General features: G+C 38.6%; 4 protein-coding genes across 9 annotated transcripts; 2 read left to right on the top strand and 2 right to left on the bottom strand.

Annotated features, from left to right (window-relative positions):
- The first annotated feature begins 25335 nt into the window (after positions 1-25335).
- On the top strand, positions 25336-31628 carry LOC110717039 (uncharacterized membrane protein At1g16860-like). The gene is made up of 5 exons (XM_021895676.1): positions 25336-25481; positions 26434-27380; positions 28320-28475; positions 30534-30745; positions 31020-31628. Exons 2-5 carry the CDS (start codon positions 26505-26507, stop codon positions 31210-31212), a joined length of 1437 nt encoding a protein of 478 aa, XP_021751368.1. The 5' UTR covers positions 25336-25481; positions 26434-26504; the 3' UTR covers positions 31213-31628.
- Positions 31629-32184: 556 nt separating this feature from the next.
- On the bottom strand, positions 32185-37578 carry LOC110716861 (probable acyl-[acyl-carrier-protein]--UDP-N-acetylglucosamine O-acyltransferase, mitochondrial). 5 transcript variants are annotated; one of them, XM_021895510.1, is made up of 11 exons: positions 37279-37576; positions 37105-37181; positions 36772-36896; positions 36494-36602; positions 35395-35487; positions 35194-35310; positions 34999-35082; positions 34678-34782; positions 34042-34128; positions 33822-33961; positions 32185-32709 (listed from the first exon to the last, which is right to left on the bottom strand). In XM_021895510.1, the coding sequence occupies exons 1-10, from the start codon at positions 37367-37369 to the stop codon at positions 33848-33850; spliced, it is 1002 nt and encodes a 333-aa protein (XP_021751202.1). In that variant the 5' UTR covers positions 37370-37576; the 3' UTR covers positions 32185-32709; positions 33822-33847. The 5 variants fall into 5 exon arrangements, with proteins under 5 accessions (XP_021751202.1, XP_021751201.1, XP_021751203.1 ...); XM_021895509.1 differs by having other exon boundaries at positions 33822-33967; positions 37279-37568; XM_021895511.1 differs by lacking the exon at positions 36494-36602 and having other exon boundaries at positions 33822-33967; positions 35395-35530; positions 37279-37578.
- Positions 37579-38930: 1352 nt separating this feature from the next.
- LOC110716806 (inactive protein kinase SELMODRAFT_444075-like) lies at positions 38931-46116 on the bottom strand. Of its 2 annotated transcripts, none has more exons than XM_021895447.1 (9): positions 45557-46114; positions 43294-43448; positions 43108-43202; positions 41953-42956; positions 41401-41561; positions 41020-41096; positions 40791-40938; positions 40555-40704; positions 38931-39459 (listed from the first exon to the last, which is right to left on the bottom strand). In XM_021895447.1, the coding sequence occupies exons 1-9, from the start codon at positions 45705-45707 to the stop codon at positions 39415-39417; spliced, it is 1986 nt and encodes a 661-aa protein (XP_021751139.1). In that variant the 5' UTR covers positions 45708-46114; the 3' UTR covers positions 38931-39414. The 2 variants fall into 2 exon arrangements, with proteins under 2 accessions (XP_021751139.1, XP_021751138.1); XM_021895446.1 differs by lacking the exon at positions 38931-39459 and adding an exon at positions 39468-39894 and having other exon boundaries at positions 45557-46116.
- Positions 46117-63976: 17860 nt separating this feature from the next.
- Positions 63977-69336, top strand: LOC110716924 (protein EFFECTOR OF TRANSCRIPTION 2). Its single transcript, XM_021895577.1, has 2 exons — positions 63977-64986; positions 68010-69336. Exons 1-2 carry the CDS (start codon positions 64564-64566, stop codon positions 68829-68831), a joined length of 1245 nt encoding a protein of 414 aa, XP_021751269.1. The 5' UTR covers positions 63977-64563; the 3' UTR covers positions 68832-69336.
- The last annotated feature ends 2023 nt before the right edge of the window (positions 69337-71359 follow it).

The raw sequence follows: 71359 nt of genomic DNA, 5'->3' as shown, positions 1-71359 counted from the left end.
TAGACTTTTCTCCCGGCTTTTCACATTTTCCCCTATTCGAGGGCCGACCTGCTAGGCTGGGAGAGACCTTGTTTGGTTTTCTCCCGGTCGTACAACCTCTCCCCTTTTAGGGCCGAGCTACTATATTGCTAGCAACCTTTGTTTCTGTCTTTAGGCGGCATTTCTGCTTAATATTAGTTAGACGCACGCAATGTTTGACTTTTTCATTAATTTGGTCAAAATTCATTGTTTGGCCGTACAACGAGCTTTAATTACATTGCTCGGTTGCTAGACCTAGTTGTATATACAACTTTTTAGCTAAGTACAAAAAACTTTATACATAATATTTTTTGAGATTGTCCGTATTCCAAGTACGAGGAATAGGACGGCCATCTAAGGCTTCGAGACGGTATCTACCATCTCGCACTTCTTCTCTGATCCGGTAGGGCCCTTCCCAATTAGGGGTTAACTTGCCATATTTTTTTGCTCGGCCTACCACTTCCATTTTTCTTAGAACAAGATCTCCCATCTTAAGCAGCCACCTTGACACTTTTTTATTATATGCCCTTGTCATTCGTAGACGATATATTTCGTGTCTAAGCGTCGCATTGCCCCTAGCTTCCAGAAGAAAGTCTAAGGCAGTCTTCATGGCCTCCCAATTGTCGATTCATCATATAACATCACCCATAGAGTGGGCTCGTACATCTCAATTGGGAGCATGGCCTCGGCACCATAGACTAAAACGAATAGGTCTCTCCTGTTAAACTTTTGGCTGTTGTTCAAATGGACCATAGAACATTGACCAACTCATCAGCTCATAGTCCACCTACTTTCTCAAGCTTTCGCTTGATGCCATTAGAAATCAACTTATTATAGGCCTCAACTTGGTCGTTAGCTTGTGGTCGGCCGACCGAAGCAAAGTAGTGTGTTATGCCTTGGTCGCTAAGCCAATCTCTAAGAAGGTTGGTCTCGAATTGTGGCCCATTATCGAACACCATTTCCCGAGGAACACAAAAACGTGTGATTATATTATTCCAAATTAAATGAAGGCAGATACATCTTTCCACTTGATCCCTCGGACGGCCTTGGCCTCCACCCACTTTGTGCAGTAGTCAACTGCTACTAACACATACCGTCGCTGCCCTAATGCAGGAGTATACGACCCTAAGATGTCCATGCCCCATTTTGCAAAAGGGAGTGGACTACTTATGGCCGACAAGTTATTTGCCGGATGGTGGATGAGAGTTGTGAATCTCTAGCACTTATCACATTTTTTCACCATTTCTTTGGCGTCTGAATTCAAGCTCAGTAATACCCCTGATGGGTCACCTTTTCTGCTAAGTCTCGTTCGCCTATATGTGATCCGCAATGCCCCTGATGAAGGTCGTCCAGAACTTCATGCCCTCGCTCGGGCATAACACACTTTAAGTATGGCTTAGCGAATGATTTTTTGAACAAGTTCTCTCCCTTCATCTCAGACCATGCCGCCTTTTTCTTCATCACCCAACTCTCCTTTGGGTCGGCCAGAAGAATTCCATCTTTAAGATAGGAAATGATTACATCCATCCATGTGGAGCTTCGGTCTATGGTTTGAATGGACTCAGTATCAATGCTCCGCTTCTCCTTAACTTCCAAAAACACTGATCTCGGAGTATCACATGATACCGAGGAGGCTAGTTTGGACAAGGCGTCCGCTTGATTGTTCTCAGACCTAGAAACTTGTTGCAGTGTGAAATGCTTTAGGCCCTTGGCCTCTTCCTTCACCATCTGAAGACATTTCATCATTGTCGGCTCCCTGGCCTCGTAGTCACCATTCACTTGGCTGAATGTCATCTGGGAGTCCAAACAAGCATCAATTTTTGTTGCTCCGACTGCCTTACACATTCTAAGGCCGGCCAGGAGGGCTTCACACTCGGCCTCGTTGTTAGAGGCTTGAAACTGAAATCTTAAAGCGTATTCAAACTTATCTTCTTTCGAAGATGAACACCATATGGTCATTATGGGGGGCTTTGATTTTGCCCATGTCTACCTCGCAGGCAGTCACCTTTGGGAAAGGCTCATCCTTGACCTCCTCCGTATGCATCACCTTTCCCAATTTCCTAGTATCTTGCTCCATACCCTTCATGGTTGGGCTACCTGAAATGACGGCCATGAACCCTGAGTCCGTGTTGTTCCCATCTTCATCATCTTTTTTCTTTTCCTTCTTCTTCTCAGACTTGTTGTTCGTCCGAGAGTAAGTGAACTTAGACTTCAGAACGTACGAGTTGAGCATGCCCTTCTCGGCCAGTTTGTCCAACAACCTTTTCAGGTTATTGCATTCGTTCGTATTATGCCCACATCCTTGTGGTAATGGCAATACTTGTTCTTATTTCTATACTGGGCCGGCCCCCCTCAGAGTTTGGGGCTACTCAAATTCAAACTTATCCTTTATTTCCATCAAAATTGAGTAACAATGTTTGTTGTATTCGTACTGTAGTTCGTTTGTCTTGGCTTTCTTGGACTTGGTATGTTGGCAATCAGCCACCCAGACTTCTTTTCTTTATTTAATTACTTCCTTCTTTCTCTTTGTCGGCCGAGTCTTGCTGAGAAGATGGTTTATTCTCGGCGCCCTTGGCCGGCTCTTTTGCTTTTGTAAGCGAACAGAAATCAATTGCCTCAATGTATGATTTGGCCTCCCGTGGAACATCTGCGTATGTCCGAATCTTTTTCCTGATCAAGTCAAACTTGAAACCATTATGCCTTAAGCCTCGAAGAAATCCCGAGTAGGCCATTTTATCCGGCAGATTCTGAATTTGTGCTTTCTCCATGTTAAACCTTTAAACATATGAACGCAACCCCTCTTTCTTCCCTTGGACGATGGTCGCTAATTTAAGACTTGTCTTCCGGGGTGGTATATTGTAAGAGAAATTTCCAACGAACAAAAAGCTGAGAGTTGTGAAACAAATGATGCATCCGGCTGGCAGACTATTAAACCAATCTTGAGCCACACCCTTAAGGGTGGCCGGGAAGCATTTGCACCAAGTGGCATCATCCACATTTTGCAAGTACATCAGATTTCTCTACGAGAAGGTATGCTCTTCAGGGTTGCCCGTACCGTCATAGGCACCCACAAGTACACTTTTCACTTTAGCTGGATATGGAGAGTAGATAATTTCTTGAGAAAACGGAGGCGGCTTGTCACCAAGAGTCAATAAGCGCATTTGCCAATCAATAGGCTGAGGTTGGGTGGCCGGTCTGACCAGGTAAGTTGCCTGGTCATATAGCTGGCCATATTGCTCGTACTACCCGTACACAAGGGCGAGTAGGCGGCAGAATTGCACCATAGTTATGGGGCATCTGATACTGAGATGGTTGAGATAAAGGAACTGGAGTTTGAGTATAATGGGCTTGACTTCTACTAGTCCTGGCCGAGCTGGTATGCTTGGAGAGGGTATGGTTTGACATTTCATCCGGTATGGTGGGAGTGGAAGCAGTGTCCGAGTAGTAGGAATGTGCCCGCTCCTACCGCTTGTGCCGAAGGTAGTCTCTAGCATCCTTGAAGCGCTGGGACGGCTCGTTTGGCTGCATTAGAGGCGGCTTCATCTGCCCCCCAACCAACTTCGATTTCTCAAGCGGCCTCGACTAGTTCATCTGATCGCATGGGCTTCTTCTTGGTACCCTCTCCTTCTTTCCTGGGAGGATGCCTAAAAGAAGAGGGTGTCCTGCCCTCAAACTCCTTTCGGAGCTAGGTCAAAGCGGCCTGCAAAGAGTGGGCCGTCACGGGAGGATCCTCGGCCTCATGGAACGAGGCAATCAGAGGATTGTTGTTGTTGATAGTAACCTCAATATTCTCTACATGTTCGTCCCGACTAGGACCGGGTGTCTAACCATCTTTAGCCATTTCAGACGTGTATCCCCACATACGGTGCCAATGTTTTGGGGTTTTTTGGAATCTCTCGGGATACAGGTCGTGAATACAGCCAGACAGCCGCAGACACCTGCAAAACAACGAATATTCCGTTTGACGAAATATTTTCCTCCAATGATCAAGTTAGTGATCGGAAAACAAAAGTATTTTAGAGAGAGAAAGTAGAGAAAAGTTAAAGCAATTTGCTTATGCAATATATGATATATCTCTATCCACCCCTCCCATCATAAATGATTGTTATAGGGGTTGGAATGTGTGCACTCTGAGTTGGTGCCCTAAAAAGGAGTGATCTGATTGGCGGCGCAATCAAAGTAAGACACGTGTTCGTTGGGGGCGCCGTCATGACGCCCTTTTCAGTATTTGGGTCTCCTGATGTAAGGAGGCATTCTCTCTTTCAGGTTCTCCCATGTTTGGCCACGTGTCATCTTCTTATTGGGACACGTGTCACCCTTTTTATTGGGCCACGTGTTGCTATAGGATTGGACCGCGTTGTGGGGTAATTTTTACCCTAAACAGAAGGCTTTATCTTAGTACAATCTATGATCAAGTTCCATCTTATGAGCCAATTGAGATTTTCTTGGATACTTTGGGGTTCAGATTAGACTCTAATAGAAAGTTGGCTTTTGTCACATGTGTTGCATGGATTGAAGCTCAAAGGGTAGCTTAAACTTTCATACTATCTCTAACTGCTTTATTTTATCGTCTAGCTAGCATGGGTTTAGCATAACTCTTCTAGTGTGGATTTTAGCCTGTTAGATTCCTAGTTCAGGTTGATTTCCTAAGCTAGTTAGGCTTATGTGACTTTACTATAAATACTTTACGCCACACTAGAACATAATTGTATGGGTGGGGGACTTTTATGAATATTAATTCTGATTTGCCTAGATTTATTTTTGGTTTATTATGGTGTTTGAGGCTAGCTTGACTAGGAAATGAAGTTCCTTCCTATAATTTATGCTTAGAAATATTGTCTCTAAGTGATTTGGTTCATGAGTCTGTTTCTTGAATCATCAAGATCTATATCATTTTCACTAAACTTGCAACATTTAAATTGGGTGCACTATCTAATGCAATAGAAGAGAGAGTGCAAACAATTCAAAGCATTTTATTAGTTTAATGAAATACGTAAAAGTAAAGCAATATATTCTTCTTATAAAAAAAACACTTATAAAAAAAACACTAATACTTCTTATTAAGATTTTATTTATCAATGTTTCCTTAGTTAATATTAAAAAAAAAATACTATGATAATGTAAATGTGAATACAATCATTTGTACAAAACTAATCATATAAAACTCTTCTAAATTATTACTATTGTAACCAGAAACAAAAGGCGAAGCTAATAAAGAAATGAATCAATTTAAAAACTTAATTATAAAAAAAATTGTAAATAAAGTTGGGAAAATTTACCTTTGATGCTCCCTTAAATTCTATACCACTATTATTCCTTGAAGTATAGATCTTGACAATCATTTTTTTAAAAGTTACTTGAGATAAATTATAGAAATGTTTCGGGGTTTTCTGATGTCCTGCGGGAGAGTTACAATTCCGAGACTGGAACCGGACGCCTGTACCTGCAAAACAAACGGATGCTCCGGATGATTGGAGATCCGCCTCCGACGGTCAAGTTAGTACTTGATTAAGGAGTAATTAATGCGGAAATTAAAGTGATTGGGTCTCTCTAGGTGAGAGTGTTTAATGTGTGTACTCTGCGTAATCCCCCTTAATGAGGATTAAGGGAGGTATTTATAACCTCGGGAAACGTGCCAATCCTAGGTTTAGGTTAACCTTGGGCTGATTGGGCTTCCCTCGGAAGTTGGGCCTAGGTGGCCGACTTCTCCATTAGGCATGGAGTATGCCACGTGTCATGACATAATAGGTCCAGGGTGGACGAATAAGCGTGTGCCACGTGGCAAGCCCTGAGAGGTCCAACTGGGGGACACTTGGCAGGACCTGATTGGCCCACGTGGCGCATTCCGATTGGTGGGAGCAAAATCCCTAATCATTTGCCCCTCACAGGTGGCACGTGACTGGTCACGTGTTACCTGTGACAGGTGTCGCCCTGTAACAGGCGACGGCCTGCTACAGGTGTCACTCGGCGAAAGGCCGAGAGATTCTCCCGCCCAAATTTTGAATTCCGGAAGTGACCCTTCGCCTTCTCACTTCGCGTATATAAGGGAGTGTTGCCTTTGGTCATTTTCACACTTGAGAACTTTGTGAGAGAACATTCGGACCCCTGAACTTGCTCTGACATTTTGGACCCTTTCTGCCTACCGCCTGCTCTGACAAGCCGACTGCAAAGGATTTTCAGAACTTCATCAATCGACACTCGTTCAGGTAATTGTCGGTTCTCTTACTCTTAATTTTCTCTTTACTTTATTCTTTATTGAAATGGCACCACGGAAGCACATGACACGACCTAGGTTAGCGATCAGCCGGTCACCTGGGACGGCTGAATCTAGGACTAGGAGTGCCGCCTGCCCTTTTCTGGACCCATCTTTGCCCTTTATACAAAGTCCGACTGTATCTGTGTCTATGCAGAGTATGATGGCCAGAACAAAAAAGACTGCCAGGATCTCAAACTCAGACGGCTCCTCCCACAGGGTGCTGATTAGTGAAACATCTTACCAGGCGCCAGATGTGGAAGTGAAACAAAGCGGCTTGAAAGCCGGCAGTTCTGAGGGAGGAGTCAAAGTGACCCCTTCCCATTTTACAGTTGACAATTCTACATTCTCTCCTGCTCCTTTTAAAGGAGAGGAGGCGGGCCCCTCTGGGAGAGGGGAGGAGTCGTCCTCTTCGGACTCGTCAGAGGACGAATCCGAGTCTAGCTCTTGTGGCCATGCTTCTCTGGACACAGAAGAGAAAAACAGTCGCCTACAAGAGGCGAGGCTTTCTCACGCAGTTGAGAAGGGGGACAATTGGGCGGAGCCATCCGCCTCTCACCGAGAGCAAAATACCCCCTACTACTGCACGGTACCTCGGGGCCGGATCACGGCCATGCAAGAAAAAGTGGGGAGCTTTATCGAAAACCACACAATGGGCCCCGGCTTTTTAGTGTTCGTGCCGGATCCAGAAGACACAGTCGTCTGGCCGGCTGGTACTAGTTATGATGGCGCTTGCTTTGGCTGCTACGAGGCGGCCATCAAGGTTGGGCTGCGCTTCCCACTACATCCGGCTGTTCAGCGGATCTTGGATGGGTATGAGTTGGGGTTATGGCAGTTAGCCCCGAACTCCTGGGTCAACGTACTCGGCTATGTGGCCGGGTGCGAACTGCACGGGGTGGAGCCGAACTTCGAGGCTTTCGCCCACATGAACTACCTCAGCTAGACCCCTAAGGCAGGCGGTACCGGCTGGTATCAATTGACGAGCCACAGGGGCTACCTCGTGACAAGAGGTAAAGCAAACAAATGGAAGGACTGGCGGAGCACCTTCCTTATCATTGAGAATTCAGACACAGAGCTGAACAAGCGCTTCAACAGGTGGAACAGGAATCCGCCCCTTCTTGCAGGCGGCCGCAGCATGCCGCCTGTTCCCCCCAAGGCTAAGAAAGAGATCCTAGATAAAGGACTCTTCAAAGTAGAGTCGAAGGTGAACTCTACTTCAGGGGTACGAGAGCAAGTACCCCTGCACTGCGTCCCGAGCTTCAAATGGCTCTACGACGAGTACTTTTTGGCCGCCTGTGGCCTCAGCAGTCGGTGCTCAAGAGGTAGCCGACCTGTCGAATACTCTGTTGTTCCATGCATTTCTGTTATGACTTTTATTAACTTTGCTATTTGTTTTTGCAGCGGACGCCATGAGCAAAATTACCGCCTCCAAGACTGCGGCGGCCATGTTGCGGGCCTCCATCATGCAACAGTCTTCAACCGACTCCCCCAACAAGGGGGCACCCTTGGTGGGCTTCAAACCTTTCACTCTCTTTTTGGAGTTGTGTTTATGCATATACTGACTCTTTTCTTCTTTTTTAAGACGGGCGCTCCAAGAGCTTCTTCTTCCCAACAGCCGGACTCCAAGGCCCGGAGGACGACTGTTGCGAGCTCTCCTGGCTCTACTAGGAAACAAGCGGCGGCTGAGAAACAGCCGGCCACTCCTTCCAAAACTCCAATTCGGCCGCCTAGAAGTATGAAGTTGTCCTTGTAAATTTTAGACTTGCTCCCTTTTTTACTAGGTCTAATCAGTTTGTCTATGCTTAATGCAGCCGGCCCTCAGGAGCCTGACTTGGTCGAGGTAGCCAAGTCTATGATCAAGGTCATTCCTCCAGCTGAAAGGGAGGCGGTCAGGGGTGTCGGCACCCTTAACCTAGACGGGATTGCAGGAGTCCTTGCTGAGGTATACTTAACATATTTTTTAGTATTTGAATTCCAGGACGCCTCTCTTTTTTCTCTTTTTTTTTTTTTTGGAAACTGGCCTGTTCCCCTTTTTACTTAGGCCCTGCTCCGAGTAAACGACCTCCGTAAGCCGCTTGACAGGAAGAACAAAGAGGTAAAGGCTGCAAAAGCTATGGCCGCCTCTGACTGTGATAAGGCAATGTTTCAAATTGCCCAAAATGAGGTTCTGACAATTGATATTCTTTATTATCAGGCGCAGGCTACCGCCGCTATCCGGGCTCAGTTAGAGGCGGCCCAGAAGAGGAATAGCGAGCTGGAGGCGACCATCAACAATCTCAAGGCCGAGATGAGACCTCTTCGCCAAAAGATGTCCTCATACGACACCTTGGAGAAATCCTTGGCGGCTGTTAAGGAACGCCTGGTGACCCAGGAGAAGAGTCTTACTCAGGAGCTCTCGGAAAAGGCCGAGCAAGAAAAGAAAGAGCTGGTCCGGGAGATGATGGAAGACTCTACTCAAATCCAGCGCATGACTTGGGGCTGCCTCTTTCCCAATGCCGACTTTGCCTCCTGGGAAAAAACGTACCGCCAGTGTTCTGATAGATATAATCAAGAGATCCTGGCGGCTGCTGAGGAAGAGGCGTTGGAGGAGGAGGAGCAGCCGGTAGTGGCGCTTGTGCCGCTTGGGGGTAATGCATCGAAGAAGGATGCAGCTGAAGCCGAGTCCAGCGAAAAGAGTGCTGACCAGGCGGCAGCTGCTAATATTGAAGATCTGCCCCCTTCTTAAGCTTTATGTCTTTTTTCCACGGCCTGCGTGCCGTTTGTTTGTATTTACCCGGCCAGGGGGCCGGGGCTCTGAATATTTGGCCGGTCTTTAATGACCGGCTTCCTTTTAATGAATATTTTTGTTTTGCTTCAAATTTGTTTATTGAATATTCTGATATCCAATTGCACATTATACCGATTGTTTTACATGGCCGATAGTTGCAGACAGGTACAGATAGTTAGTCACGCCGCCTATGCCCCTGGACGACTGGTTGTCTGTTTCCAGGCTAGGCGATCAGTTGGCCATTATCCAATCGGTATTCGACCCATTTTAAAGACTAGATCCCCTTTAGGCAGGCGGTCCTGTCATTTGTAAAATTAACCAAGTAGGAAAGTGGTTTCCTACCTGTCATGTTTTTAGGCTAGAGACTTTAGGCAATCTAGGCCGACTGTTCCCCGCCACATTTAATCTAGTGTGAACAGGTGCTGTATGAACACCTTTTTAGTTTCATACTAAATTTTTAAGGAGTGACCAAGTAAACATGATTGTTACCTAGTCGCCGAGTGACTGAGTAGTAGAGGTATCAAGCGATGGGTACCGGTTGTTCCCCTTTATTCGCCAATGTTTGTTGGCTATTAACCCTTTTCGCTCCGCTTAGTCCTATCCCCCTCTAGAGGTATTTTAGTGATAGGTTCTATAGGAACTGGACGATCCTATTTGGTCAACGACTGTTCTTATCCCAAGTAGTTCAGTCGGTTGGTTGACACGGATGGTTACTGCGAACACTTGTTTGACTTGATTAGTCAGTTAAGTGAGAGGTATCCTTGTCCGGGAAACAACTACGTGGTTGTCTTGTTTAGACAGTCGTATAGGTGCCGTGTAATGATTTTATATAACAATGTTCCACCCAAAAGGGAGCTGCTCTCTGCGACAAATTTCATCCGGATGGATGCCGTCGGACGCCTGCTATAACGTTGGGACAGGTCGAATTGAATTTTTTTATTTTGATCAGTTGGCTTGATGCCTGGTCTGATCATTTTAGCCATGAGCCTTTGATAGTTCTTGGTGAACTGTATTATGGGAGAGTAGCCGGTTGAGTGAAACAAGCGGCGTGCCCCTCTTAAGTAAGAATAAAAATTAAATATGGAGAGTAGCCGACTGTTTGTCAGTAGGCATGCCCCTCTTAGGTAAAAATGAAAACTAAATATGGAGAGTAGCCGACTGTTTGTTAGTAGGCGTGCCCCTCTTAGTACAAAATTGAATGAAACAACAAACTTTTATTAAGTAGCCCTTGACTATTTACATCATTCAAAAGAAATATTTCTTAAGATTATCTACATTCCAAGTTCGAGGCAACGGTTGGTCGCCTGGTGTTTCCAGACGGTAGGTACCGTCCCTGACCTCTTCACAGATTCGGTAGGGTCCTTCCCAGTTGGGAGTTAGTTTGCCAGACTCATTAGCCCTACCAACTGCTTCCATTTTTCTAAGTACAAAGTCCCCCACTTTGAGTGGACGCCTGTGTACTTTTTTGTTGTATGATCTAGTCATTCTCAGGCGGTAAATTTCATGACGCAAGACAGCATTGCCCCTCCTTTCAGGGAGTGAGTCTAATGTCAGGCGCATGGCTTCCCAGTTTGCCTCTTCGTCATATAGCATTACTCGAAGAGTCGGCTCGTAGTGTTCTATTGGAAGAACAGCTTCCGCACCATAAGTTAGGAGGAATGGAGTTTCTCCAGTCGCCCCTTTTTCAGTCGTCCTAATGGCCCAGAGAACATGTGGTAATTCATCCGCCCATAGGTCGCCTGCTCGTTCAATCTTTTTCTTGAGACCGTCTGTGATGATTTTATTAAAGGCTTCTACCTGGCTGTTTGCTTGTGGACGGCCAACAGATGCAAAGTAGTGTGCAATTCCTTGGTCACCCAACCAGCTTTTGAGAACAGGCGTCTCAAATTGGGGACCATTATCAAAAACCATAGACATGGGAACCCCGAACCGAGTGATGACATTTTTCCAAATGAATGAAATAACATCCTTCGTCTTGATTCCCTTTACAGCCTCCGCCTCTACCCATTTAGTGAAGTAGTCGACTGCAACAAGTATGTACCTCCTTCCGCCTGTAGCAGGCGTATATGGACCCAGAATATCCATGCCCCACTTAGCAAACGGTAGTGGGCTATGAATGGTAGTGAGGTCAGTAGCCGGACGGTGAATTAGTTTGCCAAACCTTTGGCACTTGTCACATTTTTTCACCATCTCCATTGCATCTGCTTCTAAAGTAGGCCAAAAGTAGCCCTGTCGCCTTGCCCGTTGAGCAAGCGTCCTACCGCCTATATGGGAAGCACAGTAACCAGAGTGAAGATCGTCTAGTATCTCTCGCCCCTTTTCTGGAGTAACACACTTCAAGAAGGGTTGAAGGTACCCCCTTTTGTGAAGTTCTACCTTTATCATTTCAAAACTGGTTGCTCGTTTTTTCAGTGCTGCAGCCTCCCGGCAGGGTACCGTTTGTCAGATATGCCCTGATTGGATCCATCTAGGTTGAGCTTCTGTCTAGGATTCCAATAGGGTCTTCCTCGATGCTTCAATTCTCCATTACTTCCCAAAAAACAGTTCGAGGAGTATCACAAGAAGCGGATGATGCTAATTTTGAAAGTGCATCCGCCTGGTTGTTTTCTGATCTCGGCACTTGAGTCAGACGAAAATCTTCAAGGGATCCGACCGCCTGTCGTACCGCCTGTAAATACTTGATCATGGCCGGATGGGTTGCTTCGTATTCGCCATTATACTGACTCACTATCAATTGTGAATCGGAACAGGCGTCTATCTTTCGTGCCCCTGCCGCCTTGCACATGCGGATTCCAGCTAGTAAAGCTTCATCTTCTGCCTCATTGTTTGAGGCCTGAAAACTGAAGCGTAGAGCATACTCGTACCTGTCGCCCTCTGGCGACTGACATATGACGCCTGCTCCACAACCATTTGATGTAGAGCTTCCATACACATATACCTTCCAGACTTGGTCTGGATCTCGAGAATCAGGGGGACGAGTCATCTCAACAATAAAGTCAGCAAAGGCTTTCCCCTTCACTGCTTTTCTAGGCTCGAAAGTAACTTCGAGGCTTTGTATTTCTATGGCCCATTTGATCATTCGGCCTGACGACTCCATGGTGGTCAGTGGCCGCTTGATAGGTTGATCTGTATACACGACGACTGCATGTGCCAAAAAGTAGGGCTTTAATTTTTTAACAGCCATGAAGAGTGCAAGACCAAATTTCTCCACTAAGGGATACCTCAACTCGGCATTTTTCAGTACATGACTGACAAAGTAGACTGGGAGCTGACAGCCGTCTCTTTCAGCAAGAAGAACAGCGCTTAACGCATGATCAGAGACGGCCAGGTACATGTAAAGTACTTCTTTGGGTAAAGGGCTGACCAGCCTCGAAAAGGAATGCAAGTGAACTTTCAATTTCTGGAAGGCCGCCTCAGCATCCGGCCCCCATTCAAACCTTGCCTTCTTCTTAATTGCCTGGAAAAAGTATAGGCATTTGTCGCCTGATCGGCTTAGAAATCTTCCCAAGGCCGCCAGACAACCTATTAACTTCTGAACCTCTCGGATGGTACGAGGCGACTGCATGTCGATGACCGCCTGCACCTTCTCAGGGTTCGCCTCTATTCCTCTCTGATTGATAAGGAATCCGAGAAATTTCCCAGACTCAACTCCAAAGACACATTTCTTGGGATTGAGCATGACATGGTGCCGCCTGAGTGTGGCGAAAGTTTCTCGGAGGTCCGACAGATGATCTTTCTAAAGTTTAGACTTGACAATCATATCATCAATATATGCCTCGACATTTCTCCCAATCTGATCAAAGAACACAGTGTTTATCATTCGCTGGAAAGTGGCCGGGGCATTCTTAAGACCAAACGGCATGACCGTGTAACAGTATAACCCTTGATCAGTGACGAAGGCCGTCTTCTCCTGATCTTTCTTCCATAAAGGAATTTGATGGAAACCAGAGTAGGCGTCCATAAAGCTCATCAAAGCATGGCCGGCTGTTGAGTCGACCAGGTTATCAATTTTAGGCAGAGGGTAACTGTTTTTGGGGCACGCCTTGTTTAAGTCTGTGTAGTCTACACACATTCGCCAGGTGCCATTCGGCTTTTTAACAAGCACCACATTTGCAACCCAGTCTGGGAAGTAACATTGCCAGATGAACCCTGCATCAAGTAATTTTTTAACTTCGGCGGATGTCGCCTGACTTCTTTCTTCGCCATGGTGCCGCTTCTTCTGCCTTACCGGCTTCTTTTTCGGATCCACGTCCAGTTTATGTACCGCCAGATCAGGACTGATGCCTGGCATTTCATGGACTTCGAATGCAAAGATGTCCTTGTATTCTTTCAATAGTTTGTGAAAGTCGTCACCCAGGACCCTTAGAGCAGTCGTCCCAACTTTGACTGTTCTGTCAGGACGCGAGTCATCTAAGATCAGGTCCGTATGCTCACCAGTTGGCTGAGGGCGGAATTCATCCGACCGCTCCTCTGCCAATGATTGCTATTTTCTATCTTTTCTTGCGGCCCCCATCTGGGATGCCTTTCACTTCTTGTCGTCTGCTTCTTGAACAGGCGCACTCTCCTTGACATTGTCAAGGTCTATTTTTCCACCACTCGACCCAGCGGCCATAACAGTGGGCTTGACATCCGAGAGATAGCACTCTCGGGCCATCCTCTGATCTCCCCTTAGGGACCCGACTGTTCCATTATCCCTCTCAAACTTGAGCAACATCAGAGATGGGATTATAACAGCCTTGGAATTATTCAGGGTTGGTCGTCCCAGAATCATGTTGTAGGCCAAGAGTTCTTCTACTACCAGGAACCGGACTACCATGTGTCGTCCTTCCCCTTTTTCACCCAAGCGGATGGGTAAATCCACTCGTCCCACTGGGTGGACGACTCCTCCTCCAAACCCTACTAAAGGGTGGGGTGCCGGATGTATGCAATCAGTCTGATATTTTAGTTTCGATAGACATTTGCTATTGATGAGATCTGAGGAGCTTTCGGTATCTATGAGGATTCGGCCTACTCTTTGGTTGGCCACTTTACATTCAATAACGATAGGGTCGTCATGCGGCCCTCTTACACCTCCTAGATCTTCTTCAGTGATGACAATCTCACGAAATGAATATTTGGAGGGCCGTTCTTGGTGAACGGAATTTACATCTAACCGTCTGATATTGTCTTTGTTGCCCCTAATAGTGGGGCCGCCTCCTGAGAAGCCGCCTGCAATGGTGTAGACGACTGCATCATCTGTATCGGAGTTGTCGGCCTGTTGATTCTTTTTGGCCGACTGCTTTTTCGAGGAAGTGTTCCCCGTAGATTTCTTGACATAAGTGTCAAGATCACCTTGCTCAGCCAGGCGGTCCAGATACCGCATGAGACTGATGCATTCATTGGTGTGGTGACCAACATCTTCATGATAATCACATAATTTTTCTTGGTTCCGGTTGTTTGCAGAACCCTTCATGGGGACCGGCTTCTCAATTGAGATCCGTCCCTTGATTTCCTTTAGGATAAATTGGCTATCCTTGTTAAACGCATACTTTGGGGAGTATGGTTTGAATTCTTTTTTCTTCTTCTGGGCCGGCTGTTTAGAGGAATCAGCCGCCCAGACCTCTTTTCTCTTCTCATCTTTGTTTGACGACTGTTTCTGTCGTCCTTCTCTTTTGTCGGACCTTTTCCCGTCTGACTGTTTTACCATACTACAAAGATCAGTCGCCTGTATATAGGCTTCCGCTTCAATCAAGGCCTCTTGAAGAGTCGCCACCCTCTTTCGGACCAAATCAAATTTGAAGGTCGACCCGTCTTTGAGACCTCTGAAAAAGTCAGTATAGGCTACTTCATCCGGTAACCCTTGAATCTGTATTCTCATCAGGGTAAACCGCCTGATGTAAGAATGAAGCCCCTCCTTCTCGCCCTGCTGAATCGTTCCTAAATCAAGGGTCGTCTTCTTCGTAGGGATGTTCATGGCGAAGTTGGAGGTGAATAAGTAAGCAAGCGTCCTGAAGTTATTTACACAACTAGTCGGCAGGTTGCCGAACCATTGTTGTGCGATTCCTTTGAGAGTCGCTGGGAAACACTTGCACCAAGTGGGATCATCCAACCCTTGAAGGTACATCAGGTTGGTGAATGCCATCAGATGGTCTTCTGGGTTAGTAGTGCCGTCATAGGCGCCTACTAATACATTTTTCACTTTGGCCGGCTGAGCGGCTTCAGTAATTTCCTTGGAGAAGGCCGACGGCTGTTCTCCAAGTCTAAGAAACTGTAGCTGCCAGTCCATAGGTTGGACATTTTTTGCTACATGTCCACCAAACGGAGGTGGCTGCAAAAAATACTGTTGTTGCGGTACAAACGGTAAGTTTGGTACCGCCTGGTTGCTATGAAAGCCAGACTGACGGGAGGTGCCGCCTGACTGACTCTCATGATACGACTGAGTATGCCTCATCGAGGTATTGCGCAAACTGTCTTGGAAGTTTGAAGTAGAGGCCGACTCTGACAATCGGTCACTCTTCTTCTACTCTAGCAGTAGCCGAGCATCTGTGTATGTTTTCCTCGACCCGTCCGCCTGAATATGACGAACAGGTTTCCTCTTTCCTGGAGTAGGAAAACGGTATTTTGTGAAATCAAGGGCAGGCGGCTCCCACTTCCTAGATTTAGGATGAGGGGTCGCCTCTCGCCCTTGAACTGGCTTCCTCTTCCGTGAAGTGGAGGGTTTCTTAGCCGACTGCTCCTTGTCCAGAGCAGGCGACTTCTTGTTGATCAACTCGTGAATTTCTCCCTTGAAGTCCCTCATGAAGGTCATGAGTTCGTTCCTTGTGATGGGAGCAGACCCATCAGTCGGCTGCTGCTGAACAGGCAGTGCGCCTGCTGGCTCACTTCCAGTTTGAAGATGTTCCCGTTCCCTCCTTTCGGTATGACGGGTACATAGGGCCCTTAGGGTCCCGTCTGAAGCTGTGTGAGCTTCAACTTCAAATTCATTCTCAGTATCGTGGTCCGACTGAACTAGAGGGTCGTCCAGGGGACGTCTCTCTTCAGGAGCCGGTACAAATGTGGATGCCATCTCAGAAGTACTCTCCCCACAGACGGCGCCAAAATGTTTCGGGGTTTTCTGATGTCCTGCGGGAGAGTTACAATTCCGAGACTGGAACCGGACGCATGTACCTGCAAAACAAACGGATGCTCCGGATGATTGGAGATCCGCCTCCGACGGTCAAGTTAGTACTTGATTAAGGAGTAATTAATGCGGAAATTAAAGTGATTGGGTCACTCTAGGTGAGAGTGTTTAATGTGTGTACTCTGCGTAATCCCCCTTAATGAGGATTAAGGGAGGTATTTATAACCTCGGGAAACGTGCTAATCCTAGGTTTAGGTTAACCTTGGGCTGATTGGGCTTCCCTCGGAAGTTGGGCCTAGGTGGCCGACTTCTCCATTAGGCATGGAGTATGCCACGTGTCATGACATAATAGGTCCAGGGTGGACGAATAAGCGTGTGCCACGTGGCAAGCCCTGAGAGGTCCAACTGGGGGACACTTGGCAGGACCTGATTGGCCCACGTGGCGCATTCCGATTGGTGGGAGCAAAATCCCCTAATCAGATTTGACTTCAAAATTTATTTTTATAGATTTAGGGTGAAAGAGACGAATAGTTGAGAAAGAGTAAAAAGTGAGAGATATAAATAAAAACTGATATAATGTGTAATTGAAGAATAATAGAATAAATTTAAAGGAACCAAGAGATATAAATAAAAATTGATCATTTTATTTTTGAAGGAATTAAAAGTGTTTGGTATAGAGAAGAGTTTTTTTTTTGAAAAAAAAACTTTATTTGAAAGCAAAATTTAAATAAATAAAATATAAAAATAAAAACCAGAAATACAGGATGAGGACAAGTGTCCTTTAAACTTCTTGTTTTAAAATGTTAGTATAGATACCAATTGTTTCGGGGTTTTTTGTATGTCCTGCGGGAGAGTTACAACACCAAGACTAGCCTCTAGACGCCTGTACCTGCAAAACAACGGAGACTCCTTTGGGAGGGAGTTTCGCCTCCAACGATCAAGTTAGAACGTGTTCGGATGTAAAAAGAGCGGAAAGTAAAGGGGATCAGGCTCCTCTTAGGAGAGAAGTGATCATCCGGTTATCTGGAATAACCTCGAAATCCAAGCCTTAGCTCTCAAGTAGTGCAATTAAGGCTGGAGTTAATGCTCGGCCATAAATGTACACATGTGTTTAATAATTTCTGAATGATGTTCCTCTAGGGGAACATCTGCCTTTTATAGGGTCTCGAAAAGCGTGCCTAGCACTAGGTTTCAGAAACCTAGGACTGACTGGGTTGCCTAGGTATTTGGGCCGTATTAGGCCACTTTCCCAGTTGGCAATCTGTCTGCCACGTGTCGTGGCCTGATTGGTCCACTTTAGACCTCTCACGAGGTGACACGTGGCTAACTTTGGTTAGTCCACGTGGATGACACGTGGCTGGATTTCATTGGACCACGTGGCGAGGTTAAATCCCCTAATCATTTGCCCTTCACAGGGGTGGCGTGGCTTAGCACGTGGCGCCTGTGACAGGTGTCACTCTCTGATTAGCCAACGGTTTTTATCGTTCTTTTTTTTTTTTTTTAATACCCCTTGAAATTCACCCCCCTATAAATAAGGGATGTCCAAATCATTTGTTTGGACATTTTCAAAAAAATTTAGACAAAACTTTCTTGACTTTGAGAACTTTGTCCTTTTCTGAGAAAGAACGACTGCCGCCTGCTCTTACAGCCGCTGCAGATTTTTTTAGCACCTTCATCTTCACTGACTAAAGGTAACCGCCTGTTTTATTTCATACTTTCTCTTTGTTTTTCTTTTTTGAAAATGGTTTCCCAAAAGCACACGGCACGGCCTAGGTTAGTGATCAGCCGGCCACCGGGGACGGCTGAATCTAGAACTAGGAGTGCCGACTACCCCTTGCTGGATCACCCTTTGTGAACTGCCCCAAGTCTGAATATCTATGTATCTGTGCTGGACACCATGGCCAGAACTAAGAGAACTGCAAAGGTGACAAATTCAGACGGCTCTTCCTTCTATGCGCCTGTCGGTGAATTATCTGACGTGCCGCCTGGTGCCCCAAGCACTCCCAGTGATTCCATTTTAGAAGAACCAGGGGAGGAGGTTCAAAATGACATGTCGGGCTTTGTTGATCTAGCCCATCAGGCGGACACCAAGTCCGAGAGCTCAGACAGCGACTCTAAGCCAAGTACTTCTAGCAAATTCTCAGATGAATCTGAAGAGAGGCACTCTCGGCTAGAGACTACGAGAGAGTCCCTCTCAGTAGAATTGGGAGCAGATTGGGCGGAGCCGTTTACTACCCGCCGAGAGCAATTTACCGCCTACTACCATCACGTTCCCGCAGGCAGGCGGAAAATGATGGCTGATAAAATTGGGAGCTTTAAAGCTGACCATGTCATGGGACATGATTACATTCTATGCACGCCAAATGCTGAAGACACAGTAGTCTGGCCAGAGGGGTACAACTATGGGGACGAGTATTTTGGCTGCTATGAGGCGACTATTAATGTTGGCCTAAGATTTCCTTTACATCCGGCTGTGGAGCGGATCCTGGACGGATACCAGTTGGGTGTCTGGAAACTAGCCTCAAATTCTTGGTTCAACATCTTGGGCTATGTTGTCGGCTGCAAAATGCACAAAGTAGAACCCAACTTTAAAGCTTTCGCCCACATGCATTACCTTAGTCGGACCCCAAAAACAAGCGGGACCGGCTGGTTCCAGCTGTCTAGCCACAAGGGCTATATGATGACTATGGGGAAGGAGAACAAGTGGAAATATTGGAGAAACACTTTCTACATCATCTCTTGCCTTAACAACGTCAAGAACAAAAAGTTCATCAGGTGGAACAGGAACCCACCTTTCCTAACAGGCGGTTCTGAGCTGCCGCCTGCTCTTCATAAAGCAAAAGAAGAGATCCTTGACAGAGGGCTCTTCAAAGTAGATATCCAAACGAACCCCGAGACTGGGGCGAGGGAGTTCATTCCTAAAAATTATATTCCCAAGTATAACTGCTTATACGATAGGACATATCTGGCCGCCTATGGCCTAAGTGAAGAGATGCCGAGAGGTAGCTGACCGCCTGTTCAAGTGTCTTGCAAAGCTCTCGGCCTCGAAAAAAGCTGCTGCCCAGTACCGCTTGGCCATCTTGGGCAAGCGGTCAACTGAAGAGTCGCCTACTTTGCAAGCACCCAAGGTGAACTTCTTTCAACTTTGAACAAATCTCATTTAGCTTTTCTGTCGCCTGCTTCTTACTTATTGTGGTTATTTTTGCAGGGCAACTTAACAAAGCCTTCCTCCTCCTCACAGCCGGATCCTAAAATTAGGAAGCAGACGGATGGTGACATAACGACTCCTGGGAGAGCCAAGAAACACGTGGCCTCAAGGCCAGGGAGCAACCAACCTCCAAAATCTCCAGCCGTCCCTGTTGGTAGTCGGCCTCAGAAGGAGAAGGAGAAGTAGACGGCTGCTGAAGGTATCAACGACTTGTTTCCTTTCCCTTACCCTTTGAGGGTCAAATTCAATCAGCAGTTGTCTAGCACCTCTGAGACCAGTCGTCTAGCACCTTTGAGAGCAGTCGGTTTATTGACAATACTTATTTTTGTTCCGATTTTTGGCGGAACCTTTCATAGCAGTCGACTTCTCAATGGTCACCCGGTCTTTGATCTCCATGAGGTGGAGTGACAATCCTTGTTGAACTCATACTTTGAGGTGTATGGTTCAGATTCTTTCTTTTTCTTCTTGGATGGCTGTTTAGAGGTATCAGCCACCCAGACTTCTTTTCTTTTCTTCTTTCTTAGCCGGCTGTGATGACCGACTCTCTCTTTTGTCGGACTTCTTTGAGTCCGACTATTTACTGATGTTGCAGAGCTCGGTCGCCTGTATATAGGCGTCCGCCTCCATCTGTGCTTCTTGGAGGGTAGCAATCATCTTCCTGACAAGGTCGAACTTGAAGGCCGACCTGTCTTTCAGACCTTTAAAAAAGTCTGTATAGGCAACCTCATCAGATATTCCTTGAATTTGAATTTTTATCAGATTGAAATGCCTGATATATGACCGCAACCCTTCTTTCTCTCCCTGCCGTATAGCTCCCAAGTTAAGACTTGTTTTCTTAGCAGGGATATTCATTGAGAAGTTGGACGCAAACAAGTATGCAAGCGTCTTGAAATTATTGATGCATCCGGCTGGCAGGTTGCCGAACCATTGTTGGGCGACGCCCTTCAATGTGGCTGGGAAGCATCGACACCATGCATCATCCAACCCTTGTAGATACATTAGGTTGGTCTATGCCATAAGGTGATCTTCCGGATTGGTGGTACCATCATAGGTACCTACCAATACATTTTTCACCTTGGTCGGCTGGGCAGCCTTAGTTATTTCCTTGGAAAACGCAGAGGGTTGTTCCCCCAGTCTTAGCAGTCGGAGCTATCAGTCCAAGGGTTGGACATTATATGCCACTTGCCCCCCAAAGAGGGTCGACTGCATTTAAGGTTGTCCATACGGTATGTATGGCTGTTGAGGCGTATACGGGGCCGCATGGAGCATCTGAGGACTAGCTTAGCGTGGGCGGACATGCCGCCTGTCTGGTTCTCTCGATTTGATTGCGAATACCTCATTGAGGTATTTTGAAAGCTGTCTTGCAAGTTCGACGTTGAGGCCGACTCTAACAGCTGCATGTTCTTCTTCTGCTAGATTAACATCCAGGCACTAGAATAAGTTTTCTTTGAACCATCCGGCTGTACATGCCGGATAGCCTTCCTCTTCCCTTGCTCAAGGGACCGGAGTTTAGCCAAATTTAACAAGGGCCTTTGTCCCTCCCTAGGTTTAGGGTAAGGAGTGGCCTCTCGGTCTTTGACCGGCTTATTCCTCCCAAAATGAGAGGGCTTCTTGGCTGACTGTTCCCTGGTGGAAACAGTCGTCCGTTTGTCAATCAGATCCTTAATATCCCCTTTGAAACTTGTCACGAGCTCGTTTCTGGTGATAGGGATGGAACCTTCGACCCCCTGAGTGTATCGACTTCATAGTCGTCATCTGTATCCTGGTCTGTATAGACCTGGACGTCGGCCATAGGCCATTTCTCATTAAGAGGCGGTACAGGTTCTTGTGGAGCCATCTTAGAAGTACTCTTCCCACAGACGGCACCAAATGTTTCGGGGTTTTTTAGATGTCCTGTGGGAGAGTTACAACACCAAGACTAGCCTCTGGACTCTTGTACTTGCAAAACAATGGAGGCTCCTTGGGGAGGGAGTTCCGCCTCCGACGATCAAGTTAGAACGTGTTTGGATGTAAAAAGAGCGGAAAGTAAAGGGGATCAGGCTCCTCTTAGGAGAGAAGTGATCATCCGGTTATCTAGGATAACCTCGAAATCCGAGCCTTAGCTCTCAAGTAGTGCAATTAAGCCTGGATTTAATGCTCAGAAATTAATGTACACATGTGTTTAATAATTTTTGAATGATGCTCCTTAAGGAAACATCTCCCTTTTATAAGGTCTTGAAATGCGTGCCCAACACTAGGTTTCAGAAACCTAAGACTGACTTGGCTTGCCTAGGTATTTGGGCCATATCAGGCCACTTTTCCAGTTGGCAATCTGTCTGCCACGTGTCATGGCCTGATTGGTCCACTTTGGACCTCTCACGAGGTGACACGTGGTTGACTCTGATTGGTCCACGTGGATGACACGTGGTTGGATTTCATTGGACCACGTGGCGGGGTTAAATTCCCTAATCATCAATATATAAAAAAATTTCAATAAAATAGAAACCCTAAATGCATAGATAATTAATAGAAAATCTAATATCATATCACTAATAAATAAAGCTAGATCTCGCAGCCAGCCCACGAGACTGCGACACTTGAAATTCCAAGGTTTGCCAAATGTCGCGCCATGTAAGCAACAAAAAGGTATTATTGTGACACATATGATGTTAAGTAAGCGAATTTTTGATAGATTTTCTAAGATAAAAATGTTATATAAGGTTTTATTATAAATATACTTCTAATATTTTTTAGTGTATAAATATACTTCTAATACATCATACATACAAAATTAATCATAACTTTAATAAATATTTTATAACTCGGTTCTATTTCTATCATAAAATTTGTTTTAAAAAGTTCTTTAAAATAAGATTCATTTATAGTATATTTAATTTATTTACAAAAATAATAGAGAATTAGTAAAAATAAAATAAAAGAGAATTAGTACAAATAAGTTTTAATCTATAAAAATAATTTTTAGTTTGGTAAAAATACTTTTAGTTCAGTAGAAATAATTGAGATTTGAGAATTTAACAATTGAGATTTGAGAATAATAGAGAATCGCTTATTCATTTCAAGTCAATAATAACATAAATTTTTATTTACAAACAAAACTACAAAAAGTAAAGTATTATATAAATAAGCGATGTGTGTTGTATATCTAAAAATCCTGCATTAACAAAAGAAATTATATGACCATATTTAACATTCAAGCCAAAAAGTTTATCCTAAATTTTTATCAACGGTCTGGGCATTGCGCGGACACAAAACTAGCATATAAATAAAGTAGGCATATTTTGGAAACATTCGGCGCGCCACATATTCAAGGGACTTATTTCAACCATTAAAAAAATTAAATATAGATAAAGTAGGCATTTTTCGAAAGCATTCGACGCGCCACATAATCAAGGGACTTATTTCAACCAATAAAAAAATTAGATTTGTATTTTATTTTTGAATTAAAAAATTCACTCGCCATCTAAGTAAAAGTGACGAATGAGATTTTAGAATTTTTCCACGTAGGTAAAAAACGACAAATAGTGATTTAAATTATTTTAAAAACTAAAAATTATCTTTTTTTTTTAAGAACTAAAGATTATCTTTAGATATTAAAATTTAAATTTTTTAAAAAACTAAAAATTTTACAAAATGATATTAAAAAAAAAAAAAACCCGTGCATCGCACGGGCTTATATTTTATTTTAAAATTAAAATATTAATTCGCCACCTAAGAAAAAGTAACAATTGAGATTTGAGAATTTAACCACGTAGGTAAAACAAAAATAACAAATAGTAATTTACAATTTATTAAAAAATTATCTTTTATATTAGGATTTAAATTATTTAAAAAAAACTAATTAAAAAATTAAAAAAATATCTTTTGATATTATTGATTTTATCTAAATATCCGGTAAATGAGATAATATTTTCATAATTTATTTCAATTTAATAAATTAAAGTTCTACATAAGTAACTAATGAATAAGGGTAAAAAAAAAATCAAATAATTTTAAATCTTAAGAAAAAAAAATTACCTTAATTTTATGTTAAAAAATTAGAATAGCAAAAACACAAAACAAAATTGTTAGACATTAAGAGATTACAAGAAATATACAAAATGAAATTAAAAAAAAAAAAACGTGCATCGCATAGGCTTAAATCTAGTGTTAATTATTCGAACAGTAAACGTCTTTTAATCTAACTATAACACTAAATATGAAGCAATGAATTATTTTTTTTCAATTTTAGCTGAAAATAATGCTACTTTGTATATGGAGTACTTCCTCCTTTTCTTACTTTTAAAAAAATAAAAAATAAATAATGCTCACTTAGTTGTTTATTATTTAATTTGCATTACTACTATATTTGATAACTTTATGTCACTTCACTCAAAATATTTTATCATTTCTATCTCTTTTATGGTCTTTAATTAAATAATAAAAAAAAGCTAATTCTCTCACATGCTATCTCTTTCATGCCTCCATTGTACAGTACAAAGTATAACAAATATTAAAGCAAATAAACTCTCCTAAAACATTGATAATCATCAAGTGATACAAATAAAAAAAAATGGATCGATGGAGTAGTTGGTAAGCCAAGTTAACATTTATACTAGAAAACAATTTATAATCACCGATCAAATTCAACATAACAAAGTATAACATTCATATTGAATAAAACAAAAATAATAAATGACTATAGGCATAATCTATATTATTAGATTTATTACTATTGTTTAGAAGTGGGTTTAATGAGAGGAGAGTAAACCCCAAAATACTCCCTACTCAGGTGCCTCATTAGCAGCCAGATGATATATCAATATAGAGGAGTATGTTTATTACGGAGTATTTATTACATAACATTTTTGGTAACATATCAATCCAACATGAGAGGAGTATGTTTACTAGTTATTACTATTGTTTAGAAAGTGGGTTTAATGAGAGGAGAGCAAACCCCGAAAAGCTCCCTTCTTAGAGGAGGAAGTATAAATGTAGGGTTGTGAGACAAAATAGAGATGTCTCACACATAAAATAATATACAAAATGTACCCAGAAGAGGGAGAAAGGAAGAAAAAGATAGAAAGAGTGAAAAAAGGGTGGGTGGGGCCCACCTTTTCTTCGGACATGGTTTCACATGCAAAAAAGATAAAAAAAAGAATTGGGACCACAACTATTGAGAATATATTTTGTACCACTGAGGATTTTTGTAAGTACCACTGAACTGTATTTTGTACCACTGAGAATGTATTTTGTACCAGTGAAGCTCTAATGGTATTATTTGACGGTCTAATGACATTTGAACTTTTTTTGTAATAACACTGAAATCATATCTTGTACCACTGATAATGTATTTTGTACCATTGAATCTATAATGGCGTAATTTAAATCTCGCATAAAATGACCAACCTGCCAATGCGAGACACTTCTAAATATCTCTCAACCCTCCGTTTAGAACACCTTCTTCTTAGAGTGCCTTAGAGTGCCACATCAGCAGCCAGATGATACCTCAACAATCAACATAGTTGAGTATATTTATCACAAAACACTTTTGGTAACATATCATCATCAATCAAGCATAAAAAAAAGGAAAATTATTTTCAATCAATACCAATCAAGCAACATGATATTTTCAGAAGAATTCTATGAGGGAGCCCTAATTAATCTCAGAGATAAACAATTTCAGTTTATCTCCTCTCACAACTTTATTACTTTTATCATTTAAAAAAATTAAAGAAAATAATTAGGTTGTGAGAGAAAATATATTCAGATTTATCTCAGAGAAAAACTTGAATTTTCCCGATTTCTATAGAGAAAAAGAAAATAAAAGAAACTTTAATATTGTTTCTTTTTCAAATTGATACGTCCGTATATTAACACGAGTATATTCTAATTTATAATATCAAATTAGGGTAAGAAAATGACTAATGCGATTCTCTTAGGATTAAATGTTTCAACAACAGTCAACTTTAATTTTTTTTTTAATCTATTGCATATTATCAATGATTTAATTACTGTGTTTGTTAAATAAAAAAAAAAAAAAAAAAAGAAGCTACCTACCAAAAACATAGATCTGTCCTCTTTCTCTCAGTTTCCATTGAAGCGCACTCAACCTTCTCCATTGAGGCGATTTCTATCCTCTATTGAAGCACCTTCAAAGGTAAGATGTTACTTTCTTCTTCTAATCATCCATTTTCATTTCCACAATCTAGGGTTTATCCTTAATTTTATTCTCAGTACACTCAATTAGGGTTCTCCTTAACTCGATTAGTGAACTATTGTTTATAGTTACTGAACTTGATTTTGTTGCTATAGAAGAAAATTACGAGCTTAATTTGTTGTTTGAATTGAATTTGGTGGATGCAACTATGTAATTGGGGCTTTTTTTCCCAAAATTTATGAGCCTAAAATTTGATAATTGAATCAAATTTGGTTGCTATTGTGTTTCAGAACCCTTTAAAGTTAAGATCTGGGTCCAGGGTGAGTGCCCCTTTTGCCCTTGCTCGGGACGTGCCTGATTTGTGGGTATGAATTTGATTGAATGTCGATGCAGTCCCCGGATCTTTGTTTGTGGCTACATTTTGCTGTTTAAGATGAGTGAGAGTGGTGTAGTACTCTAATGGTAGTCATATTTTTGACCTTGGGGTAATCTTGTTCATTATGGTTGTTAGAATACTGCTTGAGTTTGTGAATCATGTATCGTGCTTTTGAGTTATGCGCGGCCTTGCTTATGGATAGGTTGACATTGTCAGTTTCAACAACCAGCTTCAGAACAAAGAGCCTAATTTAGAGAACATTATAATAACATTATCAAGGAAGAGTGTACTTTTTCTTACATGATCCCCAAACCTGAAGCATTTTTAGTAGAGAGAGGAAAGGATATGGTTGTGGTATGTTTTGATTCTTCCGTAGGTGTTTTTTGAATTCAAATTAATTAGATGTGCTCTCATGAGACCTGGAAACTTTACGGAACTTGCCAAATTAGTTATTGTAATTAAATTCAAGTTTCCGTAAATTGTTTGAGCCTGATAATGTCAAATAGTTTTTGTACTCTTCTGTTGATAATTTATGTGAATGACTATTAGTTGACCAATTAAACTCTTCTTATGCAGTTTCTCCATAATATTTTGACTCTTTTGGAAGTGGTGTGCGTACCTTCTTGGTGATCAAAGAGATCAGCCTGATGGGTTCTCGGTTCCCATCCCATCAGCTCAGTAATGGGCTTTATGTGTCAGGACGCCCAGAACAACCTAAGGAAAGGCAACCTACCATGAGCTCAGTGGCCATGCCTTATACTGGAGGTGATATCAAAAAGTCGGGGGAACTTGGGAAGATGTTTGATATACATGGGGATGGGTCAAGGTCACGTAAATCTGGACCTATAAGCAATGCCCCTACTAGGACTGGATCATTTGGAGGAGCTGCATCTCACTCTGGCCCAATTGTACAGAATTCTGTGAACAGGGTTTCATCCTCTAATGTTGGAGGTTCTGGTTCAGCTTCCATGAAAAAATCCAATTCTGGCCCACTCAACAAACACGGTGAACCAGTTAAAAAGTCTTCTGGACCTCAAGCTGGTGGAGGTGTTTCTCGGCAAAATTCAGGCCCTCTTGCACCAATTCTTCCTGCCACAGGATTGATAACTTCTGGACCTATTTCATCTGGCCCCTTGAACTCATCTGGAGCTCCTCGAAAGGCATCTGGTCCTCTGGAGTCCACTAGTTCTATGAAACATCATGCTGCATCAATTGTACACAACCAGGCTGTGACAAAGCTCACTCAGGAGGATGAGTACTCATTCCATAAGAGCTTCCCGAAGCTAATTTTGTGGGCAATGGGTCTTTTGTTTGTGATGGGTTTTATTGCTGGTGGTTTTATTCTTGGAGCTGTGCACAATCCAATTCTTCTCATTGTCGTGGTGGTGCTTTTTAGTGCTGTTGCTACTGTCTTCACCTGGAACACTTTCTGGGGAAGGAGAGCTATCACAGGCTTTATTGCTCAATATCCAGATGCAGAGCTTCGAACAGCAAGAGATGGTCAATTTGTCAAAGTTTCTGGGGTATGTGAGATCTATCTGAATGCTACAAAAAACTTTTTATTATTTTATTTATTATTTTTGTGTGTTGTCGGCATTGGTACATGGAGATCTAAGTTTTTGGGAACCACAGTATTCTCTTTTGATTATCTTGAATGTAACTTAGGATGGGCATTAGAGTTATTTTGCTATACAAGAATGTATTCTTTAGCTCAAGGAATTCGTAGTATTGATATTTTATTGTTTTTGCTTTAATGAGTATGAAGAGATGGGGATTTTTACTACTTAGTGATTGGAAAATACTTAATTTGGTGGTTTTTGGTCAGAAGCTTCAATTCTTGAAAGATACATTTTTGCTAAGTACATTAGAGTGAAATGAAAGTTAGAGAATTTTGGTATAATTCTAAGTTATGCAGTTAGCAGTGTATTATCCTGGCTGAAAAGGGTGTACTATTGTAATATACAAAGTAGTATGACAGGTGGAGCCGTGGAAGAAATCATTGTTTTCTCTTTAGGAAATATTGGGGAAAACTTCTAACCTGAAGAAAAGAAGTGAACAATAGTGTAAACTGAAGAATAAAAAAGTGGGATGAGTGACTGATAAAGTACAAACTGTCAACCTACCTCAGTTATGATGTCTGCAGACTAATCAAAAGTCTTCGTAACAAGAGGTTTTCTTTTGTCTATGTGTACTATAGCTTCTGGATTTTGAGTTAACTTTGTTGCTGATTATGTTTGATTGCTTTTATCTATGCAATACAGGTTTTTCTTAGTATTTTAAACCTATCTAAACAGAATTATAAGAGTTTTTGAGCTCTTGCTGTTTTGTCTTTTGCTATTGATTCTGAAATTCTTGCTGTTTTGAGAAGTTCAATATCTCATGAAAAATGTATGCTGTTTTATGCTTCAGTTGGCATCATTTAAATTAGTTTTTCTAACTAAATTAATTATGCTAATGTGAAGGTGGTAACATGTGGAAATGTACCTCTTGAGTCATCTTTCCAAAAGGTTCCACGGTGTGTCTACACATCAACTAGCTTATTTGAGTATCGAGGTTGGGATTCAAAAGCTGCTAACCCCAGTCATCGGCGTTTTACGTGGGGCCTCAGATCGCTTGAGGTGATAACATCTTTCTTATATAACCTTTTAATTTATTGCCTTAGCTTCTTCACTGCTTTCCTTAGGTATTGAATTATCGATAAATCTTGCTATTGTGTGTATATGGAGAATTATACTTTTAACACCTTCCAGGATTGTGGGCTTCATGTGGCCTAGTAAGCCGCTGCATGATTTTTGATGGTTTGAGGATTGACAGTTTTTTTACGTGGTAACTATTGAACCCTTTTTTGCATGCTTTCATGGATCCCCTTGCGTCTATTATGTTGCTAAAGTACAAGCCATTTGCGTTTATTATTATTATTTTTTATTTTATATTAATCCTGGTATTGACTTGAATTTAACGATTGAAATAGTTGGTGTTACTTCATTGAACTAATGCTAATGTTGATTCCAGGGTTGCTGTAACTTGCTTGTTGGCATCACCGTCAATCCAGATTCTGATTGAGAGCATATTTAATAGTTTATGAATTGGGTTTGTAGTTCCATAGGAAGAAAGTTTACCAGGTTAACGGTTCCATAGTAAACTATGATACACTTAATTTGCACGCTACTTATATGGCAAGTTCAAATGAAAATTGAATGGGTTATAGTTCATAATAAGCAATTTGGTACTCCCTTTATCCCTATATTTTTTTTACTTGTCTCAAAAAAAAAAAAAAACCCTCCTTCCATTTCAAGTCTCAATTAAAAATTTCTCCTGCTTTCTCTCTCTCTCTCTCTCCTGTGTTTTTCATCTTTGTAAGGCCCGAGTTTGAATTATTGGGAGTAGTAATCTAGTTCCACCTCTAGAATACTAAAAGATTTCATTTATCTTCAGTTAAAATGCTGAGAAGTTCTTTTTCCTACTATGTGCTGCCTTTGCTCTTTTACAATTCTTGACTATAAGTCAGTGAAACATTGAAAGAGTACTTTCTTTGCTTCTGTAAGATACCCAATATTTAGTGACTAAAAAAGATCTGAAATACTAGTGATTGCTTTTAGAATATATACTCACTGTTTGTTAAGAGCAGGGAATCTGTAGCTCATTTTATCTTCAAATACTTTATTTTGCAACTGATTGGTTTTGATGTAGATTATTTCGTTGAAGGTGCCTGCATTATATATTGGGTTTATAGAAAATTCAAGGTGAGCTGTGTTTCTTGTGTCTGAATCAGAACCTCTATACATTTAGTGGGGAAGTAAAGTGAATTAGCAGTTAGCACCGGCCTATTCTTCTGCACATCTCGTTCCAATGTTTTTATTGTTAAAAAGTGTATATCAAGCTTCTTTTTTTTTTTTGGCGGTTATATGAGTATATCTCCTTTAGGCAGTAGGAATGCTGGAGACTATTTTGAGATCACACTTTTTAGCTGTGCAAGTGAACCTTTGTTTTCTTTGGTAGTCTTCCGTAAAGAAATTGTAAAACTATACTAGAGTTCAAATTATGGTATTTGCCATTGATGGAAAAGCCTTAGAAGTAGAACAAAATTGGTGTAGTCATTGAACTTGTTCTCTTTTTTCTCCTATTATTTAATTAGTGATAATCAGGCTTCCATTTGCAGATTGGCTCATTGTGAATAAGGTGTAATTAAGGTAGTTTCTGTAAGATTAAGATAAAAGCTGGTTTAGAACCAGTGCTCATTGTGCCTCTACTGTGCATGTTTTGGTTCAAATAGCTATGATATCCAGTCAGAGAACAAGCTGTCTTGATTATCATTCTCTCCTAATTAGTTTTGAACTTAACTGAAAACTGAACCAATTCTAATTTCTACGCCCCTTCTGTGCTTTTTTGCAAATAAAGTTGCAGACTGACGTTAATGTGTGAATGTACAGATCAAATGGTTTGTGTTCTTTTGTGACATAAATTTTCTTATCAGAGATTCTAAATTTTGTGCAAAATTGTTGTGATCTTATTTTCAGTATTTTTTATTTTTTTTTTATCGTGGCATTGATGCCAGATTACTATCTTTGTTTCAGTAAAAGCATCTATCTTGTCTTAAGAACAAATGAACGATTTTGAATAGCAATACATATTTTAAAAAAATGTCAAACTATTCTGAACTTGATGTGTCATTGCAGCGGCACGTGGTTGATTTCTACATTTCTGATTTCCAATCTGGGTTGAGAGCTCTGGTCAAGACGGGCTATGGTGCTAGGGTGACTCCTTATGTTGATGAATCTGTTGTCATTGATATTAATCCATCAAACAAAGATATGTCACCTGACTTTGTTCGGTGGATATCTGAGAGGAACCTCTCTAGTGATGACCGTGTCATGCGTTTGAAAGAAGGGTAGGTACCAATTTTCACAAATGTTTTATGTTTCAGAGGGTGTACAATTTCTGAACTACTCTGAAATTTAAAGTATTAATTTATAATTGAATTGTGGTTAATTCGGACCCTATACCTGCTGCTGTAATGCTGTTGCTTCAATAAATCTTTTTATATAACAATGACTAAAATAGCATACGCTCGACAAACTGCCATTTTGCAAAATACATAATATTATTTGAGCGATTCTGTATTGGAGCTATGTAACATGTTTGGTATTATTTTATTATGATAGGTACATCAAAGAAGGTAGTACCGTGAGTGTGATGGGGGTTGTACAAAGAAATGATAATGTGCTAATGATTGTTCCTCCTCCTGAGCCATTGCCAACAGGGTGCCAGTGGTCTAAGTGCATACTCCCTGCCAACCTAGAAGGTATTGTTTTGAGATGTGAAGACACCTCAAAGATCGACGTTATTCCTGTGTGAAAGGGTATTATTATATAGGAATCTCACAATCATGAAGGTTCTGCTATTTTGGAATATTTGGTGATTTGTTTAGTGGTGGTGGTTGTGATGTTCGTATTTTTTTTTTTCTTTTTTGTTAATCTCGTGTGTATAGCTTTTATATGATTCCTTTTCATGTTATGGTTAGGGTTTTTAGATATCTTTTGTAATTGGGAAATGGCATGGGTGTTATAATGCAAAGAAAAACCGTATTATGCCCGTTGAAGAGATTAAGAAATTTGGGTGATATGTTTAGATACGTTTTTAAATTTGAACATAATTTTGAGTAATATTGTTCTCTATTTCACTGAGTTAATATACTTTATTGCTGTATATGCCTGGTTCACCAATTTTGTTGGTGATTTGAGTAAGAAACAAAGCTGATCTTTGTTAGTGTATTATTTGAGAATTTCTGTAATATTTTTTTCAAATTAGCCTCTCCCTGAACTCTCAGAATGATCCTTTTTTTGTCTCGTCGTCTCCAATTCTTTTCACCAAGGTCTAAAAAGAGAAGGCTATCAACTTGATATAGTACTTCCTCGGTCAACTGTCTTGTATACTCTTAATGAATTTAAACAGTTTTGATGTGTGAAAATAATACATATCCTGTAGACTTGTACAAAAGAGGAGTATACCCCCATCTGTAATTATGCGTACACCAATTTTATCAAAAGACATGTACATTAGTATATAGACCAAGCAAAGTGGTAAGGTTTGCATCTCCCAACCATGAGGTTGTGGGATCAAACCCCACTAGAGGCACTTTAGGGTGGGGATTCTCTTATCCCTCCCCCAACCATTCTCTAAGTGCCTAACCTGCTAACTTGGGCCAAGAGGACCTATGAGAGAGGTTCTGGCCTAATGGGGCCCTTCTCCTTACCAACGAAAATAAAAATGTAAATTAGTATACATTATGTTTTCATTTTAGCTCACCAAAGACTTAAAGAGCCTTCATTTAATTTTCAATTCGACTGAGATAATATAAGTATATGAACATGTAATTAGTGTACGACTACATGTAATCTTTGGCTGTGACAAAGACATTTTCACCATTTGAATACAAAATCCAGCTATTAAAAGAATGATGCATAAATCCAGAAAACAGCTGTAAATTATAGTACAGAGTTGGTCACTACTCACCAGCTTTGTAAATGGTACAAAGCTGCTGTCATATTCATTTACCAGAAAACCCACTTTCTGTCTTATTTCTCTATCTCCCAACCAAAATCATTGTGTTACAACTTACAAGCTGTTATAACAAGTTACATCAACAAAAATACTGTTATCTTGTATCTGCAACTACTCAAAAATTAGCATCTCCTTGAGAAGTCTTACTATACCTCCATTGTCCTACACAGCTCAACCCTAATGTTAAGGCAGTGGGGGTGAATACACTTATCAGGATCTGCGGAGACGCATGTCTGTGGATGACTTTCCCAGGCAACACACAGTCCAAAGAGATATGCCGAGAAAGAATTCCTGGAGAAGTTAACAAGCAATCAAGTATCACTACTTACTCAAATTCATACAAAAAAGTATACACGGAAGAAAGTCATTCCATTTCCTAAAATTGTTGGTGATTGGCATATCTAAAATATACTGTAATATCTTACTAGGGTAGAGTAATGCAGAGTGTGGGAATAATTTAACTATTATGAAGGTTATTTTTAAGTAAAATTGTGTCACATCCTTAAATACATGGGATTGAGACAATGTGGCAAATAATTCCACACAGCATATTATTGAAAGTCAAATAATAGTGCAAAGTGAGGTTCCTTGAGCAAGCTATCACTTCATCACCTTGCTCAATTTAAAAACAATAAATCAAAGACATTTACAAAATAAAGGTTGTAATGTTGACTTTTGAGATAATAGAAGTTGAAAACAAATCAAGGCATCAACATGTATTAGGTATAGAATACACTTCATGCATATATTACTCAATCCATCCTAGAATAATAGGCTACATTTGACTTTTGCCTTTTAGTACCAAGTTTTACTAAACTTTGACAGTTTATTACTGATACATTACAGGTTATACCATGAAAACACATCCTTACTAAGTACTAACTCATACCAATAGCTAAAGACTATATATCCTATAATTCTTTTTATACCAATTTTAAGGTTTGACCACAAGAGTCCATTGTGGATTTGTCGTCCTCTGGCCATTTAATTTGGGGATGAATGGACTAATGGAGCACTATTCTGAGGTCCTATTTCTAAAGCAATATTCTTAAACAAAGTTGTCAAAATTGAGATGTTATGCAGGATGTTGCAGGTTAGGAAGTCCCAGAAATCAGATTAGAATTAGAATAATTGTAGTCCACAAGAAACAGAAATCTTGATTGCATGCTAAGATCTTCTGGATAGATAAAACTAAAAATAAAAAAATAAAAAAAAAAAAAATTTGAGACATGGTGCACTCTTGGATTAGTTTTGACAAAAAAGAAATTCAGGATTGGCAAGATATAATATGGTCTGTGTTGATTTCCTAAAAGAACTTTAATCTGAAGCAAGCAGATGCTTGAAATATATGATAATTATAATTAAAATTGAAGCAGAAATATTAATCCCAAGAACTAGCTCACCATAAATTATAGGGAAAAGAATACTTTCAAGATGCATTCCAATGTCTATATTTACATATTCCGCGACGACTCTCAGAAAAGGAATCATGTATAGATTGCACCATGGAGCATATGACAGGAAGTTGACCCAGTTCTTCATGCTGCTCCTGTTAAAATGTTGTCAGTTAATGATATGATAAGGTTTTATTCGATTCAGAAATAAGGGGGGGGGGGGGAATACCAATTCTTTGAGACGATCTTCAATGCTCCCGGATTCAGTGTCAGTAGGCATGAAAATCTTGCGGTAGGCAGCTCGCAAGCCCTTAATCTAGATCCTTGCCAAGTGGGGTGATTTACATTCATAATTGTTATCAAAGATTCAAACTATTGTGATAGCTAATGATATAAACTTTACTCACATACCAGGCAGCATAATCTAGAAAAGAAAACTAATTTCTCAATGCTGTCACGAAATTTATTACCCACAATGTGAGAAAATGATGCCAGGAAATAGACGGCAAGATGTCCCACATGCTCATATAAAGAAACTAATCGAGCTACATCCATCAGATCTCCATGATGACTAGAAAACAAGAATTAAGCTTGCTTGCAAGAAAAAAATTATCAGTAAAATGTTTTTTTTAAAAAAAAAATTATTTTGTATCAGTAAGCAAAATAACTTATCATTTACAACAACTAGCCATAGGAATGTACGGAAATCAGTAACATATAAACTGGTCACACAAATAAAATTTTGGAAGGTTTTATTGCGTTTGTACATCAGTTCATTCTTAGGCAGAGGCACCAAATCTATTACAAAATTTTATTGAACATACACTTGTACTGATTTTAATTAAAAATATCGAACCTAACTAACCTCTGTAGCAGAGAACCCACGACGTCGCATGCCTTCTAAGTTCAAGCCACGGAGCTCAGCTCTGTCACCAGATACCATCATGAATTTTGGAACATCTTGAGAAACCTTAGAAGGATACAAGTATTAGAAACTGCATCTTGGGATAACTACAAAGTACGCACACTCTTGTTAAGGCATAGTGTAGCTGATGAAAGGGCTAAAATGCATTAAGAAAACAAGATAGGTATCTTCAACTAGTTTTTATCGCTCTATGTCCTAAGTTTCACGTTTACTATAAGCCTTAAAGATCAATATCTTGTGAATAAGGGATAAAATACATACCACTGAGCCACCACCAATAAAACAAAATGAGCCAAGGTGGCAGTACTGATGGACAACAGCCGCACCGGCAGTGTGAATGTAATCCTAATCAGGTATTTTAACAAAGTAAAATGAAACTGTTCAATTTATATACTCCGTATGAAATACAGGACAAAAATGAAAAAATTAAAATCAAATTAGAGACGATAAACTCACTTCTACTACTATATGTCCTGCCAACAAGGTATTATTTGCTAGAATGTTGTTGTTACCAATTTTGCAATCATGAGCAACATGACAGGATCCCATAATAAGATTATTATGACCAATGATCTGTAGTCATGAACAAAGTGTGAATAAAATAGCAAGGCAATCAAAATAAAATGTCTGTGAATTGAAGTAAGTTGCACTCCACACCGTCTGCTCATCTGGCTTGGATGATCTATGAACAGAGCTGTATTCTCTTATCTCATTATTGTCACCAATGTCAAGAAAACATTCATCCCCATCCTGAATTAATGTAGAAGGATAAGTATCACACCTTTTGTTCCTGCTGCATTTTCGCAGGTAAGAGCTATGAAGAAATTGGCAATACAAAGCTAACCAAAAAACAAAATTAAAGCAAGCAACAAATATTACATTGCAGATACTGTTTTACTGCAGTTTTCTTTCATTGTTAATTAAAGATTAAAGATTGACTTGATCCCACCTATTTTGAATGATCCTTTAATCAGGTACTTAAGGAGTGTCATACTCCAAATCTCAATCCAAAATTGAAAGTGCTAGATCATGGCAGAGATTATTTTTGATTATTAGGATTATCATGTGATACTTCAAACCTAGTACAAACTCTAATTTGAAATATAATTTTCAAAACAAGTTCATAGAATGTTAAGTTCATTATACTTCACACAAACTGTCTTTCTTAACAATAGTGTAGGCCTTCGTTGAATTCATGGCAGACATTGCAGTTACAGATATCAGAAATTAAGATCACAAATTCAAAGATGGATGATGAAGGTTTACTTCCACAACATTTTCATCATGAAGACCCTCCACTGATCCTTAGAGGTTGTAGTACTTTTAAAATGCTCTTAGCGTAAATCATTACCAGAATCAACTGCACACTAATTTCAGAACTATAAAATTTCACAATCCTTGATTTATCATGAAGACCCTCCACTGATCTTTAGTTAAATTACTAACAATCAGATAAAATATCACTACCTAAGTCTTCATAAGACTCCAAACAAAATATAACATTATTAATAATCCGATATAAAAGTAATATTTATAGGTGCTTCTTCCTTCTTTTACTTAGCAAACATCTAAATCTAGGTCTGACACCATACATATACACATACAAAAACTTCACTAGTGCATACAACAAAACATTTTCGGAATCCCACAAGCAAAACACAGATAACATTAAGGCACATTTAGTCCAAAAATGCAACAACAGTTCCAATATTATTAGTATTGTACTATTGTTATTAAGAATAAACAAAATAAACACCTTATATTTCAAGTCTTGGCACTTTACTCCAACAACAGCATGATGTCCAATAATGTTGTTTGATCCAATCACAGTCTTCCCAGGAAGTTCATCACCAACCACAGCACCACTACCCACATTCCACCAAATTTTTTCAATTAAGCAATAAAACATGAAAATCACCATACAATAAATAACATACAGTAATAGTATTCTCACACTACATCTTTTAGTCAATGCATTGTACGGGTTAAAAACTAGTAATCATAGCAAACCGTCGAAAAGAAGTAAATACTAACGTCATAAGAATACAGTTATCACCCAATTGAGAATATCCAAAAATGTGACTCCCAGGATATAATTTACAAGCATTGCCAAGTTTTACTGACGACCCAACTGTACAAAACGGCCCAATTGATACACCCTGCCAAAAAAAAAAAAAAAAAAATTCATAAAAAGAGCATCCTCCATTAATATCATAAATCTAAATGACGGGTACCCGTCCTTTTCTAAAAATTCTTAAATTTTTCGATACAATCACCATCCAAAGACGAAAAACTTTTAGAGACAGCGGGAGTATAATAAAATATATAGTACTCCGTAATTAAACAAAAAGATAATTGAAAACCCACCTGACCAAGAGTAGCATTAGGATGAACAATAGCAGTTGGGTGGACAAAAGTAGGGCTCAAAGCATCTGCTGCTGCATCTATAAATCAATCAAATTAACCCCAAAAAATGTTAGAAATTTAGAAAAAAGAACAACCCAAAATTTGTTGATAAAGTTAGAGAGAGAGTAAGTTAACTGGAGAGAGGTCTGAGGAAGGAGAGAGAAGGAAGTTGGAGCAGTGATGTAGGAAGTGTCTTGATGTTGCGAGGTTTCCGAAGCCACCTCATTTTTTTTTTCAAGTTTGCAGATTTTGGTCTGTATTTTCAGTCAATCTCCCTCGCCACTATCTTTCTTTTTCTTCTCCTCAAATGTATTTTTTAGTGACAACACAGAATTTCAAAATGAAAATAAAAGTAATACGACATTAAACGGAGTAAAGTTTTTGGACATTTCATATTTTGAACACCTTTGGACATTTTACGCGTATTCCTTCGTCCCATTTTATAGTTTATGTTTTTCTATTTTGGACATTTAAAATGTTGTTCTTTTTTCTATTTTTGGATAACATGTAAAAACCGTTATATTCTTAAAAATTTCCACATACTTTATACTTTTTTCCACTTTTTCTCTCTAATTGTTGTTTATAATTGTACTTATCACTTTTTTTATGTACTTCATTCACTTTTTCCTCTCTAACTTTTGTCTATAATTGTACTTTTCATTTTTTTTCAAGTATTTCATTCACTTTTTCTTCCCATTTCTTAAATACCGTACAAAAACACAAACAAGAACTATATACTGGGACCGAGGGAGTATAAATTTTTGAAAACTTAAGTATAAGGCTATAAGCTACTCCCTCCGTATTTAAATATGAAACGTTTTCTTTGTGTACATACACAATGCAAAACTTTGACTAATAATATATATAATTATCAATAAGTAAACATTATAACATGAATATTAATAAACTATTTATTGAAACAATTTCAACAAGTACCAACAAGACTATATTTGTTCTTATGTATTAATCACAAACATTAATCACGCTAAATTAGATGAGTATTGCAAAAAGTCAAAACGCTACACTTATTAAATACAGAGTGAATCCTGGAATTGGATAGTCCATGCATTAGTTTTATCTTATGTATTGGATAGGTAGATTAATAGTAAATTCGTATGACAGATTCACGCGATACTTTATGTGCGATAATATTTAGTTTATACATTGATTAGTGGACCATAACTCCACAAGTTCCACTAGGAAAAAAAAGGGTTAGATAAAACTTAGGGTCTGTTTGTTTGATCGTATTTTAACTATTTTATCAAAATAAGTTCATATATTTTCATATTAATTAAGTGCAAAAAGAAAAAAAAAAGTTTAGAAAATTCTACTGTGAATTTATTAACCTATACTAAAACCAAATCCTTCCACAACACTTGTCATTACTTTGTGAAACACCTTATGTATTTTTTTTATAGTTTGACAATCATATTCCATATATACCCAAATGAAATATTTTTGAATATCTTTTATGTACTTTATATTTTGTAATATTATTGTCAAAAATATTTAACAACCGTACATTGCACGGGATTTTGACCTAGTTTTACAACTAAAAGATCAAGCAGTTTAAGCTCAACAACAACAAGATCGGCTAGTATTAGTTCTATTTAATAGACCTCATTACCTCAATATGTGTTATATGTCACAGCAATGAAAAAATGTTGGAGATACTGTTTTATTTGCTATAATAGAAGAGTACAGGGTCAATAAGCCTAAAAGATATCAAAATGAAAAGAAATTTTAATTAGATGAGCCTTTGAATTTATTAAAATTATCCTACAAAATTATGCAAAGTAGTCCCCTTAGGGATCTTTATATTATTAAGGATTGAGTAATGAAATAACACAAGAATATGTGTGCATGATTGCTTTATTAAATCTGTACACCTTCAATTTGCTTGCATGACCCTATACAGCACAGTATATCACATATGGGCTCTACTAGTTTACAAACGTGCTTCGTATTAAAGAGGTAGATAAGGAAGATTAGATATCACTACTTTAAAAAACACAGAAATCTGGCATGATGTCTCCATCTTCTGTGTGGCTCTGCAGGGAGATCTGCACGTCTGCAGACATAGTGAGTTGAAATTGCACTAATAGTCATTCTGAGGTGCTTCAAACAAAATTTCTTCGTTTTCTCAGAACTAGTTCTTCATTCGCACAGAACTTCCAGTGCATGTTGGAGTGAATTTAGAGCTGAACAAGGTATTTACTTTGCCAAGGACTCCTACTGCTGAAGTATTGTTCAGGATCCAGAGCCTTTAAATTAACCGATTGAGTTCGAGTGGCCACTCTCCAACATTCGCAGAACCTAATAAACAACTTATTGTGAACAATGTGGAGTAAGATAAGCAAACATAAATCAGGACATGACAATAAATTAATCATGGAGATCATGATTGGCTTGGCCTTCCACATCCCAGGTTGTGGGATCAAATCTTTTACTTGAGTGAGGATATGGTAGTTTTTAATTCAAGATCACGTTGTTGGGGATGTGGGGGGATGCTGTTGTACTTTACAATGCCAAATTTAACTGAAAACAGCGAAATAACCATAACAATAGACTTTCAAGCACATTGCCTATTGCTTTCTGGTTTTGAATTTTCACAGGCCCAGCCATTACTACTGTCTTCAGCTACAATGAGCTTCCTACATTGGGAATTATTACTTCACATACCTTACAGTTTGGCACTTTGGATCATGTTTGGTTCCTCTCAGCCCAATAAAGCACATTGCCTATTGCTTTCTGGTTTTGAATTTTCACAGGGGGTTACAGAAATCAATCGCTTGTTTAAAAAGTTGGATTCAAAATTCAAATCACAGTTTGATCTACAAATCTAGATTGGTTACAAATCTGTCAAAAATGCACAAGAACTTAAAAAAAGTTTTTTAGTGTCAATTTCCAATTCCTAATAACCAACAATATTTTTGTCATCTGAGCATGACCTTTGGCTCTTAGAGTCAATGTGGCTCACTAAGCCAATAATGACGTATCCAATTTGTATGTTGACCAATGAGACATTCATCTCTGACAGTAGGGCATCACCTGCAGCTCCTTCTGACCCCCCTTCCCAACCCCACCCAAACAATGCCCAACCTCATGTAAACCTGTTGCATTTATGCATGTCATGCAACAGCATAAAATGATTTACACATGGAAGATTTCTGTGAAAGTTAACAAGGGATGATCTTAACACTGACTTAATTGAAATTCGAATTCTAGATTCAAATCTCAACCCCAGTCCAGATTACAAAAGCTAGATCTCAGCCTATAAGAGGCATAAGAGCTAAAAATGAACTGCACCAGTTGTTTGAAGAAATAAAGAGCATAGTGCAGACTTTCAGAGCTCAAATTGAATTATATTAATTGCTTAAAAAAGCTAAAAGATGGTGCAGACTTTCAAACCTGAGACATGCGAGGCCTTGAATCAGGATCCTTTCTGATGCTCAATGAGGCACAATGTAGCATAGAAACAAGATCCTCTTTCACATAGCTGTTTCCCAAGCATGGATCAATCAACATTTTGAGATTCTCTGCTTTAACTACACGCCGTGCCTGAATAACCATCCAATTAATGCAATTTTATTACTCATTTGAGAGACATGGGTTATCATAAGATACCTGAAAAATCAAAATCATACCCATTCAGTGAGGCATTGCTCTCCCTTGGGCCGATTTATATCTACAGCTTTCCGTCCTGTGATAAGTTCCAATAACACTATGCCAAATGAATAGACATCAGCCTTTTCTGTGATCTGACCACTTTGAGCATATTCTGGAGCCAAATACCTGCATATAACACGGATGTAACTATCTCTTGCAATTATTAATAATAATAACAGGAAATTGTCACCGAAGTACTGAACTTACCCAAATGTTCCAATAACTCTAGTTTCCTCACCTACACCTCCATCAGGCTGGCACCTTGCTAATCCAAAGTCCCCAACCTATAAATCAGTGATATATCGTGCATAGTTAGCTTGTTCAAGAAAATTATGAAACTTATAGATATAGGACACGGCATCCTTGAACAGAAAAAAAAAAATATTAAATAATTAAATAGAATAAAAACAAAAAAAATAAAAAGAGGAAATAGAATACATCTATTTTCCAAATGGTGATCAATATAGCTCTGTACAAAATAATTGATCGTATAACTTGTGACGATTTATAATGACACTCTTCTATGCAAGTGTATGATGGGAAAGTTCTTCTAAACAATCTAGTAAATATTAATGGAAAGAAGCATACCAATGGTTCAAAATCATGGGTTAACAGGATATTGTTTGGTCGCATATCACGATGAACAATACAGCCAACTCGGCATTCTTCATGAAGGTATCTCAGTCCTCGAGCAGCTCCAACAGCAATCTTCTGCCTCGCAGGCCACTCTAATATATTGCTGCTACGACCTGTACACCCCAAAGTTAAGTAAATTCCATTTTGAAGTTACATGTGAATATGTGATAGGCCACACGGAAACAAGTTATAACAAAAATATGTCACAACATATATGTAAAGGGTACTTTATTAGACATTGTAATGTACAAAAGCATGTAAAGACAATTTCAAGTGCAATATATCCGGGAGAGCTAACAAATGACACTAAAATAAGTTGAGATAAGAGGTTTAGATAAAGGGCTGGTTGCATATTTTATTCACTGTATCACAATAGTAATAATAAAATGGGATATTTCTAAGCATCTCGCTTTAAAAGTAAAATTTTTTGTGTACACATAACTCTAACAGTCCACATCTCTTTTCAGTAAATGACCTGATATGCATAAGGATTTGTGAACATACCATAAAGATGATAATCCAAAGAATTATTGCATATATATTCATATACCAACAACCTTCTTCCGCCTTCCACACAGAAGCCTATCAGAGTTACAACATTACGATGTTGGGCACAACTCAAAACCTCCACTTCAGAGCAAAACTCCTTATCTCCCTGAGAGCTAGCCAATTTATATTGTTTCACAGCAATTAACTGTCCGTCTTGTAGTACCCCAAGATAAACAGAACCATACCCACCTTCGGCCAAGAAATTGTTGACTGAAAATCCATTGGTTGCCATTTCTAGCTCTGCGTATTTGAATGACTGCGGAGGTTTACCAAACGTTGGTGTCCTATGCTGGCATTTTGAGCATAGTGGTGGTGGCTCAGCAGGTGACTTTTTGGACAATGAGATAGCGTCCCGTACGCTTGTTGAGTTTAAATTAAGTTTCTGCTTAGGATCTTGCATTTCAGCAACTGAAAATCTCTTCAGCAGATTTATAGATGCACGGGCCAGTATCTGATCTGTAGTTCTAAGTGACCCATCTATGTCAGATTTCAAGCTGTCACTACTGACGATAGGACTATTCAGCAACCATGGCTGACAACAACTTGTTGAGCTCATTGATTCATTGTCCGTATCAGAATCCTCTAGTTGATCAATTTCACTAGCAACAGATAAAAGTGCTTTCCTTTGGTCCTCAATCGTTCCTGAGAGGAAATATGACGAAGTCCCTGCATCTGAGCTTGATATGGACGATGTTCCAGCACCAGTTGCTGTGTACGATGTATCATGCTCTGGACTACTGATGGGAGTCACATTTGGCACCCGAATTGTATCCAGGCAATCAAATGCATCATTAGCACGTGACGCTTCAGACATGGATGACAGTGAGTGCATCACTTCAGGTTCAACATCACCTGATCCAATTAGATTCAATCTAAGAACCTTGGGATGAGATCCTTTCATCATGATAACATTGCACTGAAGCTGCTCCATACAGAGTTTTGCCTCATCCTTTAGCTTTCTGGAAAGAAACCAACATCCATAGACGAAGTGCATAATTGCGTTTAGTAAATGACTTTAAAATACTAACCTAGTATGTAAACTCTGAAAATTCTATAGTTTACGTACATCAATAGATCAAGTAGAAAGAAAATTAAAACTAAATTAATTACTTGTCCAGTATAACCCAGTTTGTTTGATCTTTCTTGGCTTCAGCTGCCACAACTCCATCAACAGAACTGGTCAGAACTTTAATCTTCACATTAATCTGTAAGGAAATTGACAAGGGAATAAACTCTCAATGGACTAAATTAAGCCTACACCAAAATTTACATAAGGTTCTCAGTCAAAGAACTAGCCTTGCATGATTTCTGATCTTTACACAATTGATGCATCAACTGTGAGCAAGAGTCAGTAATGTCTTCCTCTTGATCCAAAAGGGTCCCTGTGCGAGATCTCCATGCTCCACTGGCACAATCAGAAGTAAACCTTTGAAGCCCCCAAAGCTTTTTTCCTGAAAATGCACATTCACTAATCACTATCAATGCACAAGCTAATTTCAGCACAAAGGTCACCCTATAGATCTTACAATGGCAAGTGACAACTGCTGTGACCAATAAAGAAAATAATTATATTTCATTGATATGTTAAAACACTGTGATTGCACTTAAGAATCTTATTACGTACAAAACTTCTGCACCCAGCACCCCCGTCATAAGAAATATGTAAAGAAAAACCAGAAAAACTTCGGCCAACTGATCCAAGAATTCAAAACCAGACTGCCAGGCAATGAAAATGTAAAAAAGTAGCAGCTACATTCTGAGTTGTACCAGGTGAGAAATCCAAATCAACCTTTGAACTAGAGCAAAGGGCACATTTTATTAAAATTTTGCCCAAGTGGCAAGAGCTGTTCATGGACGGGACAACCCGCTAAGCCCGCCCAACTTGGCCCACAAAATAAGCGGGCTTGGACAACCATTTTGAAAAAAATTGAAAATTTGGGCGGGCTAGGCCCGACCCGTTAATATAAATGGGCGGACATGGACAAGACAATATGTGCCATGGGCTAGCCCACCCGGCCCATTTATTTCATAAATAAATAGTTTAATGATTTTTTAGTTTGTTGATTATGTTGTATATTTTAGAAAATAAATACAGAGAGACTATATTGGACTCCAAGCTTTTATTAGCTACAACTATTTATTTCAATTTCATATTTTATCATTAAAGACTTATTAAATAAGTTAATTCTTTCGTATTTTTCACCAATATATGTCACAAGTTTAAAAAAAAAAAATATTCTAGTATCATTAGTGATCAAGAAATTTTTAAGATAACTTAATCAAAATAATATTAACATAAGTAAATAATAAAAAGAATAATTAGTGTTAGAAATATATAAAACAAAAATTTTAGGCCCGTTAGCCAGCGGGCAAGCCCGGCCCATTTAATAGAGTGGGCTTGGACAAATTATCAAGCCCGCATAAAAGGGCTCGGGTAAGCTACATTAAGCCCGTTGGACAAAAAATGAAGTATAGGCCCGGCCCATTTCCCGTCCAAGCCCGCAAACGATCAAATTAGGCAAGATAGCTCAGCTAAAGAGCACAATAAATTTAAGTTTATTGATACTAATATATTGGGGTTTATGTTCTTGGCAGAGACTTACACGTAAAACGGCATCATGTAACCATGAGGAAATACACATTTAATGACCTAGCACTAAATTGGGCAGTAAACCATGAATAATATAACATTGTTTATGCAGTTATCGAAATACATTATTGTATAAGCAATTAAGCATGAGAATACATTTGCACTTTCTTGAGTACAGAATTCAGAAAGTGTTATGATGCGATTTGCTTAATCGCTTTAAGTTTAAGCAGAGAAGATCACTACATAAAGATAAAATATCATAAAAAAAGGATAGCTTCAGTTAGAGCTTCATGCTTGACTTGCCATTCTTGAACTTAGAGGCATATACTGAAGGGAACACCCATTTAAATTAGATATCTATTGCTACTGAGAAGAGAAGATTTTTAATGTTATATTCTCTGGTTCAACTAATACCCCTTAAACCTTCTGAATTGCCTATGAACCTATGATTATTTCCGGCCAGAAAGGGATCAAATTAGGAAAGACATCGAATTCTAAAACAGAAAAACAGCCAAAAGCGGCAGAAAATAGTTCCCTTTTCACTTTCAAAACAAGAAAAGTGCCAATTCAAACGCTTTATGCACTGCAAAAGCAAATTAATCATGACTTCTCGCCGAAAAACCACTCTAGAAGTGAATCCTCATCATGTTCATACACTAGGAGTAAATTCTAGTTAGGGGCAGTACTACAACAGCAGCAGCACCCAGCAGGTACTAAGGCAATTTAGTTCCTAGACCGTCTGATACAAGAACTACTATTCGCAAAATAAATTAGACCCGAAAATTGTATAATAGTGATGATTACACACAAACAGAATGAAAATAAGTTAGACAAAATTAAAACCAACAAGAGCATATTATTCAATTAAAAAACACCCAATAAGCAAAAATTAAATATCATAGAAACAAACTTAACAGCAATAAATTAAACTGAAAAAGAAAAGTAATAAAATTGTGGTAGAAATATTACCAATATTTTGAGGAGAAGTTACCACCAAAAGCTTAATGCAGTTCTCAGGTTGAACAACATGAGCAAGTGCCCATTCCATTGCATTTTTTGGAATGTCTTTTGTAGCTTTAACAGCAACTATAACAACCACCTTTTTCTGATTCGTATTCATCTTAATTTCTTCCACCCTAAACCTATTTAATCTTCACTAAAACCCCAACTTCAGCTCAAACCCAGAAAAACCCACATCAAAAAACAATGAATTTTCTCTGTTTTTTCAGCTATAACAGAAAAAAAATCTGTTATTTTGAACAGTGAGCAGCAAAAGCATGAGTAATGATGCAAAAAATGAGATGGGGTTTTAGGGAAATCAATCAAAATGTCATGATTTCTACATTTTTTTCTGAAGCAACTTTTATTGCATGATTAAATACAAAAAGGGGTAAAGAAGATGTTAAAAGGGTTAATGTTCTTGGAGCAGAAATTGAGGAATAAAGAAGAGGATAAAAAAAGAGAGCTTAGACAAATTTGATGAATGGAAGTTTAATGAAGTTTGGATTTGTAATAATGACAATGAAATTGATCCCATAAACAGGTAAGATCAAAATAATTGAGAATTTTTTTGTGGGACCACTGACACGGTGACAATCCCACTTTGTTCCATGTTCTTTCTCATTAGGCTAAAGTTTTCATGCTATTTTAGCTAATTATGGACTAAATTGATCTATCTACTTTATTTGGTAAAAGAAAAATATTTTTTTTCTAAAATAAGGAGTGTGTGATTTGAATATGATCAATTGATTAAATATTTATTTTTGAGAGTTTCTATAGTTAATTTTATATATATATATATATATATATATATATATATATATATATATATATATATATATTTATTTATTTATTTGGCAATTGATACATTTTTTTCAAACCCTGTTTCTTTATGTGACAAATAAACTCTAGGCAATATAACTTGTTTAAGCTATTTACAAGGATTTCTCAACTAGAGGTATGCATGGTAGCACGGTAGTGAAAAAAGGTATGCCTTGTAGAAGTCAAGAAGGTGATAGCGTTTTATAGCAAACTTGTTGTCTCTAAACCCAACTCGGCGATTGAACCAAATCTTTTTTAATTTTGATAGAAGAATTTCACGACAGGTTGGGTTCCCTTGCTACCTCCGTTTTTGGAAACATTTTACTTCATACTTTTATTTTGTAAACGGAGGTAGAACCTCGGATTTGGTTATGGACCTTACTTGAATATGGAATTTTTGTGATTGAAACTGAATGGAAATTGATCAAGAACGACAAATTATTTTGTTAGGGGCTCTCGGAGGTTGATAGTTGATGCCCCTTAAACCATAACAATCAGGGCATACTTGGATTGGGGGAGATGTATTACTAGGGTAATAAAAGTCAAACTAAGCAAAATAAAAGAAAAAATAAGGAAGGAGGAGATAGTGATGGTGTGATTGTAAGGAAAATTATGTAGTCATGTGTGGTATGAGGTGAAGAAAGAGGAACTAATACCCTCATTTTGGGGGTAATAGTTACAGTAGGGGAAGGGTGGGTAACTATTACCCTCATTATGAGGGTAATAATTCCTCTATCTCTCTCTTTTCCTCATGACACAATTACTTTATTTCATTTGTAAAAACCATGCCTCCTACAACAACACCTCTAATTGCTTATATTTTTTCAAGTTTGACTTTTATTACCCCCTTTATATATTACCCCCAATCCAAGCAAGGCCTCAGTATATATAGTTTCACGAGTAGAAAAAGATTAAAAAAGTTAAGAAAATCATGAGGCACGCATGGGATTTGTGTGTCACGCAAGTTGATTCGCATATCCCTGAATTTTCTGATTTTACAATCTTCATAACTTGTAACACCTCCGATTTACTAACTAATAATAAAAAAGTGCTAAAGGAAAATAAATAACCTTTAAATAAATTGCAGAAGCATATACAATTAAATCGGAGGTATCACCGCCACACTTGACAACCTGTCAAGTGTTAAAGCTTACAAAATCCCAATAATTACAACTCAATAAACTAAGTGAGCTATTTATACAACTTTACAAACTCGTTATAACAGACTAATCGAAACACTTGAGCTCCTTTAGCTGTGATCACTTGATCAACCTGTTTAGACAAACTTGACTGCTCACCACTAAGGACAAATTCCAAAATAGATCGTCATAGGGCCACCGTAAGAAAAAGACATGGTCGCAAACACAAGTAGCAAAGCAAAATAAACAACACACACATTAGCAAAAAGCTGAGTAATCACCACATATCATAATACAAATAATAATAAAATAATTAACATTACTAGCTCAATTAAACAATGTAATTCAAAACTACATTACACATTATACTTTGAAAATAACCTTTATCAACTCAACCTCGAATAAAATATAATCCTTTTCTCAATTAACTCATCTAACCAATAAGTGTGCCATTGTAGACACCTGATTGTGTCTCCCCAAAAACCAAAGCCAGTGATGAGTACCTTTCACGTCTTTAATTATCGAGTTAGGTGAAAGAGTTGAAGAGTCTCGTGAATTCCCTTTAGCTTTAACCATTTCTAACTTTTCCTAAAATGTTTTAGCCAAAATAATTTATTTCGTGTCTTTAAACCCAAAATCATTCATTTCGTATTATCTTTATAAAAACGTCCAAAACAGTTTATTTTGGTCTATAATCCTGGTCCAATTATTGTTTATTTGGATGGGGTTTGAAAAGATCTTTTCAACGATATATTATAAGCCTAAATCCAACTTATAACAAATATGTTATGGCCAAAATACTAAATTAAGCCCAAACCGGACCTAGGTCCATCTTACATGCGACCCAATGATCATGTGGAGGGTCCAATACCTTAATCTCAATTCTAAGCCAATTAGTATTCATTAGGAACTTCTAGACGCCTTTAGAAGGTTCTAATCTATCCTTTTCGAAAGATAAAGATCAAGAGTTTGAAATTGAATAAAACTCCTCATTTTGAAAATCCTTGTTCTATTCGAATTCAAAGACGTTCAGATATGATTTTTTTGCTTCATAATTTTTATCAAAATATTAAATGGTTGGATAGCCCTTTAATTTACATTTCCAATTATATATCATAATCCCAATTCCGAGCTATCACGAAAAAGATATGAATGAAATACCAAACTCTATCCAAAACTGACACTATTCCACTATTTCGATCATATATTTTATTATAAAAAAGATATCAATCTGATTCTAATTGGGTTGGATAGTAGAATTCTAGATCTTTCCAAATATATATTATTTATCTTATTCTGATTTATGGATCAAAAGTTATGATGAAAACAAAACCATAAAATTGCAGCACCATCGCGCCGCGACAAGGCTGTCGCGCCGCAATGGAGCGTGTTTTACTTTGATTTGAATTCTGACTCTTTTCTTATCTTTTGACCCTTTTTTTCTTATAAATAGAGGTTGTTTCACTCTGTTTTCAATCATCAACAATCTTGATCACCAACAATCGTCATCTAATTCCCTCTCTAATACTTTTTTTCTCTCTCTCTCTCATGATTCTTTTCTTAGCCTAGCCTAAACCCGTCCTTATACATCCTTGATACTTTTCTCCAAGAAAACACCATACCTCCTTCACTAGATTTGAATATTCCTAGCCAATCTCGAAGTTGCCTTCGACTTTGACGTGAAAGGTTGATAGTTCTGAGGGTTTGGTCCCAAATCTATATTTCAATTCTTGTTTGATTTATTTGGTTTATTTGTTTAATCTTTCTTGAAGTTACTAACGTGTGTATTGTTTTGATAGAAAGAGATTTGAGGCATCAAAGTAAGTAATTCGATTACTTATTTACTCCTTTGATATAGAAATCATGCTTAGAATATTTTATTAGTTCCTAGTATCATGTTAGAATGTTTATTTTGATTCCTAGTATCATGTTAGGATGTTGATTTTGATTCCTAGTATCATGTTTAGGGTGTTAATTAATATTTCTAATATCATGCTTCCTAGTATCACGTTTAGGCTAATGCTTTGATTATGATTTTTATTAGTGACATGCTAGGATTTGTTATTGATTCGTTTAGTATCATGCCTAGGATCTTACTAATAATGTTTTTATGATGTATTATGATGATGATTGTTGTGTCAATTAATTATTATGTTGATTGATTATTCGTGATTGATTGTCATTGGTTGATCACGCCCCTTCTTGCAGGTTTAAAGGGAACTTGTACTTGAAATCACGCCTAATAAGATAATTAATAATTTGTTTTAGGCTTAATATGATTTTAATTCAAGTGATCGTCAATAATATTAGATTTATTTGTGCACTAATAATCAACGAACATAGATTAAACAGGTTTAGGATTAATTTATTGTATGTATGTTGATGGAAAAGCGCACATGAATATCAAAAGAATTAAGTAGAGGCCGATTTAGGGCGGATTCAATCTCTTTTAGGTTGGATTCGTACCATCATCCCCAAATATCCAGTCATGGTTCCGGATCACTATGGAGTTAGCGATCTCCGTGATCGTGAATGGGGTGTAACCTTCACACCCGTGAACGGTTTACAAGTTTCTAAAACTTGTTGGTGACTCTTTTATCTCTAGCTCCGTTCTCTTTGGACGTCACCATGCCTAAAAGCCTGATCACAGTGGGGCTTAAGTTGAGTTTGAAAAATTCCCTACAGCCATGCTCTTTGTTTTATACCTAGCCTTGGACATGGGTAATTCGAATGAATAAATCAACAAGTATAAAAACTTGAATACTCTCAATAACAAAAAAAAAAAAAAAAAAAAATTAAACACCTTGAACCAGACCAACATACGAGCCAAATCCTGTAGGAGACCATAGAAAAATATAAATAAAGGTTGTACCTCATTTTAACTGATAATTATCATCTCCTTACTAAAATGCCAAGGACTAAGGTCTATAACGCCAAGCCTCAACCCCAGAACAAAATAATAATGTTCAACCTTTTGATCTCATACTTCGATCAAACAATCATTCAGAAACTAATAGATAATATCTCAATATTGACACAGGTTCCCAAATAACATAACAATTTAATTCAAAAATATCTCAAACTCTGAGGGTAATAATACTAGTACCCAACCCAAGATTATATTAGTAACCCTAAAACCTGAAAACAATACTCACTAGAACAACAACATTAAAACCCTAAAATAATAACACGATCAATCAACACAACAAAATAGCACAAAGTAATAAAAATATTGTTATGTTTTTAAAATCCAATCAAAGCTTATGAATATGCTATACACATTGAACCTATATACTACTGTAGAGGTAAATATTGTTCTTTACCAACAAATCAAATACCCTATCTTGTTCTAGAGTATTAAGGGGCTGCCTCTATTGTGATTGGTTTCAAAATATTGATAATCTCGCTAACGTAACACAACAAAACAGTAAAGAAGTTATCCTTAAAGAAGTTAGATTGTTAAAGAAACGAGTAGATAAACATATGACAAAAAAGATGCAAATGTATTCCATTTATTGAAAAATAAAGTCAGGGCTATAATTGTACATGTTGAAGGAAATGTTACCTCCTTGCTCATAAAATTGGAAGAAACGATTGATCTTCAATACATACTAAGGGACTAAACTATCGCTTGGCTACTAAGCCAAGAGAAATATAAGAAAGCTAAGAAGAAAGCTTAACGAAAATGAAATGTTTTATTTTATTTTTTTATTTTATTGATTTGCTGATGCCTTTTCCATGTACATTCTTCGCTATTTCTTGGTAGATTTGGTGCGGTTTACTCCACTACTCCCAATATTTGCCAAACAGTTATGGCTCTTGGCGCCACTTTCCTTTGAAATTTGAAATACTCTATTTGTTTTACAACCGGTTCCATTCTTACTCGTGGGCCTTCCAATTGGGGTTTGTCCATTTAGCCATAGATCTCATCGCTGGGCTAAATTCTTAACATAGTTAGTTCATCTCTTCATAGTCAATGTGTCAAAGTCAAAGTAAGTCAAGAATTTTAATTTTGGCTATAACAACTATGGAGTATGTAATTTTATGCAAGAGGTAGGTATCAGGTTTATGATGTAATATGAACAAAATTAATCAAGTTCATTGTTAAGCCAAATTTAAAACATTTGTAAAAAAAAAAAAAAAACAATTTTACAACTTTATCATTGAAATCAAATTAAACACAAGATTAATTTTGGTTGAACTTGTTTCGGGTTGGGTAAAACTTAGGTCTAGTAGACATTTGGTTTCATTTTATTTAGTGATATGGTTAGTGGCTAGTGGAGTTAACAATGATGAATCAAAATAAGATAGAGTTACAATCAAGTTACCATGGTATGGGTCAATAACATTTTATGTCGAGTTATTAACGATTTTAAGTTTACTTTGGGTCAAGTGTCAATTTGAATTGGATTATTGTCATGTCGGATTATATTGATTAGTGGTTGATATCAGGTAGGTATCGAGTCAAATTAGTTATTAATAACATCGAGTTGGTTCGGGTTGTGTTGGGAATATTTATCATATATTTATCAAATAATTTGGTTATGGTAGTTTCCTTGTTGATAGCTACACTTGTTACAAGATAATATCTTGTGTATCTTTTTTATTTTATCCCGTATCTTTTGGGAATCGATTGTACGCTATATATTCATGAACAAATGAGATGTAGGGAAAGCTTTTAATCCCTTACTGATTTCTACATGGTATCAGCCGCTCAGGAAGATTAAGCCGCAAAAATATAACCATGGCCGGTGATGATATACCGCCACCACTTCCCCCACGCATTGATATTACCTTTCCATATTACCTTGGTCCTCACGACCGTCCTGGAGATTTCATTAATCCGACCCGACTTCGTGGCGAAAATAATGATGAATGGGTCGGTGATATTCAAACCGCGTTAAAGGCACGTAGAAAGTTTGTCTTTCTTGATGGAATAACCACTTCTCCTTCCTCTCCGTTACTCAAACGGATTAGAATACCATTCATGCTATGTTAATCTCATGGCTAATGAACACCATAGACCCTAAGGTCAAGTGTACCCTATCGAAGTATAAAGATTCAAAACGATTGTGGGATACTCTCAAGATGCGCTTTGCTACTGTGAACGGTCCACGCATTCAGAAAGTGAAGTCCTCTATTGCAAAGTGCGAACAGTCTAAGAACATGACTATCGCTGCATACTTTGGGAAGCTGACTGCGTTGTGGGAAGAATTAAATAATCACGAACCTTTAATCGCTTGATCTTGTTGCGATAAGTGTACAGGAGCATGAGAAGCGCCGTGAGAACACTCGTCTTCATGAATTTCTCATAGGGCTGTACACAGATTATTATGCCCAAACTCGCATCAACATTCTTTCTCAAGACCCTTTGCCAACTCTTGATCGTGCCTATCAAATGGTTGTGCAAGATGAGCGAGTTAGGCTTGCCAAACAAATCCTCGAAGATAAGCAACCTAAGGCAGTGGGGTTTGCTCTCCAAAATAGCACAGGCCAAGGCAACAAATCTCGCTCAAATCGGATGACAAACCGGAAAAATCTAGTCTCCATTGCACGCATTGTAAGAATACGGAACATTTAGTCTCTGATTGTTTTGAATTAAAAGGCTATCCACATTGGTGGCCAAATCAGTTAAAGGTTCGTGGTAAGGCTCCTCAATTGGGGGCAAAGGGGCGCGCTCCAGCTCGGGCTAATGCTACCACAACTAGGTCTACTGCCGATTCTAAGAATGCTTCGTTAGCAAGTGCATCTTCTCAAGCCTTCACAGCCGAACAATGGAAAGCCATTGACGGATTCGTTGGTAATACTAAAATACCTAATGATCGCTTGAATGGTGAGTTTGATAATGCATTGTGGATTGTTGATATAGGTGCCTCTAGACATGTTACATGTGATGTTAAATTGTTGTTTGACACTCAAACGATCAATTGTCTGGTTGGGCTTCCGAATGGCAAGTGCATTTTGGCCACTAAGGAAGGATTAGTTAGTCTATCCCCAAAAATCGTTCTTACACATGTGCTATTTGTTCTAGCTTTATGTTGCAATTTAATTTCGGTATCCCAATTGATTGATGATATAAATCACACTGTCCAATTTAACTCTAATATGTGTGCTATACAAGACCAGTCGAGGGAGCTGATTGGAACGATTGTGAGGCGGGATAGATTGTTCTACTTCGAAGGGATTTCTTCGGTGAAACATGTGGCTGTGACCTGGACTTCATCTACGCTAGAGTTATGGCACAAGCGAATGGGTCATCCTTCATAAAAAGTTGTGAAACTCCTCCCTCCCGTTCATAATTGTAAGGGAAGTTTTAATAAAGCATGAGAAATTTGTTTTCGTGCTAAATAACCTAGAGATAGATTTAATTTGAGTGAAAATAAATCCTCTAGAATTTTTGAAAAAATACATTGTGATTTGTGGGGCTCATATAGGCATGCTTTGTCTTGTAGTGCCCGTTATTTTTTTACTATCATGGAAAATTTCTCTCGTGCTGTTTGGATTTGTTTGCTAGTTAATAAAACTGAGGTCTTTCGTATGTTTATGTCATTTGTGGTGATGGTGGTAGGGCTGGCAAAAGCTGACCCGACCCCAAAACCCGACCCAAACCCGACTTGAAAATAGCGGGTTTGGGTTGAGATTTTTAACCCGAAAACTTAAATGGGTTGACACGAACCCGACCTGATAATTAAATGGGTTAGGTTAAGGTTGAAATTTTCAACCCGAAAATGACCCATCTAACTCGAAAAATAAAATAAAAAAATAAAATAAAATAAAATAAAAACTATAAAAACGGAAATCACTCTTAAGCCTAAGCCCAAAAAAGCCACCTAACAAAAGAGAAAAACCCTAAAATCCTCACATTCTCCTTCTCAAACAGTCGTTTCTCTTTCTCTCTCCTAGTCTTATTGCCTCACTCGTTTCTCCTTCACTCCTTCTTTCCTTCAGTCCTTCACGCGTTCTTTGATCTTCTCCTTCATCTCAAGGTAATTTTCTTCTTAATTTATTTACATGCTTTTGTTTTTTTTCTTTTTTTTTTTACATGTTAATGTTCGTTTATTTTTCGAATTCATTTGTTGTTTATATTCAAATTCATCAATTGTTAATTTTTTTACATCTAGATATTCTTAGCTTGTATTTTAATATCTAGATCTACTTGTTTGATTTGATATTTCTTATTTTAAGATGACTATTTATGTTGTCAATTGCATGCTAAATTAAAGCATGCAAGGGAGGCTTATGAAATTGTGAAAAATACATCTACTACTCTGCCGTAGTGTTTATGGTGTGATTTGTTTTGGAATTGAATATACATATTACTGGAGTTGATTTTGTATATTATACAATCTAAATTGATGATTTGAATAATTATTAATGTGTTTTTGCTCTTATTTGCTGGAAAGAACAACAAGCCAGCATGTGAAGGATTTTGAGAAGTTAAAATTTGTTGTAAATTTAAGTTTCAAATGCTTTTAATTGGAAGTTTTGGTTGTAAATTTAAGACATTAAAATTTATTTATGATTTACAGATTTATCTAAGTTGAAATTCAACTTGTATTGATATTTTTTTATATGATTTTTATTGGTAATAAAAAAAAATTTCAATCTACAAAAAAAAAAAAAAATAAAAAAAAATAAAAAGTTCAGGTCAAATTAGGTCAACTTCGGGTTGACCCGAACTCGAAAAAATAAGATTAGGGTCAAGAATTTCGACCCAAAATGCTAAACAGATCAGGTTCAGGTTGGGGGGTTACAACCCAAACCCGAAATGACCCGAAGACGAAAATGACCCGACCTAATCTGTTTGCCACCCCTAGATGGTGGATAGACAATTTTCTAAAATAATTAAAATAGTCCAAAGTGATAACGACACTAATTTTAATTATTTGCGAGATTTCTTTAATGTTACGGGCATATTATTTCAAACCTCGTGTGTGGGCACCCCATAACAAAATGGTCGGGTTGAGCGCAAACATAAACACATACTAAATGTAGGGAGAGCATTGCGATTTCAAGCTAACTTGCCAATTTATTTTTGGGGGGATAGTGTTCTTGCTGCTGCTCATCTCATTAATCGTACTCCCTCTCCTTTGGTGCATAATAAAACCCCTTACGAAATTTTATTTGGCACTACTCCTTTTTACAATACCATTTGTACTTTTGGGTGTCTTTGCTTTGCACACAATAAAAAAACTAAGGGAGATAAGTTTGCCAGTCGTAGTCATAAATGTATTTTTGTGGGTTATCCATTTGGGAAGATATGGTGGAATCTCTTTGATCTTGATTCGAAAGAATTTTTTGTTTCATGAGATGTTAAGTTCTTTAAAGACGTTTTTCCTTTTCTTGATCCGGATTCATCAAATATTGTTCCGGAGAAAATTGTGCCGATGAATGTTCCTGTGGACTATGATTTTTCTGAGGTTGTTGTGGATACCCATATGGATGACAATGATGCAACAAATGTGGCTATTCAAGACTTGAATGAAGCTGCCACGCAACAGCACAAATCCCCTGCGCCCGCTGGCAGTGCGCTGGCCAGAGACCAAGCAGCCACTGACCAGCCCGCAGGACTGGTCGTGGGTGACAGTGATGTTGCTGCCCAGCTCAATGTTGAGGCTACGTCTGCAGGTGATCCCGATCACTCCACCACATCCTCCGCAGCTGTGCATACTCGGCTTACCCTTCTTGATGCTTCTTCTTTAGGAAAATCAGCATGTTACAAACACAAATGATGCTCATCTTGGTCGGGGTATGCGTGAAAAATAACCAAATTTTCTTCTCACGGACTTCGTTACTCACACTATTCTTGCTAACAGTCCATCGTCTTCATCTCCTAACTCTCCGTCTCCATGGCATCGCTCAGGTACTCCTTACCCCATAGCGCATTATAGGAATTGTGACAGTTTTCTATGCATTACTGAAATTTTATTGCAGCTATTACTTTCGGCAAAGAGCCACGGTCTTTTAAGGAGGCTATGAAAGATGTAGGTTGGAGACAGTTAATAAAAAATGAAACACAGGCTCTTGAAAAAGTATGGAACACGGACCATGGAAGATCTATCCCCCTGCAAACATGCTCTAGGCAGTCAATGGGTGTACAAAATAAAATACAATTCCGATGGGAGTATTGAACAATTGAAATCGATATTGGTTGTTTTCGGTAATCATTAGAAGGAAGGCATCAACTACACCAAAACTTTTGCTCCGGTGGCTAAAACGGTCACTGTTCGAGCCCTTTTGGCTATTGCAGCTTCTAAAAATTGGGAGCTTCATCAGATGGATGTCCATAACGCCTTTCTTCATGGTGACCTTGATGAGGAAGTTTACATGAAACTCCCCCCCGGGCTTTGATTCATCACGTCCGAATAAGGTATGTCGCCTTAGGAAATCACTGTATGGCTTGAAACAGGCTCCCAAATGTTAGTTTGCTAAACTTGTGTCTGCATTGAAAACATATGGTTTTTTGCAATCATTCTTATTATTCATTATTTACTTACACAAGTGGTGTTGTGAAAATTAATGTTCTTTTTTATGTTGATGATCTAATCATCTCTAGGAATAATTCTGCTGCTTTTAGGGCTTTCAAAGCATATCTTAGTGATTGCTTTCATATGAAGGATCTTGGCACTCTGAAATATTTTTTGGGCATTGAGGTTGCTCATAGCTCTTCAGGCTTGTTTCTTTGTCAAAGAAAATATACTCTTGATATCATTTCAGAAGCTGGTTTATTGGGTTCAAAGCCTGTATGCTTTTCTATTGAGCAAAACCACAGCCAGGCTTGGCTACTAGTGATGTTCTTTTTGATCCTGAATCTTATCATAGACTTGTCGGCAGATTGATTTATCTAGCAGTCACTAGGCCGGATTTAGCCTATTCGGTCCATATCTTGTCTCAGTTCATGCATGAACCAAGAACCGAACACTAGGAAGCGGCTTTACGAGTCGTCAAATATTTGAAGGGTACTCCAGGCCATGATATTTTGTTGCGGTCTGCGTAACCAAATTATATGATAAATATTCCCTAAATTTTCCCAACACACCCCTCAAGATGGAGCGGATGGACAAAAGATGCCCAACTTGTGAAGTAGAAGATCGAACTGTGATTTGCCGAGTTCTTTGGAAAAGATATTGGCCAATTGCACATGAGTAGGGACGTAGGATGGATCAATCAGACCATCTGAAATAGCATCACGAACAAAATGACAGTCAACTTCGATATGTTTCGTTCATTCATGAAAAACCAGATTCTTTGCAATATGTAAAGTAGACTGACTGTCACAAATAGCTTAATAGCCTTCGAATGATGGACACCCAAGCTCAATAGGAGACCCTTCAACCACTTCAACTCACAAGTGAAAGCTGCCATAAAGCGGTATTCTGCCTCTGCAAAACACTTAGAAACTGTGTTCTGCTTCATGGTTTTCCAAGAAATAGGGGAATGGCCAAGAAATACTAACCATCCAGTCAATGATCTACGTGTCACAGGACACGCGACCAAATTCGAATCACTCCACCCTTGCAAGGACAAATCACTATCAGATCGCAACAAAATAGCGTGGCTTGGAGTACCTTTTAAATATTTGACGACTCATAAATCCACTTCCCAGTGTTCGGCTCTTGGTTCATGCATGAACTGAGACAAAATATGGACCGAATAGGCTAAATCCGACCTAGTGACTGCTAGACAAATCAATCTACCGACAAGTCTGCGATAAGATTCAGGATCAGAAAGAACATCACCACTAGCCAAGCCTAGCTTGTGGTTTTGCTCAATAGGAAAGCCTACAGGCATGGAACCCAATAAACCAGCTTCTGAAATGACATCAAGAGTATATTTTCTTTGACAAAGAAACAATCCTGAAGAGCTATGAGCAACCTTAATGCCCAAAAAATATTTCAGAGTGCCAAGATCCTTCATATGAAAGCAATCACTAAGATATGCTTTGAAAACCCTTAAAGCAGCGGAATTATTCCCAGAGATGATTAGATCATCCAAATAAACAAGAACATTAATATGCATGGCACCACTTGTGTAAGTAAATAATGAATAATCAGAATATGATTGCAAAACACCATATGTTTTCAATGCAGACACAAGTTTAGCAAACCAACATCTAGGAGCCTGTTTCAAGCCATACAATGATTTCTTAAGGCGACATACCTTATTCGAATGTGATGACTCAAAGACCGGGGGGAGTTTCATGTAAACTTCCTCATCAAGGTCACAATGAAGAAAGGCGTTGTGGACAACCATATGATGAAGCTCCCAATTTTTAGAAGTTGCAATAGCCAAAAAGGCTCGAACAGTGAGCATTTTAGCCACTGGAGCAAAAGTTTCGGTGTACTCGATGCCCTCCTTCTATTGATTACCGTAACCAACCAATCTCGATTTTAGTCGTTCAATACTCCCATCAAAATTATATTTTATTTTGTACACCCATTGACTTCCTAGAGCACGTTTGTCGGGGGGTAGATCTTCAATGGTCCATGTTCCATTTTTTTCAAGAGCCTGTATTTCATTTTTCATTAACTGTCTCCAACCTGCATCTTTCATAACCTCCTTAAAAGACTGGGGCTTTTTACCGGAAGTAATAGCTGCAATAAAATTTCGGTAATGCATAGAAAAATTGTCATAATTTATATAATGCGCTATGGGGTAAGGAGTACCTGAGAAAAGCCTTGGAGACGGAGTGTTAGGAGATGAAGACGATGGACTGTTAGCAAGAATAACGTGAGTAATGAAGTCCCTGAGAAGAACACTTGGTATTTTTAACGCATACCCCGACCAAGATGAGCATCATTTGTGTTTGTAGCATGCTGATTTTCTGAAGAAGAAGCATTAAGAGGGGTCTGCCGAGTATGTACAACTATGAAGGATGTGGTGGAGTGGTCCACTACTAGAAACAGGCCGATTTCTGACAGACATGTTTTCCGTCGTAAATTCCCGACGGGTTTTCATTCCGTCGGGAATTTACGACGGATTACCTACGGAATAAAAATCCGTTGAAATTTATGGGCCTTCCGACGGATTATTCCGTCGGAACCGTAATGTTTCGACGGAAATAAAATCCCTCGGAGATTTCCGACGGAATATTCCGTCAAAACAATTATTTTCCGGCGGAAATTAAATACGTCGAAAATTTCCGACGGAATTTTCCGTCGGAATATATATACATAATAATAAAAGGAAAATATATACATAATAATAAAAAAAAACCTAACAAACACTGATAATAAAAAAAAAAAAAAAACAAAAAAAACCTTAATGCGCCTCTCTCCTCCCTCATTTCTTAGTGCGCCTCTTTCTCCTCCCTCATTTCTCTTTCTCTCTCCTCTCTTTCCTCTTCTCTTTCCCCTTCTTTTTCCATCAATGAAAATCACAAAAATTCAATGTTTTTAATTCGATATCCCTCCTCTCATGCTAGTTCAAGCAACTTCGAGCGAAAATCCGAGCAATTCGAGCCTAATCTCAGCAATTCCAGCCAAAATTTGAGCCATCAACAACATGTTCGTTCGTCAGAGGAATTTTATTCGTTTTTGTAGATTTCCGATTTGTATTCTGTTTTTTGTATTATTAACTTGCATAGATCTGGTTTGAATATAATTTTTGTTCAGATTTGTATTCGTTCGTCTGCTCTAATTTGTATAAAATACGATTTTTTTTCAATTTATTTTCGGATCTGTATTTTTTTTCAATACTCTTTGTTTTTTTTTTTAAATTTTGCCGTCTGGGTTAGCTAGAGTGGGGTAGGGTGGTTCTGTGGTGTGGGTTATGGTTAGGTAGGGTGGTGGTGGGTCAGGGTTATTGGTGGGGTGGTGGGTATGTGGTATGGGTTAGTGGTGGGTTGGTGGGTCTACGGTAATTAGTGGGGTGGTGGGTTGGTGAGGGGTGTGCGTGAGGGTGGGGCTGGGTGTGCGTGGTCTGGACAGGAGGGGTGATTTGGGTTGTGGGTGGGGGGTGGGGATCTGGGTAAGTTAGGAGGGGTGGGGCAGGGGCTGGGGGTGGGGTGGTGGTGGTGTCTGGGTAAGTTAGGAGGGTAGGGGCAAGGGTAGGGTGGGATGGGGTGGTGGTGGTGTCTGGGTAAGTTAGGAGGGTAGGGGGCAGGTGGGGTGGGGTGGTGGTGGTGTCTTGGGTAAGTTAGGAGGGTTGAAAGGTGTCAGCAGGTGCGCGGAGCCGGAGCCCGGCATGTTCGCCCGCTGGGGTGGTGGTGGTGTCTGGGTAAGTTAGGAGGGTAGGGGGTAGGGGTGGGGGTGGGGTGGTGGTGGTGTCTGGGTAAGTTAGGAGGGTAGGGGGCAGGGCTGGGGTGGGGTGGTGGTGGTGTCTGGGTAAGTTAGGAGGGTAGGGTGGGGTGGGGTGGGGGGTGGGGTGGGTGGTGGTGGTGTCTGGGTAAGTTAGGAGGGTAGGGGGCAGGGCTGGGGTGGGCTGGTGGTGGTGGGGCTGGGTAGAGGGGTAAAGGGGTAGGGGGTAGGCTGGTGGGTGGGGATCTGGGTTATGGTGGCAGTGGGTGGGCTGGTGGTGGGGTGGGTTTTTTTTTTTTATTAAATTTTCCGACGGAATTTCCGTCGGAATTTTCCGGCGGATTTAAATTCCGTCAGCAATTTTCGACGGACTTTCCGGTACCAAAAAAACCTCTTTCGACGAAAAAATTCCGTCGGAATAGTGTTTTTCGACGGAATTTCCGACGAAAATGGCCGTTTTCCCGACATAGTGATTTCCGACAACGTGTTCCGACGGAATTCCGTCGGAAACAGCTCTTTCCGACGGATTTATAGGGTGTACCGACATAATTTTTCCGTCGTAAATAAGGTGTTTTCTAGTAGTAGTTGGGATCACATGCAGACGTAGACTCAACATTGAGCTGGGCAGCAGGATCACCGTCACCCACGACCTGGCCTGCGGGCTGGTCAGTGGCTGCTTGGTCTCTGGCCAGCGCACTGCCAGCGGGCGTAGAGGATGTGTGTTGTTGCGTGGCAGCTTCATTCAAGTCTTGAATAGCCACGTTTGTTGCATCATTGTCATCCATATGAGTATCCACAACAACCTCAGAAAAATCATAGTCCACGGGAACATTCATCGGCACAATTTTTCTCCGGAACAATAGTTGATGAATCCGGATCAAGAAAAGGAAAAACATCTTTAAAGAACTTAACATCTTGTGAAACAAAAAATTCTTTCGAATCAAGATCAAAGAGATTCCACCCTTTCTTCCCAAATGGTAACCCACAAAAATACATTTACGACTCCGACTGGCAAACTTATCTCCCTTATCTTTTTTATTGTGTGCAAAGCAAAGACACCCAAAAGTACAAATGGTATTGTATCAAGGAGTAGTGCCAAATAAAATTTCGTAAGGGGTTTTATCATGCAACAAAGGAGATGGAGTACGATTAATGAGATGAGCTTACTAGAACACTATCCTCCCAAAAATAAATTGGCAAATTAGCCTGAAATCGCAATGCTCTCCCTACATTTAGTATGTGTTTATGTTTCTGGTCAACTCGACGATTTTGTTGTGGGGTGCCCACACATGAGGTTTGAAATAATATGCCCGTAGAGTTAAAGAAATCTCGCAAACAATTAAATTCAGTGCCGTTATCACTTTGGACTATTTTAATTGTTTTAGAAAATTGTCTATCCACTATTGCCACAAATGACATAAACATACGAAATACCTTAGTTTTAACAGCAAGAAAATAAATCCAAACAACACGAGAGAAATCATCTATGATAGTAAAAAAATAATGGGCACCACAAGACGAAGCATGCCTATATGAGCCCTACAAATCACAATGTATGTTTTCAAAAATTCTAGAGGCCTTATTCTCACCCAAATTAAATCTATCTCTAGGGTTTTTTAGCACGAAAACAAATTTCGCATGCTTTATTCAAACTTCCCTTACAATTATGAACGGGGGGGAGGAGTTTCACAACTTTTTCTGAAGGATGACCCATTCGCTTGTGCCATAACTCTAGCGTAGATGAAGTCCCGGTCACAGCCACATGTTTCACCGAAGAAGTCCCTTCAAAGTAGAACAGTCCATCCCGCCTAACACTCGTTCCAATCAGCTCCCTCGATTGGTCCTGTATAGCACATATATTAGAGTTAAATTGGACAGCGGTAATTTGTATCATCAATCAATTGGGATACCGAAATTAAATTGCAACATAAAGCTGGAACAAATAGCACATGTGTAAGAACGATTTTTGGGGATAGACGAACTGATCCTTCCTTAGTGGCCAAAATGGACTTGCCATCCGGAAGCCCAACCAAACAATTGATCGTTTGATTGTCAAACAACCATTTATCATCACATGTAACATGTCTAGAGGCCCTGTATTAACAATCCCATAATGCATTATCAGACTCACCATTCAAGTGATCATCAGGTATTTTAGTATTACCTACGAATCTGGCAATTGCTTTCCATTGTTCGGCTGTGAAGGTTTGAGAAGATGCACTTGTTGACGAAGCATTCTTAGAATCGGCAGTAGACCCAGTTGTCATAGCATTAACACGAGCTGGAGCGCGCCCCTTTGCCCCTGATTGAGGAGCCTTACCACGAACCTTTGACTGATTTTGCCACCAATGTGGATAGCCTTTTAATTCAAAACAATCAGAGACTAAATGTCCCGTCTTCTTACAATGCGTGCAATGGAGACTAGATTTGTCAGGTTTGTCATCCGATTCAAGCAAGATTAGTTGCCTTGGCCTGTGCTAGTTCAGAGAGCAAACCCTACTGTCTCAGGTTGCTTACCTTCGAGGATTTGTTTGGCAAGCCTAACTCGCTCATCTTGCACAACCAATTGATAGGCACGATCAAGAGTTGGCAAAGGGTCTTGAGGGGAAAGAATGTTGGTATGAGTTTTGGCATAATAATATGTGTACAGCCCCATGAGAAATTCAGGAAGACGAGTGTTCTCACGACGCTTCTCATGCTCTTGTACACCGATTGCAATAAGAGCAAGCGATTAAAGGTTCGTGATTATTTAATTCTTCCCACAACGCAGTCAGCTTCCCAAAGTATGCAGCCACGGTCATGTTCTTAGACTATTCACACTTTGCAATAGAGGACTTCACTTGCTGAATGCATGGACCGTTCACAGTAGCAAAGCACATCTTGAGAGTATCCCACAATCGTTTTGCATCTTTATACTTCGATAGGGTACACTTGACCTCAGGGTCTATGGTGTTCATTAGCCATGAGATTAACATAGCATGAATGGTGTTCCAATCCGTTTGAGTACACGGAGAGGAAGGAGAAGTGATTGTTCCATCAAGAAAGACAAACTTTCTACGTGCCTCCAACGCAGTTTGAATGTCACCGGCCCATTCATCATAATTTTTGCCACGAAGACGGGTCGGAGTAATGAAATTTCTACGACGGTCGTGAGGACCAAGGTAATATGGAGAGGTAATATCAATGCGTGGGGGAGGTGGTGGCGGTATATCATCACCTGCCATGGTTATATTTCTACAGGTCGAGTTATACATCACTAGTTTTACTCTATTGTTTGCTATAGGTCAGGTTCAGATCATTGCCGGTACAAGTTGGTTTCTTGGGTCAAATTAATATTTGACAACTGTGGCCTGATGAGGTTTATCACGTGTAATTGTGTGAAATCAAGAGCTTTTATGTTATTTGGGTTTTTTTTTTTTTGTTTTTTTTTTTGAAGGAATGTTATTTTGGTATAGTGGTCCTAAAAGGGATCAAATCAAAGAAATAAAACCCATTATGCAAATAATAAATAAAGAAATATAATTGAATCTCCTTTTAAGGAAAAAAGAAATAAAAACGGAAAGAGATAAAATCATTAAATAGAATCTCCTTCAAAAAAAAGATAAAATCATTAAATAAAAATTCAACCACACACAACTAAGCATGATCCACCTACAATTTGTAACATTTTCACATGGGCAACCTTGTCACAAAACAAAAATAAATAAAATTATTAAACTCCAAGTATAAAAAGCCGCCTAAACTTTAACGGTCATTTCTTTAAACACGCCTCCAAAAAATGGGAGGAGAGCCTCAAGGCCTCCCTACTCCCACCACCACACCAAGGCTAAAGAGGGAGAATTACCGACAGACAAAACACGATACCGCCTTCTCGAAATGGAAAATCCTAATCGGCCCATCAGACTGGGTTAACTATGAGGCCAAAAAAGAAGGGGCGGAAAGATACAGAGTTGCTAACCTCCCATCAGTTTGTAATCCTGGATTGTATGAAATTGGAGTTGCGGTTTGTCACTCTGATTCGGGCCGTGATGTTTCAAAACTCGATACCGAGTTTATTGTTGTGGTGTACTTGGGACAAGCTGATAATGTGAGGTCTAGGCTTCAGGATTATGGCAGGAATGGATCTCATTTGATTAATGGTTGTGGGTTGTTTAAGGAGATCTTTTCTCGAGGCTATCCTATTGTTTATCGATGGGCTCCTGTAAGTATTTGTACAAAATTTAATTATTTAATTTGTTGTTTCTTGAATTTTTTTTTTGGTAAGTTTTTATTTTAATTGGGGTTTTGGGTATCAAATTATTGTTCAATGTATCAAGAATCTACAATTTTAATTCTTGGGCTTAGCCAGAATTTCCCTCTGTTTATTGATTTTCCTTAATTTTTTTTTTTTTGTATGAATTTGTTAGGAGCAAAGGTCAAGAAGATTTATTATAGATCATGAATTTTGTTTTGCTTTGTTTTTTTTTTTATATTTTTTTTTATTAAATTGATCCTGTTCCTTCGCTTATACTTACCTCCGTTTTTTGTAGTTGACACGTATTCTTTTTAGGAAGTTTTTTTTAGTTGACATATTTCCCATTTGGGTAAGTTTTACACTTTACATTTACTAGCTACCCCACTTGTTTTATCATTCTCTCATTCTCTCTTTCCTCTCTTTAATACGGTTGTCTAAATTAAACGTATCAACTAAATAGAAACGAAGGGAGTACAGTGGAGATAAATGAGTTTATTCTGGCGATGACATACCTGTGCGGCTGTGCATAAGCAGCTTATTAGTTTTTCTCTGCCTCACCCCGCCCTGCCAAACCAAACACTACTAATATAGACTCAACAGATTCTGATCAAATCCTCATAAGAATTTGAGCAGATTGAAAAAAAAGATAAAAGCCCAATTCAATTTATTTTATTATAGGGTTTTTCGATTTTGTCAAATGTTTGTCAAATGATGAGGATTTTAGATTTCAATTTTTGCCTAGGTTGCTTCTTAAATAATTTGTAGCAAATTCATGCAAAAGTGGAGAATAATTTGTAGCAAATGGGGATTTTATTTTTCTCTACCAAGTGGAATTTGTAATATGATGATCACAAATTCTTATATGTGGCTGACGAGGCTGTGTGGCCAACCATTATGGGGTTACTCGGTCAGTATTGGACGGTTACTCGGTCAGTGTTATAAGAGTTAGTCGGTCAGTATTATAGGGGTTACTTGGTTAATATTATAGAAGTTACGCACTGATATTGTTAAATTTGTGGCCATTAATATCATGAGACGAAAACTTTAAATATTAAAATTGTGGTAGATTGAATGATGAATCTGAATATAACTATACGTTCACCTTAAAAAAATAAGTTTAAAGGCTAATAAGGTTAAGTCAACGAAAGGTGGAATCAAATAAACTTAAGGTAAAATAAGTGTTCAATTTATATAAGTTTAGGTCAAAAGAGCGCAACTGTATACGTGCAGAGGCAAACTTATGCCAAAAAAGAGTAGTAGATTAATTAGTATGTTATTCAAAATTCAATCTATAGATTGAATTGATCGGAAATGCTGAATTTTAAGGTTGAGTAATGTCGGATCATAGGTTGTACATTCCCTAGATTTAATAGTTCAAGGTTCAAGCAATACTGAAAGCAGTTCTGATGCATCAACCTTTGTCTTTCAGAATTTCTACATCACCAGTTCATGGTTGTAGCTCGAATATACATAGTACAATAGGTGTAAATGAGGTTTTTCATAAAGAATACCAATATTTCTAGACGGTTTTGAATCACGGAGTTAATTGCCCTTTATTGTGGGACTTCAGAAAATTAGTATAAACATTCATTCGACAAAAACAAGATTTTGCACTGGTCATGATGCAAAATTTCAAGCTCATACCCACATTTCTTTACCATCTCAAAAGGAACGCTAGTTGAATTGTGTAGCAAAGTAATATATGACCTTCATACTAACAAGTGCCTCTTGCACATCTGTTGGGCAGAGGACGATTCTGATTATATTGATGAAAAAAAACTGATAGAACTGTGTGCTGCTACTGCTGCTGTTTGACTCTTTTGAGTGCGAAGTACAAGTATTGGAGGATCAAAAGTGATAGACTGCTGTTTAAATCTGGTGGTAGAATGAATCTGAATACTTCAAGATGATCAGAATTACATTTGCCAAAGACAGTAACAAGGGCAATTAATTCTTAGGTAGCAATTATTATCTGTAATAGTTCAAGCAATAACATAAGGAGTTCAGACGTCTACAAAGTTCCCTACTTTGCTAGCTTATTGGTAGAATGCTTGGTAGGTAATACATTGGTATGAACGAGTATTTTCATAATGATAAGTGATCACCAACAAATTAAGATCTTTGGGGACTTGAGAAAGAAAAATGGTAAAGAACCATCATTTAACAGGAACATAGGTATTTGTGCACCCATCTTGATGCATGATTCAATGTTTTAAGCTTAATCACAAATTTAATCCTTCCTAAAGGAAGACCGCAATATTTTCTTAGCAAAAGTAAACTTGTTAGAAGGGTACAGCCGTACAGCATGGACATAATTGCTGCTGCAACCCCTCCTAGCTAGCTGGTTGCTGCTACCACAACTGCTGCAGAGGTTTATCTCCCCCAAATTTAACGTATAGTTTTGGTGTGTTTAGTTTCAGTCTAAAATTGAGGCAGAATAATTTATTGTAAAAGTGTTGGTTTAGTACTTTAATTTGCAAGCTGAAAATCCCTTTTGAATGCTGCGATTTGCTGAAGAGTGAAGGTAGCATAATCCAAATTTGAGCTATACTCCGGCATATTACTTTATGGCAGTAAGGAATTAGGATTGTATTCTGGTTGGTATTGACCAGAAAACCAGAGTTTATGCCGCATAAAATAAGGCATTTCATGTAGACAAAGTGGTAAAGAGGGGAAGAATTCCTGGTGTTTTTGCTGACAAGACAAACTTGTGAGCGAATATTTTAGCATAGATCTTTCAGATTTAGTGGCTTCCTCCAGAATAGTGCTCATTTTGTTTAATACTATTGTCTGTTAGATTTCGATTCTATGATTTTCAGTGTTAATATGTGGATGCTTTTTTCCCTGCTTTGCATCTCTAGATATGTATTTTATCCCTAGATGGATAAGTAAGAGAAACTGCTTTAATTTTTACCAGAACTTGTTGCAATCTTAAAGGCAGTATATTCTTTGTTATTAATGGTTTGCCTGTTGGTTGGACCTTGAAACAGTTGAAGAGCAAAAGTGATGCTGAGAGAACAGAAGCTAAGCTGCTTGAAAGATTTGATTATGCATGGAACAAAGTTAATAATGGTGTGCGACGTCCTAATGACGTTCTAACGAAAATCGAGAAGATTTCAATCCGAAACAATAAAATCCCTAAGATTCTGAAGATGCTACAATCTTTCAGTGAGCGAAAAGTAGGCATCCAAATCAAAGCAGAGAAGTTTTCACTTGGCAACAAACCAAGTCATGATATTTATGAAGAGAATTTCAACCTCTTTGATCGAGTTTTCAAATTTTCTCGTTCACAACCACGATTAGTTTCTACTAATCCTGAGGCCATTGTTGAGGACATCAATAAAATTCACATTTGTGGAGTGATTTCAAATGATGGAACAATTTGTAGTAATTCACCATTTAAAGGAAGAAAACGTTGTTCCGAGCACAAAGGAAGAAGATTGACTAGTGTATCAATCAACTCAAAAATCATGACAAAGGATTCAAGCACTGATAACTCTCAGGTAGAAAATTTTGTTAATGACGAGTTTTCTTCTATTTGTGGTGTAATTTTACTTGATAGTTCTCCATGTACAAAGTCACCCTTTCCTGGTAGGAAAAGATGTGAGGAGCATAAAGGTATGAGAATTAACCAAATAATGTCCAAGTCTCTGATATTTAAGTCTGTTATCGAAAAGCCTCTATCTGATCCCGACCCTGCAGACTGTTGTGGAGTGAATTTGGGTGATGGAAAATGCTGTGAAAGGCAGCCAGTGAAAGGAAGAAAGAGGCATGAGCAGCATAAAGGGATGCACGTTAATGCATGTGTCTAAGTCATCATCAAGAGTGGAATGAGCAAATGCTGGGCTAATGGGCTCTGGGCACTGGTCCGAGTGCTTTCGTCATCAGCAGGTCTGTACATGATTAATCTGCTACTCACTTATGGTGGCCCTGGGCACTGGTTCGAGTGCTTTCGATCATCAGCAGATAGTTCTTACTGCAGAAGGAGGACTGTCACAGGCTCAAAATAAGCACAAGTGTTTGATGACTTAATTTATTGTGTCCTCATTAAAATGATAGCTATTTTTAATATTTATTTTAAACAAATAGACACACAAAATACAGTCTGTTTAGAACACAGAAGAGAAAATGAAAAAAACAATGTAGAACAAGGTGTGTATTTTTCTTTAATTATTTTTCAATAGGAATAGGTTTGTATCTTAGAGTTTAGCCATACTTTAAAGAAACACCAGAAAAGTTTAGGATGTATTTTTATACTCTGTACTGTAAGTTACTGGTCAGAAGTGAGAAATAATAATTGATACCTCTTTACTGGAAGTTTTAATTGTTGTCGATTCTCAAGAACACCATGATTTTTGTCTTTGGTGTTGCTATTAAAATCTGATGCATGATACTTCTCAGTAATTCATATCCTAAAATAGAATAAGCGCCATAAATGTAAAATTTGAGCTTTAATGAATTTTAAATGAACATGAACAAGTTGTCTATGGTACTAAATGAGTCAAGTAATAAGTGTTACTAAATGAGCTTGAAAGTTTTTTCAAGCTCATTTGTTTATTAGTGAGTGACTTTTGATATGATCGACCTGATTTTGTTTATGTGCACAAAGACTTATTGACATCTCTATTAGTGAACACATTTATCTCTTGTTAGTCTGCCACATGGTCAACATTATACCATGTAATAATACCAATGTATCTAAACAAGTTTCGCTTTCCTACTTAAAAGTCAAAAAAAGATTTAGATTCCAGTCATTCCATTAATCTCCATAAACTTTATGTCATTTTTTTAAAATTTTTTATTGCTAATTACTACTACTACCTATCAAACTTGTTCTTCTTGTAAACTACTACTTGCCTTTTGTCGTTGTGTGTTTATTTATTTATTTTTAACTATTGCTACTAATCTAATATAGTGTAATCTATGGCGAATTAATGGCCTGGTATACTTATATTCCATTTTAGTCACTTGAGACAAGAAATAAATTGAATTTGTCAGCTCCTAAAAATTTATGTCAAATTGTATGCTGTTAATTGATGATTTACATGAGTATTTACATGCTTTAAATAGCATAAAACTTGCCTTATAGACTACATAGTTCATATATTTTCTTAAAAGTCAAGTATATCTTCATGATTTTGAGGTCATATGATCACGATATACATCTTTTGAGTTCGTGTAATTTGTGAATTTATCTAACTCATCGGCCACAAAAATCTGTGTATTTGTCATTAATCAATCTTTTTTGCGTCTGTTATAAGAACATTTAAGGAACGAAGCTACATAGTTTAAGGTTGGACTAGTGAGGGTCAAATTACGTACTTATCAACTAGGCTACATTTTTATTTTATATTTTTTCTTAAAAAGGAATCAACTTGGCTATTTGATTTATTCCAATAATAATATAATATACTTTATTGCTTACATATGCCTTCGATCATGTCTAAAAAAATAAATTCTTTGTTATAATCTCTAAGATTTTGCATATGTACCTCTGGATACTTCTTCCAAATTCAGGGATAATGGTATGTGACTAGGTGACGACTACGAAGCTCTGTAATTAGTTTCTTTTCATAACAATGACTTTTATCTTTCCCTGATATATGATTAATTATATAGGAAAGAAGTTCCACTCTTTCATTATGCACTAACATCAATATTTTTAGGTCGGTTTTTTTTTTTTTACTTGGAAACACTTTAATTTACACACTATTAATATGTACGGAGTGCTACTTTACGTGGTCTTTAAAATACAACTTTGACCATTAATGTCTCTAGTTTTTTATTAGTATATAATTTACGAAAAATCGATATTATAAAATTACAAATTGTAATTAATCTAACAACTTCTCATATGATAATTTATTTCTTATACATTAATTACAAAATTCGGTAAAAGTTTTATAAATCTGGCCACATAAATAGTACTCCGTAAATAGGAAGATTAAAAATGAACGCAAGGAGTAATGAAAAGAGGATAGAATTGATAATTATAAATACTATTTAGCTGGTGAAATTTTTTAAGGTAAGATAAACAAGAAAGTGACTGAAAATGTATATGATTGGTACGTTACAATAAAAAAGATAGAATGAACTACAATAAGTCTATTTACAACATGAAAACTATAGTGTTTAGGTCAGATGATGTCCCGAGTTATTGCATTAATTTTATGATAAAAATTCTTATTAATATTTAATTTTGATTGAATGACATGTAATATGGTAATAGTTTAGCGGTTAACACGTTAGAATTTAAACTTAAGGTTGTGGGCTCAAATTTTGTAAATTAAATATATATAATTTTAAACATATAGAATGGAAAACCTGATTAAAAGACAGA

Source organism: Chenopodium quinoa, unplaced genomic scaffold, assembly GCF_001683475.1.
Source record: "Chenopodium quinoa cultivar QQ74 unplaced genomic scaffold, ASM168347v1, whole genome shotgun sequence".
Taxonomy (NCBI): domain Eukaryota; kingdom Viridiplantae; phylum Streptophyta; class Magnoliopsida; order Caryophyllales; family Amaranthaceae; genus Chenopodium; species Chenopodium quinoa.
The sequence above is the reverse complement of the archived record's forward strand: the minus strand, read 5'-3'. Positions and strand labels throughout refer to the sequence as shown.

What these genes read in the sequence shown, in the direction of transcription:
- LOC110716924 (XM_021895577.1), top strand. Translation starts at nt 64,564, where the DNA reads ATGGGAGGAGAGCCTCAAGGCCTCCCTACTCCCACCACCACACCAAGG. An exon ending in TTGTTTATCGATGGGCTCCT is followed by an intron (nt 64,987 to 68,009) that starts GTAAGTATTTGT and finishes ACCTTGAAACAG; the next exon opens with TTGAAGAGCAAAAGTGATGC.
- LOC110716806 (XM_021895446.1), bottom strand. Translation starts at nt 45,707, where the DNA reads ATGAATACGAATCAGAAAAAGGTGGTTGTTATAGTTGCTGTTAAAGCT. An exon ending in AGAGTTATTGGAACATTTGG is followed by an intron (nt 40,939 to 41,019) that starts GTAAGTTCAGTA and finishes TGTTATATGCAG; the next exon opens with GTATTTGGCTCCAGAATATG. An exon ending in AGCAATGCCTCACTGAATGG is followed by an intron (nt 40,705 to 40,790) that starts GTATGATTTTGA and finishes ATGGTTATTCAG; the next exon opens with GCACGGCGTGTAGTTAAAGC.
- LOC110717039 (XM_021895676.1), top strand. Translation starts at nt 26,505, where the DNA reads ATGGGTTCTCGGTTCCCATCCCATCAGCTCAGTAATGGGCTTTATGTG. An exon ending in GGGGCCTCAGATCGCTTGAG is followed by an intron (nt 28,476 to 30,533) that starts GTGATAACATCT and finishes GTGTCATTGCAG; the next exon opens with CGGCACGTGGTTGATTTCTA. An exon ending in GTCATGCGTTTGAAAGAAGG is followed by an intron (nt 30,746 to 31,019) that starts GTAGGTACCAAT and finishes TTATTATGATAG; the next exon opens with GTACATCAAAGAAGGTAGTA.
- LOC110716861 (XM_021895509.1), bottom strand. Translation starts at nt 37,369, where the DNA reads ATGAGGTGGCTTCGGAAACCTCGCAACATCAAGACACTTCCTACATCA. An exon ending in GTGGGTTCTCTGCTACAGAG is followed by an intron (nt 34,129 to 34,677) that starts GTTAGTTAGGTT and finishes GCAAGGATCTAG; the next exon opens with ATTAAGGGCTTGCGAGCTGC. An exon ending in AAGATCGTCTCAAAGAATTG is followed by an intron (nt 33,968 to 34,041) that starts GTATTCCCCCCC and finishes ACATTTTAACAG; the next exon opens with GAGCAGCATGAAGAACTGGG.